The following is a 71,386-nucleotide window of genomic DNA, read 5'->3' as shown; positions in this document are numbered from 1 at the left end:
AAATAGGTGTAATAACATTCTACGGCAATTACGTGTTGTAGGAGTAATTACTTTACAAGTTGACATTAGACATCCTTCAAGGACTTTCGGGTTCTAATCAAACTTCTGGATCATCTTCTGAGCCTTCAAATGTGTTTTGATCTACCTCTAGACCATCCTCTGTTCAACATGAGATTTCTTCTAAACCGCAATTCAAAAAAATATTTACGAATCAATCTAGAAGTCTCTTGACCCAGAACTCGTGGACTACTTCTGAGCATTGCAACTGGATCGAACTTCTTAGTCGTAGCCCAGAATGTTGGCCCAGACGGATCAAACAATCGAATCAAACAAACTTATCAAACAAACGAACACACGATATTGAGGTGACAACCCTCGACTCTTTTCATATATCAAACGAACTTCACGAACTTATCAAACGTACATGGAGATGAGACTCCTTGACCCTCTCTTAACTCTCTCTCAACTCTCACATAAACAACTAATAATCTAAACCTTATTTATAGACTCACTTAACTTGCTCCCCAAGACATACCTTTCCTAAACCTACTACAATTCAATTAAGGAAATATAATATAATAAACCCTTAACTTTATTAATATTCAAGATTAATCCTTTATTCACCCCCTTAATCTTGAATTTGTACCACCAAGGTCTTGAATTCATAATAACGCTCTCATCTCTTCAATTTTAATCATTGATTCATCTTTACCCTTTCTTTTCAGTTGTTTGTAACAAACCTGTTTAACAAGTTCTTCACGCCCGTCGTTCAAACCATCCACATTAATCTCACATACAACTTCATTCTCCACATTCTTCTGTTTCACTTTTTTTTTATTCTTTGCTCATCAAAACTTGCAGATGAGCTATTCATTCCTTCTTTATCAGACCCTACTAGGCCTTCCATTCTGACAATTCTTCTCAACCTTTCATTCGGCTCTGACTTTTCATCAACAAATGCTCGATTGTTGACTTTCACACACAATTCTAAATCTGCACACTTGTTAGCTGCATCATTCCTTTCATTCAGTACAATATTCTTCCTCTCATCATCATCAGTAGCAGATTTCTTGCATCCTTTGTGCTTACTTATCTTATCAATTTTCTCATCTTCAAGGTTGTTTGAGTCAGAAAAACAAACCTTAAGATTCACTGTCTTCTTTTCTTCTTCTTCTGAAGAAATTCTTTCTTTTTCTTCATTCAACCTTTCTTTTCCTTCACTTCTCAAAACAGCTTGCAAAGCTTCTTCATTCTCTATAACTTTCTGAGCTTCATTATTACGTGATTGTTCTTCTTGAACAATAGCATCCAATCTTTCATTCTCAACGATCTCATCCAATCTTTCTTTCTCAGCGGCTTCTTGAGCTGCTTTTTCATCTTCCTCCTTTCGTACATAATCAAATACGAGACATCGAATCTTCAAAGCACGCCATACTTGCTCAGCATTCATAAGTATGCCAACTTGTACCAAGATGTCTTCCGGTAGGGTTTGACATATGAACCCCAACGCCGTGTACATCTTCCTTTCATCTACAGCTACACCAACTGTAGGTTCAATCACGTCCCAAAAACCATACACTTTCAAAAATACCTCCATCTTGGTCAACCATACTTCGTAGTTCGATTTCGTCAATACTGGAAGTCCTCCACTCAGCATCTTGTCTTTCCTATCTTTACTTTCTTTCTATTTTGCTTTTCAGTTGGAATTGATTCCCGAACCCAAAATCAATCTCCAATAAATATCCAAACACCACAAACTTTTCTTTTCTTATTACAAGTTGCCCCCTTGGTTCTTGTTAATCGAACTAAACTTGCTTGTTACGTGAAACTTTTTTCCTATGAAATCTAGGTGTTGGATTCCTTTTATTTTCTCTCCACTAAAAAACAAAATAAAATTAATAACCTTCTTGGTTTCTTGCTTGACTTTTGATGCACAACTCAATATCAAATTAATATCGGGCAGTATCTCATCTCGAACACACAACAAACAATTTATATATATATATACATTTACAACTAAAGTGTGCATCACTCATTTGTTCCTTATGTTGTGTTTTTTGTACCCTTTGTATCTTCATCTGCACTCTTTCTATCGTGCTCCTTTTGGTTATTCCACGGACACGTGTTCCCCTTGTAGTTCAACTTTGCTTTGAGGTTGTCATCATCTCTCTTCACTCTTCAATTTCTTTTGCCGACATTCGACCTCTTTGCTGTACACTGATTATCGCAGTCGTCATCTACTGTTACCGGGTTTCAGAACCCTAGGTGGCGGTGGTTGCGGTAATCTGTCACAACCATCACCCTGGGTGGCAGTGGTCTCATTTGTTTTCGGATCCTCTTTATCGTCTCCGTGGTGTGACGTAGACCTGTCCTTACCAGTCACGATTTTGCATGTTGTTGACTTAATAAGCCGCAACGTTGGCTGTAGTGATCATTGCATCTCGATTATTGGCCCAAATACTAATATTAGTGATTTTGCAACTGGCCGTCGTTGACAGAAGCAAAGGAAGGGAGGTGGGGTCTTAGTTGATTTCATCATTAAGGTAATCTACTGTTTTGTTATTTTGTTTCTGCTTATAAATATATAGATAATGCTTTACAAGTATTTGATTATTCAGATTCCAAAATGATAAGTAGATTCTGTTGTGTCGTAGATTATCAATTGATCTTTACTTCTCTATGTTAATTGGGTTAATTGGCTTCGAGGCTAATTTTCTTCTCTACTTACTCAAGATACAAATTGCTTTGGTGTTTTTTTTATTATACAAGAGGCTATGATGACTGAAGTAAATAGTTGGTTGGTGCAGCTATTGATATCTATTATACATATCTGAGCCAAAACGTTTTGTCTTTCTCAATGATCGTGTGAAGTGGTATGGGTTTATTTATGCTATTATTTTACGGTATGATGTTTTGTTATTAGAGATAAGGATGAGCTCGGGATGATACCAGTACCAATCCCCAAAATCCTAAATATTTGGTACCGGTACCGAAATGTTCGGTTTGGTACCGGTATTTCACGAATTTACCGTACCGGTACCGTGCCGATACCGATAACTAAAAACTTTGTACCGATTCGGTACCGGCATCGAAAATGCTCATCCCTAAATGGAGACATGTGGCGTGGGTTTAACCACTATGAGGTTACATCTATTGACGTTTTTAACAATACATTCAACGTTAACTTTTTGGTGGATGTAAAGAAGTATTACATTTTTAAAGTTGCATTTTGTAAATGGAATAATCTGGTTTTCGAGAAAAAAATCTTATCAATGATGAACCTGGCTCGGGGATATTTGGGTTATCACGTGAACAACTATTACCGAATACAGTTAAATCTATACATCTAAACGTTCATAAAACAGCTTGAATCAACGTAACAAACAATCAACACTGTATCCCTATTCCCCAGGAATGGATGATTACATAAACAAGTATTCCATTCCAATACTACTAACCAAACATTATTTTCCGATGAAAAAGTAGAAATAGAAATATTCAATCTAAGAGCACCAATGCTTTCTGACCTTCTGTTATTGGCAAACACAGGTTGAAGGATTTACCAGCAGCAACAACAACACAACAGACATAACTCCCAATTTCAATTTAAGAGCTGCTAAACAACATAACAAAGGAAAATATAGTAGTCATCCCCTTCGCCATTAACTACCAATCACTCCAGCAACAGCTGCAACCAACTTACCTCCACCAACACCCGACCCAAAAGCCAGAACATCAAAGAGGCCAAGCAAAACTTTCCAGGTGACCCATAATACAAAAATATAGTAAATGAAAATAAAATAACATATGATGAACTTTAACATTTGCAGAACCCGATGAAAATATGGTTTAAAGCAATTCAAGTTGTCTACGGGGGCATCCTTTTTGGTACAACATAATGAAGATAAAGTTCTATACACCAATACACCAACACTAACTTAACATATATTAAAGACATCTAATATATATTGTGATAAGAATGTGCAGCTTCACTAAATCATCAACTGGCAGCACCCTACAACAGGTTGCCTGTAAGTATGCATGATTCTTTTATCTATTTTGATGTACTTATTGTTTTAGTGTTTTTACTTTTGGTTTACTTTCACCTTAATTTTGAAACAAAAAAAAAGTTTATTTCACTTTTGTTATCATTTAGTTGTTTTAGTTCGGTTTTATTTTAGTTTAATAAATATGGTGAAAAACAGCTGATCTCTGTTCACTGTTGTCATCCAACAATTGCAGTTATGTAACAAATATCGTACACCATAAACAAAGGAAACTTTTACAAAGGCCTGAGGTGGTGTAGCAACAAAGACCAACATCAAAACAAGGCAGCTATATTTTCTACTTTGTAAAAAAAGACAAAAAAAACAAACAAACAAACAAACTTTTGTAAATTATAGGTATGTTATGATATATGATGTTTTTTCTTTGCATTCAAATTGAACCATTATTTACAGTTTCATCCACATTCGCCACCCCCGCAACGCGGGGGGTTTAAATACTAGTTACAAACAATTGTGGCGGTTATACTGCCTTCGCAAAAGACAAAAAAACTTGATTTTTTTTCCTTTGAATTCAAAGTAACCACCTCTAATTACTTCAAACAAATATTTCCGTCAACATCCGATCAACTTCACTTTCTCACTACGATCACACTCTTGTTATGATAGGCAGCTATCTTCGAACCTTTCAAATAGGAAACCTACGAACTTCTATGAGCAACGAGCCTAAGCTCTAATACCAATTGTTAGCCCAGACGGATCAAACAATCGAATCAAACAAACTTATCAAACAAACGAACACACGATATTGAGGTGACAACCCTCGACTCTTTTCATATATCAAACGAACTTTACTAACTTATCAAACGTATATGGAGATGAGACTCCTTGACCCTTTCTTAACTCTCTCTCAACTCTCACCTAAACAACTAATAATCTAAACCTTATTTATAGACTCACTTAACTTGCTCTCCAAGACATACTTTTCCTAAACCTACTACAATTCAATTAAGTAAATATAATATAATAAACCTTTAACTTTATTAATATTCAAGATTAATCCTTCATAGAAGTCTTTGATGTAACCACATTCATTTTAGAGGTCTATGAACATTGAATGTGCCTTCAAAAATATAAAGGCGGCGTGCAAGTGATGCGAGTGTACATCACATTATGTCCATACCATACGCATGTGCGAGCCAGGGTGCAACTTGGGGTCCATTTGTTCCCTTGTCTAAGAAACAATATCTTAGAAACGTACTACACTTCTACATATAAAGCACTGAACAATTTCACACTCCTATGTTGGTCAAATTTCTATCATTCCACTTATTACTCATTTACTTTTCATAACTATCATAGTTTCAAACACACAACTTTAAGCATCAATATCTCACCCGCCTTAGCTTTGTTTGGGGTGCAATTTAGTTCGTTACAATTCTCTAACATAGTAGAGCACAAATCCACTAGACAGCTATATTAATTGTAATTAAATATAACTATTTTTGTTTTAAGTTAGTAGAAAAACAATGTTTCACTTGGTGAAATAAATAATTTTTTCCCAACATTGGTGACTGCTAATAGGCTGATTTATTTCAAGCTTAAAGAAGAAACATTGACTGTAAAACATAGGATACAAGTAACAAGAGAACTTTCAATTACATTAAAACGCAACATACAAGTAACGGTTCTCCCTCCATTACTTCTTTGATGTTGGTGGCAACGATGGACTTTTCTCTTTCAAATGAGCAGAGGTGTCTGTTGGACACTTACAATGTTGTTCGGGCAGCTTATTCGGCGAATTTGAGTGTGCAAATTCCTATAAATATAAATAGTAATGGATTAATATTACAAAGGAAGATGCAAAATAAACTACTAGGAACAAAAAGTTTAATCAAGCGGATAGGTTTTTAACTATTTGTCTGATGAAACATTTATTTAAATATTTAATTAAAATGAATCTGTTAAACGGTTTAAAGGGGTCAAAAAAGTCATTTGAATTCAAATATAGAAAGGTACTAAAGGATAAAGTCCATTTATTTCAAACATATTTCAAATTGAGTTTGTATTTTAATAATATTTAGTAGATCCATTTTCTAGGGCCGGCTCAACTCAACCCATACCATTTTGATCTACACAAAAGATTTCTTAAAAAAAATTATTATCAAATTAACTATACACATTGTGTTTCTCGGGTTTGAATCTCTGGAGCGTCAAACAAAAACAAATAATAGACGGTTAAAATTCCGTTCAAAGGCTTGAACTCGGGTATTCATGGCTTACTGCGGAGTCAAAACGCCGTTAAATAAAACTATATACATTTTTACCTTCTAACATACAAACAATAAGATCCAACATCATTATAGCCAAAACCGTGAAATTAACACGTGATAAAATTGATCGGCACAATTTCGTAATTAATTGTCACAAACTCATGAAAATATTGTTGTATTAATGTTTGTTGATGGTTAAATCTAAAATAAAACAATATTGTTATAAGCATATATATAATATGCAACGAGATCTGAATGGATAAAACGAAGGAACCTTGTCGGAAACACCGTGATCCGCCGTGGGAGGTGGTTGCAGAACATCATCCGGGAAGTCAAAGACCGACTGGGATAACCTCCGTTGGTGGCGACCAGTTCCTCCGTGAGACATGTTTTTTATTTGTTTATTTATTTGATTTGATGAAAGAAAGGTACAGTGAAAGGGGTGTATTATATACACGGTTTGAGTAGTGGGGGAGTTAAAGTTCCACTAGTTAACTGCCAATATTGTCCCGCTTATAAAAACATTTTTTATCCAGTATCCACGAGCAAGATTTCTTGTACTGTGTTTATTGTTAGTACTAAAATAAAATGCTAAATACTACTACTACTAATAATAATAATAATAAAGTTAGGAATATCACCTAGTGGGTAGGTTTGGTGTTTCATGTGATCTTGCTTTAATTCTTTTCCCTATCATTTAGTTTTCGTGACACTAGGTGATGATGGTAGACCAAACGAGTAAGTGATGTTCACTAGTTGTATTCTTGAACTGAACGTGTATTATCTCATTGCATTGTTGTGCCTTCGGGCAAGTGTTCTCGGGCGTTGGCCTTAGGTGAGTGTTTTCTCTGGATCGGAAAGCAAGTGTATCCCGATGTGGTGAATTTAGTCAGTAGTTCATTTGGAGGATTCGTTGGTCGTTAAAAAAACAAAAACATTATAAAGATAGTCTTAACTTTTTCGAATAAACAAAATAGTTTTGACTTTCTGCTTTAGCGTCAATTCCTATACAACATGCGCTTTATTTCTTTCTCGTGTGTTGTATAGTACAACACATCACCTCCTACGCCAATGCTTCGTCTGTTGCACCAACCTTAAACTCATACACCATCCTTTCATTTGACATTCTTCATCCTTCTGTAGCAAAAATATTACTTGGTAATTAAACAAATCCAATGATTATTTTAATTTAAAAAATTAATCAAAATAACTATTTTGATGATTTTTCCAAAAAAGTTACCATTCGTTGTAAAAACAAAACAAAATAAAAAAAACTAAACTAAACTAAAAGTTCTTACATGATAAAAGAGACGTTAAAAAAGCAATTTAATATAGCGTTTCAAATTCGAATAATAAGTTATATGCTACATTTAACTATCATACATAGAACAGTTATATAACTTATTACATCATTTTTTTTCTTAAATTTCTATACATTTGAAAAAACACTATGCATAAATATTTTATATGGTTACACTTCTCATTTGATTTTGTTACTTAAAACTTGTTCTATGTTAAAGGTGAACTAGTTTAGGAATATTGATATCATATGTTTTTTCTCTTTACAAAGAGATTATGAAAACAAGGATAATGGATGGATACACATCTTGAAAATTTATTGAGAAAGTTCAGTTAAGTTGACTTTTGGAATTTAATAAAACATTGACCTTGAGATGGAGTTGGGTAGAGGTTATCTTCAATGCATTGGGATTCCTTTCAATTGTTTAAATAATGCTTATGTGATTCCTCCTAAAGTTACAATCATCAATCCAAAAGTACAGTATAATAATATAACTAATTGAAATTTAGGATCCTCATTAGTATCAAAAGAATTATATAAAATCAGTTACTAATACTTTATACTGATTTAGCATCAAATCTTGGACATCTAAAAGTAATACAGTTAAAAATGAAAAAAAAAATTATTTTTCTGGTTCTTGCATCTTACCTTTTTTTAGTGTTCAATGTATCTATTCACAAATAATTAAAAGAAAAATAATTTTCAACCCATGGTACTGTTTTTGTCTATGAGCTTAGACCGAATGAGAACAAAATGAAAAGGTGGGTGGGTCCGTGAATCAGTTATTAACTAAGGATTACGTGTTGGGTCGTGAAGACTCGTTGTGTGATGGCATATATCTTGTATGTTGATATTTCATCTTTGGTTGCTTAAATGTGGGTCTAACAACAATCTTTTGTCATTCCATGTTACAAGTTACATGTGTCATTATGTAGCTTGTGGTCTTTGATATTCCATCTTTTAGACCATGTGTGGTAAGGGATGGTGGGGTACCATCATCATGCCATGTCACATTTTAAAGCCTTAGATATTACTATACGTATGTTAACTGTGGGCATTAAAGATGAGTAGGTGTGAGAGATGGTGTCCATCTAAATCAACAAATCACACATTTTTTAACTTTTAACTTTTTTTTATTTAATTTAACTATAGTTAAAGCCACGGTACCAAAGCGAAAAGGCGGTTTAGTTAAAGACTAGTTGTCTATGTGGCAGTGACGTGACAACTAGGGGTGTTATTCAGGTTTTTACATTTGGGTTTCTTGGATCGGGTCCCTTGGGTTTGAGAAACTTATTTCTAGTACTCATGCTCAACCTAATCTCCCTTGGGTTCTTCAGGTTCGGGTTCTTCGAGTTTTTTGTGTACGGCTAATCAAGTTTCAAGTACTTTACCTAGAAAAATACAAAATATATATGTCATCTTCAAATTATAACTTACTTAAGCAGATAACAAATCACATAATCTAAAATGCACAATCCTTAAACAAGTGAAATTAAAAACTCCAATAATAAAAAATCGACCGACGGAATTGAATAAATAGCCATATGTCTTGAATGTTGAAATCATAGTAGAATATGTTATCGATGATACTGGAATCGGTGATATAACATAGAATTGAGCATGATATGAATAAGCGATATAATAGCATTTGTTAGGGTCAACTAGGTCAACCTAGTTATTCGGGTTTACCCAAAACCCATTAAAAGTTACTCAGTACTTTACTTGAATTAGATTGGTTTGTCGAATTAGAACGGTTCGGGTTTGTTATATTCGGGTTCAGGTTTCATGAGTATGGGTACTTTTGGTCCGGGTTAATAGTTATTTGTGTGTTGCGGATATAAATGACAATCCTAGTAACATACACCATATATTAAGAACCACTACACATAGTCTTAGCGTTATCATATACTTGACACGACTTTCAGTGTATCCGTTATCATTTGAGTTAGGCATAACATGTCATGTTTGCTATGTATATTAACCCAATATAATAGGAGGCTGAACTGATTTTTTTCTTTTTCTTTTTAGATCTGAGATTGCTCTTGCTTTCATATTTCATGCGCAACTATATAAAATTGTTTTTGTATGATGCATATGTTATAACCTCTTTCCTTATTAAGTGATTACCTTTCTCAACTCTTAAAAATTATTTTTCCCCACAACTATTTTTTTTTTTAATTTGGTTTACGGGCTTACTGAAGAATGTCATGACATAATCGTTATTAAAAAGAATGTGTCAGTCAGCCAAATATAAGCGTGGCATACAGTCAGGCCTACAAATTATTAGGGATGTCGAAGTGTAGCCAAAATCCGCGCACACGGTAAAGCATGAGTATATTATGAGACCTTCAACTTTTATGTGTGGCGCATCGTCAAGCCAATACATGATCCCAAGTGTAGTTTATACTAAGAAATCATTACATCAGTCTTCCCTTCAACTAATTTTTAGCGTAGCGAGTAGTTTCCATGACACTTGATCCCAAGTATTATTTATATCAAGCCTTAACATGTGAGTTTGACTTTCAAGCTTTGAGCATGTGAGTCCAACTTTTATCAGATATAATGTCATGCCAGGCTCATGCTTTTACAGACTTGCTAAATACACCATGTTGGATGTGTGGTCTACGGACTTTTGAGATTACCATGTCGGGCTCATAGTATGTGGACTTGCTAAAAATGTTATGTTAGGCCCCTGTTCTGCGAACTTACTAAAAACGTCATGCCAGACTCGTGGTTTGCAGACTTATTGAAAAATGCCATGTTGTACTCGTGGTTTGTGGACATACTGAAGATGTGTATGTTAGACTCATGGTTTGTGGACATACTGTAATGGTGAACCGGTAAGCGAAATATAATCATGGCATCTAGCCAGACCTGGAATGATTAGGAGCATCCGTCGTAGCCAGAGTCATATGTTACATTAAAATACGATTGTATTATTAGATGTCCAACCTTAATATTCGACGCCTAGTCCGGATGTCACTTGATCTTAAATGTAGTTTATATTAAGGCCTGAATTCTCCTTTATTAACTTTTAGCATGGATGTGTAGTCAAGAAGACACTTGATTCCAAGTATTATTTGTGTAAAGTCTTAAACATGTTAGCATGACTTTCAAAGAAAACATGTCGATAAGACCATGTATTGTGGTTCATTTGCTTATTTTCCATCATTTGTCACATTCGAGCCACTTCAGTGTCAACCCAGCTTGTCCTCCATCATTCAACCTCATGACCGAACCCATGTTATACATTATTCTCATCATTCTATTTGTTTATATTATTGAAATACAAAAAAGAAATGAAAAAATTGATTGGGCGAGTTTGTGAGTGATGGTGTCATAATATGAGAAAAATGGGAATGTTCAACGTGACAACCCTCATGCGCACCCGTCATGCTTTAGGGGAGGATGGGTGGCGCAGTGTTCCAAACCCATCATTCGTGATGGGGTGTCCACGTAGGACCGGTGTGCGAGGCAAACTGAACCACACCCAAACGTCTAGAATTATGCGTATAATTCCCTTTACTTTTTATATAATTTTATTAGACACAATTATTATACTGTAAATGTTCATAAGGAATATATAAAGATGTTTATTTTAAGGAGGGATGCACGTGATATGAAGTCCTATATTGATTTAAGGGGTGTTGTGTACATCTCCAAAATCATTATTGTGTATATCAATAATCAACTTCAACTCTATCATTTGATTTAAACTACAAGTCTACAACCCATTTCACTTGGCATGTTTGTAGACCAACTGGTAGTTCATTTAATAAAAAACATTTTGTATATCAGGTTGACAAGCCTGGATTATTAAATAGTTAATGAATGAACCATGTTTATATTGTACTCATTGTAAATAGGTTAACCCGTATGATACATATAACTTCCAATTTCAGATAAACTCATTTGACCCATACAACATTTTTATTGCAGCCCGTTTACAATACGTTAGAATCTATTTACAACCTCCCAACACATTGTCTTGTAAAGCGGTTAGATAAAAATGCTACGTGTTTTTAAAACGTATCAAATCAGGATTGATTATTGTCACTTGAATAAATACACGAGATATGTTAGGGAGGCTAGGGGCTATCAATATTAACCTGTCAAGTGTCGAATGTCCCTGCTTTTGCAGCCAATGTAGACAGAATAAGAGGGTTGACTTTCCGAACATCTGAATTTCCTATTTTACAAACCTATATCAAACATGTCAATTTCATATATTTTGACGTCTCAAATTATTATTGATAAAGTAGTTGAATTGAGTATAAAAAATGTCTCAAGCTATTTGTATTGTCTAGTTATGGTGAATTCAATCATTGTGCTTGTATATTTTGAACATTCGTTGAAATTCATCATATGAGACTAATAAGTTTTATTCTAGTTACGTTCAAAATGTTTCATATGGTTCGTTATTTGTATTGTACACAATCATGATTTAATATTTCTAATGAAACATTATATATTAAATTACGAGAACTTGAACAAATTTGTCCAATTCCAAGCTCAAACTATTGCCATTAAGATCAACCATGAATTAAAATTCAAAGTGTTCACGTTTCTCGACCTGCATAAAAACTTGTCATTGTTGACTCGTTACCCGAATCTTGGTTCAGTAAGTCTTCCATCCAGCTCCTACATTTCTCCCATCTTGTAAAGCCCAAATTTGTCAAAACAAAAAGCATTGTTTAACTTTTAGAAGATTAAAATGAAATGTGTTTTGTTTGACCTGCTAGGATTCACACTCGTCTGTGTGATAGACATCAAATAAAAGTCATAAGCATCAATGCACCAGATACAATAGGCACCCAAGGATCAGTCCACATACATGCAATTTAGTCACAATCATGTGTCAAAGCTATACATGAAAAAGGTCAAACCTTCTAAATCAATTTACTAAACAAATAGATTGTTGATAAAACGATGTATATTCACTCAAACTAACAACTGATTGTTATGACTCACACCAGATTAAGGTAGCGTTTGGTTTGGTATGAAGGAATAATAGGAGAATGCAATGAGTCATTGCGAGGGAATAAAAAAAATGGGTGTTTGGTCGGTCAATGGAATGAAATCACCATTACGCATGGAATCACATCCCCTAAAAACCTTTCATTCCCACCCCTTCTTTTGTTCGTCCATCACCTTACTCTTTCAACAACACAACCTAACAACCACCACCTAACCGCCACCGCCACCTCCTGACCACAACCGCCGCCACCACCGCCACCGCCACCACCACCTGACTACTGCCGCCACCACCTGATCGCCACTGACATCACCACCACTTGACCACCAACGCCGCTGCTACCGCACTTGCGCCGCATCCATCGTCACCACCACGACTATAATCGTCGCAACCACCTAACCGCCACCACCACTACTACAATCGTCACAGACACTTGATCAAAACCGCTACCACCGTCGCCACCATTATACCATTATCGTCGCTAGCGCCACCACCACCGTCGCAATTGCAAATTTGTTTTGGTATTTATTTTTTTATTTTGAGATAGAAGTATTTTTATTATTTCTATTCATTCGTAAATTTTTTTTTTCTTACCAAAAAAGGCAAGGTAGTAATTCATTCCATTCCATTCCATATTTTAACCAAACAAGACAAAGTAAACTCTTTTATTTCCCAGTTTGTAAATAAAAAATGACACTCGTCCATCTCGCCAGAACTGCTGTGTGGAATTTAGGTTTTGTTAGCAATCTGTCAATCGAGTGGCATTTGGGAGTTTTGATTTTGTTTGTTCATAAGAAACCCTAGGGGAATTGACCTTGATGATTTATTTCGATTTGAAGTTGCAGGTGGGTGAGGTGAGGGTTGGGAGGAAAAAGATGTAGATGAAATGAATTGGTTTGGGGTAAGTTTTTATTATTCTCTTTAATTTCATTTGTAGGTGTTGTTAATATTTATTTATTATAAAAAAACACTCTTTTGTGAAATAAAAAAGAAAACATAAAATACCGTTCTACCCCTCATTTATCCTTAAAAATAGATGAAGTTAACGATTTGGACGTAATTGGTATAAGTGAAAACTTCAATGATTCGGTTGCACAAAACAATCATTTTGGACTACAACCACATAATTGATCAAATCTCGAGAATGATTTTGACACTTTACTCTGTACTATAACACTCTAACATAAAGGTAAAGGTAACATCATGTTTGTCAAACATTCTAAAATATTTTCTTTTTTCTATCAATCAATCATATTCAGTGGAATCTAACCAATAGCAAATCTATAAGAGACCCTCAGCTCTAAAAAACATATGTACGAGGGAATATAAAAGGAAATCAAAGTTCATCAGTAAAATAATTAATAATTGCACATAGTAAAAATAATCATACTAGTACATAAAAATATATAATACATGAAAAGAAAATAACATAATGGTGTGTGACCAAAATAAGGTAAATAGAAGCCCTTAAAATATTCATTTCTCTTTAAAAATCCTTAACTTTAATTATATGTCTCCAAAAATTCTTATCATCAACCATGTCTTCGAAAAAGTTTAGGTGTAACAAATCATGCCTAATCATTTTATCTCAAGTCAAATTATCATATTGTTTGGATGTGCCCTGGCAAGAGATTGTCATTTATCATGATTATGTTTAACTATGAATTATAAAGAAAAAAAAGCCAATACCCTTACAATTATCTTATTTTGATTAACTTAAAAAGACAAACAATATGATCAAATACTATTTTTTTTTTTTTTTTTTTTTTTTTTGAACGGCAAATTTAGGATCACTCACGGACCACTGGAGTAGTGTTACCAGCAGAACCACGCGATCATATCCATCTCCACTAGGCAATAATGCCTAACCACCAATTCAGGAGGAAAGCCAACAAAAGTTGGGAAAACCCCCCTTATGGGATTCGAACCCAGGACCTTATGGTCCCTAAGCCTTATCCCACCACCAAGATGCCACTAGGCTACAAAGCCATGGACATGATCAAATACTATTAAGATCACAAATCAAATGAAGCATTTAGGCTCACATAATCCTTTTGGTTTATTTGGTGGCCAATTCCCGAGAAGCAATCAAATTCTTGGAGATCTCGTAAATTAATCTACTCTGAAAATCACCCATCGAGTAACCACCGGAAGCCTGAAGCCTTCTCGGAACTCTTTTGGAACCGAAAATGGTTTCGGTTCCGCCTGCTAGTCTAAGCATCGTATCGATGTAGGCGTTCTTCAGCTTCATCCAGAGCCCGAACACGGAAACTTTCTTCAATCGCAACCGTGGGATGGCTTTAATCTTCCAAACTCGACGGCTTCTACCTCCCAACGTTGCGGTCTTTGAAGTGCTTTTGCACCCGCCCAAGACCCGCTGATACCTCCTTCGCCTCCATGAACTGTTCAAGGTACCAAGGAAACCACTTGGGACTATTTCCATTTTCATGCAACTTTATTTATTGTATGATTGATTAGTTGTGATATATATTTTGAATATATAGAGACCAAGAGACTGAATATGTGTTTAATAATCGCAAGTTGATTATAAATTAATGTTTTATATTTAACTTATTACGTCTTTATTAACTCAAATATTCTTGCAGGTACTTAGTGGGTCCAAAAATTCACATGGGGTACTTCATTAATCATTAATTTATTCAACGAAATATTTGGCTGCAAAATGTTGATTTGATTCCAATATTTAATTTGGTTTCAACTTCTTAACAAATGAGCTTTAATCAAATCAAATCAAATCAAATCAAATAATATCATATCAGTATTCTTAACATGCAAGGTTTATTTTTATTTCGATGAATATTGAAGAAAAGTTTTGCTGAAGATTTTACAGATATATTTATGGGAAATTTCCTAAAGTAATCATCATATTTGACAATTTTTTTTTTCAAAAATAGTCTAGCTTTACAACAAAAAATCCTTACAATAACCATTTTCTTTCAGTCAAATCTGACGGAAGGTTAACACCGTCCGACGAAATTTTTGGACCTTTAAAATCCCACAACGTGTCAACTTATTAATGGATCCGATGAAATTTTAACAGATGGGTCGGTTTAATGAAGTTAAACGGGGAAGTTTCATAGAATAGTAACCAAGTTTTAAAAGTGTTCCAATTAGGTCATTCAACTTTAAAAAGTTTCCAATTAAGTCACTCGATTTTCATATTTTATTAAATTAAAGGTTTTAACATGTTTTTTTAACCTTTTTCTTTTTTGTTTCACACAGGAAATCTTTTTATCTTTTTCTTTAATGTTGACGTTGAGTAGGGCGTCCAAAATACCCGAACCCGATTAACCCGACCCGACCCGACCCGAACCCGAATAAGCTAATTAGGGTCGGGTTAAATATGGTCAAAAGTATTAATCAGGTTATTCGGGTCAACCCGAATAACCCGAATTGTTAATAGGGTCGGGTTTCGGGTTTATTTTTGGAAAATAATCGGGTTTCGGGTTAACCCGAATAACCCGATTAGTGATGAAACTTTGCTTCAAATACAATAATGAAAATGTAAAATAAGCACTAAAAAGTCAATACTGAAAGTTTTATAGAGAAGTTAATTATTCTTCTACTTGTTCATGAACCGTTAGACTAGAAGTTCTTTTAAAATAAACGAACGAACATGAACAACTGTTTCACTCGTTCATCTATTTCGTGAACACTCGTTTATGATCATTCATTTAAGTTTGTTTACGTTATTTCATGTTCGTTTATCTTTGTTTAATTGTGTTCATTTATGTTTGTGAACTGTTCGTTTAGATTTAAATGAACGATCATAAAAAAACACAAACATGCTCATTTTTTAACGAACGAACATGAACACAAATATTCGTTTGATTAAGTGTTCGTGATCGTATTCGTTTAAAGTTAAACGAACAACACGAGCATGCCTTTGATCGTGTATGTAACTATAAGATAATTACTTTGAAAATTTAGTGGAATGAGAAATTTTACAACCCACGAGTTACAAATATAAAAATCAACTTCAAATTATAAAGTAACATGGTCAACCCGATTAACCCGACTAACCCGACCCGACAAACCAGAATAACCCGAACCCGACTAACCCGAACCTTAATAGGGTCGGGTTTCGGGTTAGATATTTTTTAAGAAAAACCCGACTAACCCGACCCGATTAACTCGAAACTCGATCGGGTTGACCCAATTAACACCCCTAACGTTGAGTGTCAACGTGAATTTATTTTTTATTTTTGAATTTTAATATAATTAACGTTTTTTAAATTATCTAAATTTAACTACCTATATTGCAAATCCCGACCCCCATATCTTATCCTCCATTTCTTTCTTGGCGCACAAAAAAATCGGTGTGACTCTATTTGAAGATTTAGTGACCCGATTTGGGAAAAATATGCATGAGTGACTTAATTGAAACATTTTTAAAACTTAATTACTATTCTATGAGATATTCCCTTTTAAAAACCGCAAAATGCAGGTATGCTTTAGTTAAAGATAATTCCAAAACCACCATAACCGAACCGATCCATCTATTTAACCAACAATATGGTTGGGATTAAGTTCCCCCGTACATATTGTTGGATTATAATATTTTGATGCTTTGGTTCTATGTTTGTTATAAAATTAAGTTGAATTTCATTGTTGAATTATATAATATCATTCTTTTTTTGAATATTTAGTATTACTATTATGGATAATATACTTTGTTAGATGATGTCATGTCGCTTTTTTGTAATAATTGATACCAAACTTTTAGACCCAATTACATTGTTTTGATTATAGCTAATTGACTCATTATAACCTTCAAAACCGATTAACTAAAACTAACATATCGGGTAAGGTTATGTGCACACCCTAATTCTTTGTATAGTTATAACTAGACATTTACCCGGTGCGTTGCGCCGGGCAGGTCGGTAAAATCTGAGCGATGGTAAAACTCAAGTGTTGCCGGTTTCGAGCGTTGAGATGATAAGTTGCCGTGAATTCAGCCGGTTTTTTACGATACCAGAACTAAAACAAAAATGGCAGTTGGTCGGTTTTCGTTACGGTGGTACTGGAACTAAAACAAAAGACAGTGACTTTACGCGAATTTGGTCGGTTTCTTTCTCGTTCGTTACGGTACCGGAACTAAAACAAAAAATAAAATTGGCATCCGGTCGGTTTTCGTTACGTTCGTTATGGTACCGGAACTAAAACAAAAAAAAAACAAATGGCATCAAAACCCTAACATTGTAAGTCCCGGACGTTGTTGCAATGAGTTTACACAAAATTCAGTCTGTTACGTAAACAAAAATTGACGTTAGGTTGGTTCTCGTTACGTCTCTATGCCACCAATACTTAAAAGGAAAATCAAACTGGTATGGACAAGTTTGGTGCCACCACTTGATTAGCGGCACCAAACTTGTCTTTTATATATATATATATATATATATATATATAATGATGCATATGCCACCAATAAAACTTTCAGTTCATTTAGTTAAAGGAGTAAACATGAACACATATCTTGTTCCTTTATTTATGTTTGTGAATGTTCATTTGCCTTTGTTCATTTAAATTTACTTAAAGTATGTGTGTTTACATTTATTGGTTTATTTGTGCGTTAAGTCGTTAACGTTCGTTTATATACACATTGAAAAGGTAATGGTATAGGCCCATTAATATTCACTATAGTTTTAATTTGGTAGGTCATTGTTGTTTATATTTACTTTTAATTGTTTTAGCTCAGTTATGTCCGTTCATTTATTTCAGCCAAGTTTGTCCATTTATGTTTATAAATTGTTTGCTTATGCTATTAACGAACAAACATGAACGAAGAAATATCATTTGTTTAGCTGTTCTTGTCCGTTTGATTCGTTACATGCCTAGGTCAAATGCAAAATTGTTAACAAATGTTAACTCATATGCAAAGAAAACCAAAAAAAAAAAAGAAAAAAAAAGTTGAAGGTGCAAAATATTAGACACTGCATCATTCGATAATATATGTGATCTTCATCTATGCCAACGTTTGCATAAAAAATTGAAGCAAATTGAGCTCTCACTTGCAGAATATATAAATGAATAACCAAAATGATATTATAACCAACAAAAGTGTCAATCATTCATATTTTTTCTCCTTTCTTAGCTCCATAATCACACCCAACATGGTTACTAATACATATGATGGTTTGTTATTTATCAACAATACCTTAGCATCCATGATTAGATAATTTAGATTAAAGGGATGGCAATGGTAATTACCCTTTGGGTATCGGGTATACCCATTAGGTTTTTAAAAGTACCCAACGGTTATACTTGACCTGGGTATCTATCGGGCACTAATCAAATAATCAATAACCTTAAACATTAATGAACAACTTAAAATATCGAATATATAATTAACTTAAACATAATCGATAGGTTTTTGCTCACTGAATTCAATACACACTAAAATTAAGAGGAAAAAAGCAGCATGACACCACCAAATAACTACATTTGTTACATTTAAATTAGTTTAACAAACGCGATTCAACGAATGAAGATCAACATATTCAAAATGAGCGAACTTTCACGAACATTAACGAATGAATGAGCCATGTGTTTTTGTTCGTTCGTCAAACTAAATCAACTAAAATATGTGTTAATATTTGTTCACTTGTTAAATAAATGACATTTCACTGAACGTTCAATTCGTTTACAAGCATAATGATCATGCATGTCATAATCTTACAACAATATACTAGCGCTCCAAGTCCAACAGGTTACCATAATTCAAGTGGAAGTTAAATTACCAAACACCAAGGATTAGAGCGGCTTCTCGCCTTTTCATTAACCCGCCTTCATAGATACCGTGTGGTCGAGGTCTCGGGGGGTCTCCAAGCCTGAATTTCATGTTTACCAGCCATTGCTGCAGCTGCTATTGCAAGGCCATCAATAAATCACGTAGCCTGATACACACATCTGAAGCCCCTTAATTAGGTCTTTTTTTATCTAAATAAAAACTCTATTTATGATTTGTACATGATAATAAAATTCACATTAATTGAACAATCACATATATTGGATCGAACTGGATTAAATTGATTGATAAGGCAAATCGGAGGATCCCCAAGTTGTTGCAGCAACTTGAAACCATAAAAAGAGAATACGTAATTTTGTACCTCTGGTTATCTATCAACTATTATATCACATGCTCATTTGATAAAAAAAGTATATATGTACACTTTTTAGGTGATCTAAAAAATACGGATATGTAAAAATGCAAGATCAAAACAATTTAATTTTTTACATTAGCATCGTTGCTTGGCAGAAAACAAACTGATCATGAATAAACCAAAAACTTCCACCTACAACCCAAATATAAACCATCAAATCTTGCATCTTTCTAGCATCTATCAATACCATTTTAGAATCATCCGAAGCACTTTTAAGTGCATGACACTTGCTCCTCAACAGTTGGAGAGAGGAAACCACATAAATCCCAAACTTTTGCAAAAACATATGTTAATATTAATCTAAAATACATTCTTGATATCATAATGCCACACCCTGATTTAGGGTCTAGGCAAGTGACCAATAGTTGGTACATGTATTGTAAACATATCAGAGTTGCGGTTATTTATCGGAAGTCTTTCGTTTAAAATAAAGTATTAATATATTTTGAAATATTATTTTTTTAAACCTTTATATATGATAATAAAATATTTAATTTATTTGAAAAGCTTCTCGGATAGTAAATATCCGAGTGTTTAATTTATAAACCTTGTTTGATTTTACAAATCATGTTTATATACTGTTTACAATATTTTAATGATTAAAAACGAGTCATATCTACCTTGCGAGCATCTAACTCCATGAGTGGCTATAATTCCTTGCTACCTGTGCTAACTTTATTTCCTGAAATGTTTGGGGGGGGGGGGGATACGTCAGCGATATGCTGGTGAATCGTTGATTATAAAAACATTTAATAAATCTTCTTTGACTGACAGGCTAGTTTTCTTGAACAATCTCAGCAGAAACGTCTCTTAATTCTGGGATTGTACCACTTGCCATACACACACAATTTCGGTTCTCGGGAACTGACGCCCATTGGAGAACTTTTATTATGATCTATAGTTTGCAGCCACGTAGCCTTGATTGATAGACTAGACAAATTATGTTTGGATCTAGACACATGTGTACTTGGTCTGAGTTGTTTTTATTTTCTATCTTGTATTTTAACAGGTATCACGTAATCCCTTAGATTTTTATTTGACTGACTTTGTTAAGATAAATAACCTGTTTATCTTAATGAGTGTTTGTAAAAGGTTTAACATATTCACATGTGATTGTCTGTTCTGAATGATATGGTGATCTCGTTTGAAAACCTTTGTAAATAAATGATCTATAATAAAATAGGTTTATATAATTATCCTAATCCTCTCTTGATCCAGCTACAGACCTTTAGTCTGGTTTTGATAGCTTTAAACCTTAATTAATCATTTATTTGAATAAAATATTAAGACATGTAGTCTCTTTGTTTATTTACCAATCATGTGTTATGTTTCTTCTTTATGAAGAAGTGTCTATGATAGGCTTCTTCTTCAAGAAGAAACGTCAATTATCTATAATTTTTGTATATAATATCTTATATTTCTTAGTTTTGAAGAAACACTATTTTGTAGGTAAAAGCTTACCTTTCTTAATAATGAGGAAATAATATTTAACTATCATCATGTATATAAAACTCTACATTTCTTAATTTTAAAGAAACATTATTTTAACTTTACCTTTGTATTTATAAATCTTGATTAAGGTCTAGGCTATACCCCTGACTAGGGTCTAAGCCATGACAAAATAATAAAATAATAATACTTTACACGGATATTTGGAGTTTAAAGCTTAAGAATAAACAAGTAGCATTTCTACTATACGTAGACACGGGGTGTCGAGGGAACAGAACATCGAAATTTCGGAGTGGCCCCCGGGATGGCACAAATTTCAAGACTCGGGAGTGGTTGTCGGAATTAATGGTGACGCTCCATGGTCGCCCTTATGGTCCACATCATCAAACACGTGTTAAAACTTTGCCAGAGTTCGGATATGATCAATACTCTTTCTATACTACTAACCTCACAAAGCACTCATGTTTCTTGCTATTTAACAAGCTGATGAGATGCATGTATATATTTGTTGTGTGTATTTTGAATTTTAAATCGTGTGTGTGGGTGCAAGTATATAATTATATATACACATTAAGAATACAAGTGCAAGATGTTTGGAAGAAATTGAAAGTGGTGGCATTTCAATTATTTATACAATATGGCATTCAAGCACGTAGAGGCTAAGTATTACAAAACTCCCCACGTGCCATGCCATGTTAATGATCAAAATTTGTATGGGGTCTTTATTTTTAAAGAGTTTTGTATAATATCTTTATATTTTAATAAATTATTAGTTTTGATATACTTATACATAATATTAATACTAATATATATGTATGCTGTGTTTGTTACAATCGAGACCATATTACACATTTTAGTTAAGTAACATCTACATCTACATCTACATCTACATCTACATCTATATCTTTTAATAAAGTAAAATAAATGTGACATATGTCAGTTTGTAATTAATCATCATAATTTTTCTCCCTCCAAAACTAATATATGGCATAAATTAATAATTATTCACTTTCTTTTTACAATCCATTTTTATTATATTTAATTAAATTATTCACTTTTCTTTAAACTTTATTTATATTATATCTATACACTAGGGCTGTCACTTTTACCCGAAACCCGACCCGAGAAAACCCGAACACGAACCCGAACTAACATGACCCAAAATACCCGAACCCGAAAAAAGACTAACCCGAACCCAAATTTGGGTTGGTTCTTGGGTCAGAAATTTGTATTTCGGGTCAACCCGAAAAACCCGAATAAAATTTTAGTTTTAAAATTAAATATATTTTTAGGTATAGTAATAATATGAAGGTTGTCTGACTTTGTTATAAATATAATTTTGTATAATCTGCTTCTAGCTAATAACATAATATGGTTCATTACTTGTAAACTTTTAATAAAATTTATGGTTAATTATATATGGAGTATGGGCCTATTAATCAAATGCCTATTAGGCTATTATAAAATATGTAAATTGTTTCTTTTGCACAACAGCTATATAAACACACCCTAATTACTTTTACGACGCCTACAAAGGAGGGTTACATTCTGTATGTTTTACGGCATCTCTCACAAAAGCAATTTGTAATTCTTGGTGATTATCTATTCTACCTAACTTTTGTAATTCTTATGTCACTAATATATATTATATATTTTTATAATCTATCATGAATAAAAAAAAACTCTATGATGGTATGCTAATTATATTATGTTTAATCGATCAGTAGGTTTTTTATTATTGTTTAAATTGATTTTTTATTACGATTTTAAGTCATTAGGTTCAACTATGGTTTGACTATGATTCAATGTCATATTACAGTAAAAATGTCTGGGACTAACAATACGGTTGAAGAATCAAGGATTGACCTTGATGGTAATGATGATCAAATCCAGAAACAAATGAGCAAGTTAAGTCAAAGGAGCCTAAAGTTTACCAACCAAGATCTGAAGTTTGGCATGATTTTGAAAAGTTCAGAGACAATAAAGGTGTTCTAAGAGCAAGATGTAATCATTGTAACAATGTTTACAAGGGTGACTCATCTCAAGGTACGGGCAATTATAGAAAACATTTAAAAAAGTGTGCCCCATACTTGGTTAAAAATAATGACAGGCGAACTCAAATTGCATTCGGGGTTGAAAATAAAATCACCACGTGGAGATTTGATCAAAAAGCTACAAAGGATGCTCTAACCTATATGATTATAGTTGATGAATTGCCTTTTAGATTTGTGGAAGGGGCGGGTTTTAGGTATTTCATGAGCATATGTCAACCATTATTTAAAGTTCCATGTAGAACAACAATTACTAAAGATATATACCGTAGGTTTCTAGAAGAAAAAATAAAAGTTCGTGATTTGATTAAATCTAATGTTGGTAGAATTTGTTTGACAACCGACACATGGACTTCTAGTCAACAGTCCAGTTACATGTGTCTTACCGCCCACTTCATTGACAATGGGTGGAAATTGAGGAAAAAAGTCTTGAACTTTTGTCCTCAAGAAAATCATCGTGGTGTTGATATTGGGAAAGCAGTTGAAAAATGTTTACAAGAATGGGAAATTGAAAACATTTTTACAGTTTCAGTTGACAATGCCACTGCTAATGATGTTGCGATAGATTTCTTAAAAAGGGTATTCCAAAACTCTAGCAATTGTCTTTTAAACGGTAAGTGGATACACATTAGATGTGTTGCACATATTATAAACCTAGTGGTCCAAGATGGGATTAAAAAAGTTGATAAGGCCGTTGAAAAAATTAAGTGGGTGGTAAGGTGGATTAGGCAATCACCTTCAAGGATTGACAAATTCAATAAGTTTGCTAAGATTGCTAATGATGATACAACAAAACTCTTAATTTTAGATGTGCCAACTAGATGGAACTCCACTTACCTTATGTTACAAGTTGCACAAGCCTACGAGAAAACCTTTGAGAGGTATGATATTGAGGAGTGTGTTTTTAAATCCAGCCTAGAAAATGCATGTTTTTCAGAACTTACACCAAATGATTGGGAAAATGCTAGAGATTTATGCCATTTTTAAACCCCTTTTATGAAATTACTTTGAGGGTTTCAGGAACACATTATGTAACATCAAACTCATGCATAGAAGAGATATATTCCATTCGTGGCACATTAGATGAGGCTATTGGCAGTCCTAGTCTTTGTCAAATTGCAATGGCAATGAAGGCAAAGTTTGATAAGTATTTTGTGTGACATTCGTCAATTTCGAGTCTCGATTCGTATTCGTTTTGTAAACTTGATTGATGTAAACTGACCCGTTTGGTAAACCGAAGCTTATGATATAATAAAAATGATGGATTTTATGTTACAATATTGTTTTACACTTGTTGGGTCTTGAAAACATTCAATTCGTCTTTAAAACGCTTAAAAATCACTTAAAACGAACTTCGGGGGCCAAAACTGCCATTTTTGAAAGTATTGAAAAATCAGAAAATCCACCCCATCGCGTCGCACGATGGGGGACCCCTATTCTGGTCGCGGGGCGCGAAGGCAGACCTGCAGCAGCTCGTTTTTGCTTTGTTTTATGCATACATTTGACCAAAACCAACCCATTTTCATGCAAGACCCTTTATGCTTGACCATTTCAACTTACCCTATATATACACCATCATTTCCACCCATTAATTCCTGCTACAACTCCAAATTCTCTCTTAAATTCAAAGATCTTAAGGTTATCTTCATTGTGTTCTTGAAGGTTTGACTTCTAAAAGTCAAACTGAGTTATTTCTTTCTTTCTAATTAGCTTATGTAACCTTATTGTTTTGGACAAAAATCAGCTAAGGATCAAGTATCCAAATCTGTTATGTGAGGTAAGGTGCTAACTCGATAATGGCAAGTGTATAAGCGTAATATTGGTGAACACAAAGGTTTGATCACGAGGGAAAAAGCCCTTAACCAAGATAGTCTTACTTCGGTCAAAACTTATCAAGGTAATCTTTGGTAATATAACTTCGGTCAAGGATGAATAAGATAATCTTTGGTCGAATTACTTTAGTCAATGATCAACAAGGTAAGCTTTGGTCGATGAGTATGTGATTATCGTGGTCTCCGACACAAAAAACCCCCGGACGGTGAAAACTATCACCGTCGATTATATTGATAATAAAAGGTGGTTACAAATGTTGTGGAGTATATGATCGAGATTACAAAGTAAGCTAGTGTGTAGAGAGAATGCGTATTTCTGCTCTTAGTGTGTGTGATAGCACATGTGTTCTCTAACTGATCACAATCTCCATTATATATATAAGATAATAACTCAAGGGAGTTATGATTAATAAAGACTATTAACTAATAATCCCTAAAAATCCGCCATGTCTTCAATATAATCGTAACAGCAACTTTGACCACGTGCTCCATCACTCAGGCTGCGAAATAGGTGGCAGACCAGGTCTTCTAGCCGTTACACTTGATAAATATCAGCCTTCATATAAGAAACAACCGTTAATAGCACCAAATACCGAGGATCCATGATCCTGACATAGCTCTGGAACTCTTCAGAAGGATAATTGATCCAGACACGTCAATATCTTCTTGACTGCAAGTTAGTGGATAGACTGAGTCTTCTAACCGTTATACCGGCTAAATATAAGACTACACATGAGAACAACCGTTAGTAAATAATAAGTACCGTGGATCCTTGATCCTGACGGGATCTGGAACACACGCTAAGGATAACTGATCCAAAACATATGCCAGGATAACATATCCACAGTGTCAAATTTCTGTGCACTAACAATTGCCCCCAAAATGGTGGTTGTGATAAGACTGTCATTTTGCCTTTGAATTCAGACTTCCTGCAAAAACATATGAGATTTGACAAGCTGTATATAATTGTCATATATCAATCGAGTTTCCTTGGGAACTTCCCTTCCGGCTGTATATCCCTCTCCCTGGAAATCATGAGCAACTAGTAACACCTGTTTAACCCGGGTGGATGGTCCATTTTTTGAATGGTGAAATCCGGGTTAATATTTTTGGTAACTGCAAGTAAGTTTAATAAATATTATCTTTTAACTATTTGTTGATTGTCTTTTATTTTTGAAAGTTTGTCTGATATAGCTTTAGACTTGTTGAAAGTTTTGAAAACTAATTTCAAGTAAAAGATTTACAGGGTAAAAGATCCTTAAGAAAATAACTCAGGATAAGGTTTCCTTAAATAATAAATATTAGGAAAAAATATCTTTAATAGTTTGATAAATTTTATATAAGAGAATTCCCTTAAAGGGCAAATTTTTAGGATAAAGTATCCTTAAAATAGATAATAATTTTAGTAATCAAACAACTTTAAGAGAATAGCCTTTTAAACTGAAATATCCAAAATTATTGCAACAAATATCATAAATAAGTTAACTAACAGAGATCATAACAGAAGGTCTTAAATAGACCTAAGTTACCAAAAGTATTAAACTCTTAATGATCCTTAAAGAAATAGCTTTAGGATACGGGATCCTTAGTTCTTGATCTTCAGAAAGAACTTAGACAATCTGCTGCAAATAATTCGTAATATTAATTGGGATCAAACCCATTAAGCTGGGGACAAACCCAAATAATCTGGTGACAAGCCCGTGCAACTGGGGACAAACCCGTGTAATATGGGGACAAGCCCATGTAACTGAGGACAAGCCCAAAACTGGGGACAAGCCCAAATACGGATGTTAACTGGGGACTTGCCCAAACCGGGATTTAGCCCAAATGTGAGATATCATGAAAACGTTATAAACCGGTGGTATGGTACGTCTACCATAAATCGTAGGATCCTCCATATAGCCGGGAACAACGAAATTGTCAGCCACTAAGCGTGTACTGGTCCCACTGCCCCGGATTATACATCGGATAGCGTGCGCAACTGGCGATCGTGAGAAATGTGAAAACCTTTAAACCGTAGGGGATATGACCATCGGGGGTCATACCCAATCGTGGGCAAGGCCAAGGGAAATAGTATAGTACCTCAAATGTAAATGAGAGGTGGACAACCTTTTGAACATCAAATGAATCATTATAATCCTGCATGGTTATTCAGAACTTGGAAAAGATAAAGTGTTAAGAATATATTATCCTTAAATTAAAAGTAATAATTCAAAAAGAATAACTGATCAGAAAGATGTTACCGATTTAAGGATCCTAGATCCTTTTTTGGATAATATATCCTCTCTAGATAGTGGATCCTGATCAGAAAAAATATTTCTTGAGGTGGATGGCATTCCATGCTCTTGGTAACCTGTTGCCTTCCATTGTGGGCAAATGATATGCCCCATTTCCTGCTTCCGACTCAATCTGATAAGGTCCTTCCCATTTGGGCGCTAGCTTCCCATCAGCCGGATTTGTTGTGTTTTAGAAGGCTTTCCTCAAGACTAAATCTCCTTCTTGAAATCTTTTGATTCTGATATTTTTGTTGTATGCCCCATCTACCCTCTGTTGATAGGCTGCCATCCTGATCTTCGCTAGGTCTTTGAGTTCTTCTATAGTATCTAAGTCTTCAAGAAGGATTTCTTCATTGACTTCAGGATCACGGATGCTCGTTCTGGTAGTAGGAACCACCATTTCTGTAGGGATCACAGCTTCTGATCCAAACACCAAAGAGAAGGGTGTCTGGCCTGTTGCATTTTTAGGCGTAGTTCTGTCTGCCCAAAGAACATAAGGAAGTTCTTCAGCCCATTTTCCTTTGTTGCTAGACTCTGCTTGACCATTGGCTTGAGGATGAACCGGAGTGGAAGTAATCATTTTGATGCCCCAACTGTCACAAACGTTAGTGGTTCTATTCCCGATAAACTGGGAACCATTGTCACAAACAATTTCAGCAGGAATACCAAATCTAGTTATAATATTTCATTTAATAAAAGATATTACTTCCCTTTCTCGGACTTGTACGAATGCTTCTGCCTCAATCCATTTAGAGAAGTAGTCGGTCATAGCAAGCATAAAAACCTTTCCACCGGGTGCTTTTGGTAGCTTTCCCACAATATCCATACCCCATTTCATGAAAGTCCATGAAGAGGATATAGGATACAGAGGCTCCGCCGGCTGATGAAGGATGTTCGCGTGTCTTTGGCAAGCATCACATTTCCTCGAATACTCCACTGCATCCTTCTTCATTGTTGGCCAGAAGTATCCAGTTCTAAGTATTCTGGAAAATAATGCTCTTCCACCTGCGTGATTCCCGCAATCTCCTTCATGAAAATCCTTGAGTACTTCTTGGATCTCAGGATCCTCAATGCATCTCAAGTATGGACCTGCAAGAGAATTTCTATATACCATATCATTTAGCAAAATATATTGGGATACCTTGAGTTTGAAGGACTTGGGATTTTCTGTCGCTGGAATTTCTCCAGTCTGAATATAGTTCTTGATAGGATGGATCCATGATCCTTTGTTATTTGAGGATAAAGGATCCCAGAGCACGATTTATTTATCATTCGTTATCTCTCCAACTTCCTGTTCTCCTATTGTTGGCGAGAGAATGTGGATTATTGGGATTTTCAAATCCTCAGGAATATTCAGAGATGAGGCTAAGTTTGCCAAGGCGTCTGCCCCAGCGTTTTCTACCCTCGGTACCTGTGTAATACTAAATATTTCGAAGGATTTCGATAACTCCTTCCCAACATCTAAATATTTCATTAGTTTCTCACCTTTAACAGCATACGAGCCGTTAAAGTGGTTAGTTATCAATAAAGGATCTACATAAACTTGAAGATACCTGATCCTCATGCTTTTGGCTAATTGCAAACCTGCGATTAGAGCCTCGTACTCTGCTTTATTGTTTGTTGCTTGGAATTCACAAGCTATGGACTGGGGTAATATGTCCCCCTGTGACGATTTCAGTAGGATCCCCAATCCTATACCTCTTACATTGGAAGCACCATCGGTGAATAGTATCCAAGGATCCTTGGTCTTTTCCAGTTGTTGGACCTCCAAGTCAGCTTCTTTTTGTAGATCACTAGTGAAATCAACCACAAAGTCCGCTAGTTCTTGGGACTTGATTACTGTTCTCGGCTCATATTGGATATCATATGCACTTAATTTTACAGCCCACTTGGCCATTCTACCTGACAACTCTGGTTTTCTAAGAACATTCTTTACAGGATAGTTAGTTCTTAAAATAATAGGATGAGTTTCAAAATAATGTCTTAGTTTAGTAAAGGCCATAATAAGTGCAAGAATCAGTTTTCTAAATGAGAATACCCGGACTCTGCATCTAGAAGACTTTTACTTACATAGTACACAGGATGTCGTTCACCTTCATGATCCTTTTACCAAGACGGCACTCACTGCATTTCCCGAGACATCAAGATATAGATACAAGGATTCTCCATCCACGGGCTTCATCAGAGCCGGAGCTGAGGATAAGTAATCCTTCAAGGCTGTAAGCGCAGCTTCATGCTTCTCCGTCCACTCAAACTTCTCATTCTTCCTAAGGATGTCATAGAAGTCCTTGCACTTCTCGGAGGATCTCGAGATGAACCTATTGAGTGCAGCTATCCTTCCTGTGAGCCTCTGGACATCTTTGGCATTTGTTGGAGATTTCAAATTGATAACGGCTTCGATCTGTTCCGGGCTTGCTTCAATTCCTCTCTTTATGACCATATATCCCAGAAACTTTCCAGCCTTAACACCGAAGTGGCATTTGGATGGATTCGGTTTCATGTTATATTGATCAAGGATATTGAATGCTTCCTCGAGATCTTTGAGGTGATCCTCAGCTTTCTTCGACTTCACCACCATATCATCTATGTATACCTCCATTGTCTTGCCCAATTGTTCTTTGAACATCGTGTTGACTAGTCTTTGGTATGTTGCCCCTGCATTTCTTAGTCCAAAAGGCATAGCAACATAACAATATATGCCGGTAGGTGTCATGAATGTTGTATCCTCTTGGTCGGATGGTTCCGTCTGAATTTGTTGAAATCCAGAAGAAGCATTCATAAAGGTAAACATTTCATGTCTGTTAGGCCACGATTTTTATACTGAGGATCCTTTATCCTTAACTGTCTTATGGATAGTTTATCCTTGAAATATATGTCAGGATATAAAGGATCGACGATCCTCGGTATTGTTTGTTTACTAATGATTGCATTTAGTATAGTGATGTGTTAGACAGGTTTATCAACTTGGAGACGCGTTTGCATCAATTATCCACATGGAACACCCTATAGCTGGAACATGGATACAGGATCCTAATTCAACACAGCTGGTTATGGACGAACTCTCTAGAAGACGAAGTTTAAATATCACCAACGGCTGTGTGACTCGTTCTTCCGCTTATCTCGCTACTGAACGACTATACGCACGTGGTCAAAGTCATGGAGCGGCTAGTGGTGGACTTTCGTGTAATTAGGAGATATTGATATTATTGTTATATTATTTAAACGGGTAATGATCGAATAGGAAGGACACTTGTATTCTCACACACACTAGAGCAGATTCAATAATTCTCTCTATACACTAGCTTACATTGTAATTTCGATCATATGCTCCACAAACATTTGTAACCACTTTTCGTTGATTAATAAACTTGACGGTGATAGTTTTCACCGTCCGGGGGTTTTTTGTGCCGGAGACCGAGATAACCATATACTCGTAGACCAAAGGTTATCTTGTTGATTATTGACTAAGATACTTCGACCAAAGATTATCCTATTAATCCTTGACCAGAGCTATTTTACCAACGATTACCTCAATAAGTTTTGACCAAAGTAAGACTATCTTGGTTAAGGGATTTTTCCCTCGTGATCAAATCATCGTGTTCATAAATATCACGCTCATACATTAGTAATTATTGTGTTAGCACCTTACCTCACATTTACAAATTTGGATACTTGGTCCTTAGTAGATTTTTGTCCAAAATAATGTCCTGCCTTTGCATCCACCATGGAGTCTATATGGGGTAATGGGAAAGGATCCTTGGGGCATGCCTTATTTAAATCCGTAAAGTCGACACACACCCTCCACTTTCCATTCTTTTTTGAAACAGCAACCACATTAGCCAACCATCGAGGATATTTAACCTCTTGATCATACCGGCTTTAAGAAGTTTTTCAAATTCTTCTTGTATGATCGCGTTCCTCTCAGGAGCGAATTTTCTTCGCTTCTGATGGACGAGTTTAATTGACAAGTCAAGACCTAATTTATGAGTGATTACCTCCTTTGAAATACCTGTCATATTCGAGTGCTTGAAGGCAAAGGTAGATTTTCTCCGTTGTAAGAAGGATATTAGATCCTCCTCGATCTTGCTATGGATATTGGATCCTAAGAACACCTTTATCTCTGGATCCTCGGGGTCCAATGATACTTCTTTGAGGTCTTTCTCCCGAGCTTCCAGCACGTCCCTAGGATGTTGCTGTAGTTGCTATGCTATAGTTTGCTTGGCTGTTGGCTTCATTGATGAAGAATAATAATTCTTGGCCTCCGCTTGATCACCAACTATCTTTACAACTTCCCAAGGAATAGGTAGCTTGATGCATTGGTGATAAGTTGAAGCTACTGCCTTCATCCCATGGAGCCAGGGCCTACCTAAAATAACATTGCAACAAGAAAGGTTATCTATAACACAAAATTTTTGGTATGAGTTTAACCCTTCGATGTAAATTGGGAGGTTGATGTCCCCCAATGTATTCTTGGTTTCACCACTGAAACCGACTAGCACCGATGTTCTAGGAATGATTTCTAAATCCGGGATGTTCATCTTCTTGAGTACATCATGTTGGATAATGTTGACTGAGATGCCACCGTCTACTAGGATCCTACGTACATAATGGTTAGAGATAAATAAAGTAATAATCAACTGTCATGATGAGGATCCTGAATGTTCAGCTTGTCTTCCTCATCGAAGAAGATTCTCTTGTCTGTTGTTAATGTGGTTGACATTATTGGATGATCCCCGTTATCCATCTTGATCTCTTTGGCGAGTCTTTTTGCTGCGGAGAAAGAAGTTTCACATATGTCTGAACCTCCAGAGATGAAATTGACCGCTTGCACATTCAGCTTGTCCTGATGAGGATCTTGGATCCTTGAATTGAAAAAGATTCTCTGATCAGTCACTCGAGTAGTGGGGATGAGTGGTCTTCTCTCATTATCCAACTCGAATTCTTCCACGGGACTTTCTTCTAATGCACAAGAATCTTTAAACAATTTGTAGTCTCTGGAGACAAAGTTGATCACATGAGCATTCGGCGGTGGTGGTGTCGCTTTCTGTGGAAGATCTTCAAGATCCTAGATCTTGGATTTCTTCCTTCCCAAGAGTTCTTTAAAGTAACCCTTGCTCAGGAGGTATCCAATTTCCTTCCTTAAGCCGATGCACTCGTCTGTCGCGTGGCCAAAATCTTCGTGAAAGGCACACCACTTAGACTTGTCCTTGAAGCCGACAACCTTCTCATTCTTTCGGGGCCACCCTGCTTTTTCTCCCAGATCCTTCATGGCACAGATCAAGCCATGAGTATCCACTGAGAAACAATAGTCGGAGATGCAAGGATAGTCTTCATCGTCATCTCCTTCTTCAACTGCCCGTACGTTCTGATTGTTGAACTTGGCGTACGGCTTCGAATTGTTGTTCCTATTCCAGGATCCTTTATTCTTTTCGGGAGTTTCTTGTTTCGTTTGTCCCCCGAGATGATCCTGGATCTTTTTATCTTCTTCTAATCGGATGTATCTTAATGCCCTGTTTCTGACTTCATCTAATGTCCTGCACGGAGTCATCACTAAATCATCATAAAAAGGGGAGCTCTTTTGAATTCCCATCTTGAATGCTTCAACAGTAGTAGTCATATCAAGGTTTGGGATTTCTAGAGCTTTCTTTCCGAACCTGGTAACGAAATCCCTAAGGGATTCATCACTAGGCTGGATAACACGATATAAATCACTGGTTAACCTCTCAAATTTCCGACTACAGGAAAATTGAGTGTTAAACAAATTAACTAAATGAGAGAAAGATGTAACCGAGAAAGGAGTGGAGACTTAGCAGCCATTTCAGTGCAGCTCCCGTTAGTGTGGCTCCAAATCCTTTGCAAAGGCAAGCCTCCTTGAGTCTTTCAGGAACAGGATTAATTTCCATCCTTTCCCTATATTGGGCAACGTGTTCCTCAGGATCAGTGCTCCTGTCATAAGTCTTCATGTTGGGAGTTTGGAACTGCTTCGGGATTTATGCATCACAGATTGGTGGAGTGAATCCGGATAACTTGTGACTCCCCTCCGGTATCTCAGGAATTGGACGTATCACTCCCGGGACACTGGAATAGCTTCTGTAACTCCTTGGCAATGGCCTGGTTGATACCTGAATCCTGCATGGGAACATGGTTAGTATCTAAAGATATAGGATCGTACCAGTTACCTCTCTGCTGGGTGGAGTTTGGTATTCCAGATGAGTATATGGGATAAGAGGAGTCAGCAATCGGAGTGGGTCCTCCAGAAGCTATCGTCTGCATGGGGATTATGTCCCCATCATGGACTTCGGAAGACCATTGATGATGGGATCCAAAGGATCCTTGATCCTGAAAGAAGGATCCTTGATAAGGAATCCCGGAGGATCCTGGCGGAAGCATCCCTGATCCCCTTTGGAACATCGAGGAACTCTGCATTAGTTGACCCAGCGACACATGGTTGAAGCTAGATGGTCCTCGCTGGAAATCCGAGTATCCTTTGATCTGATGACCCATGGATCCTTGTTGAAGGATGGATGATCCTTGCTGAAAGGCTGAGGATCCTTGAGTCTGAGGACCCATGGATCCTGGTTGAAGGATGGATGATCCTTGCTGAAAGGCTGAGGATCCTTGAGTTGAGGACCCATGGATCCTTGTTGAAGGATGGATGATCCTTGCTGAAAGGCTAAGGATCCTTGAGTCTGTTGACCCATGGATCCTTGTTGAATGATGGATGATCCTTGCTGAAGCTGAGCTAGGGATCCTGGACTGGTGAAATCTAGCATCCTAGGCATCAGGGGGGTGAGATCCTCTGCTGGCCTCTTGGACTTTTGATGTCTTTGATCTCACGCAGGATCCTTTGGTTGGTCTTGTTCTGTTTTTCCATATATGCTTTCACCTGCAAAAACATAGAGGAAACATCATTGTTAGAGTTTACCGTTGAAGCAGCAGCGGTTGTTCTCGAGCTCTAGAAGACTGGTATTTATGTCTTGCTCCCAGAAGTAGCAGCCTTTGGTGCTCCCGTGATTGGTGGAGACATCGGCGGCAAGGTCCTTGACGAGAGAGAAACCGAAGACGGCATAGTTGACGATGCAGAGGTGGATTGAAAGGCCATTGCAAGTGTATAGGGTATGAAAAAATGAAAATTGATGAGAATAATACGGATTATAGCACCAATTGCCCCACGATGGGCACCAAATTGTTTTGGACAAAAATCAGCTAAGGATCAAGTATCCAAATCTGTTATGTGAGGTAAGGTGCTAACTCGATAATGGCAAGTGTATAAGCGTAATATTGGTGAACACAAAGGTTTGATCACGAGGGAAAAAGCCCTTAACCAAGATAGTCTTACTTCGGTCAAAACTTATCAAGGTAATCTTTGGTAATATAACTTCGGTCAAGGATGAATAAGATAATCTTTGGTCGAATTACTTTAGTCAATGATCAACAAGGTAAGCTTTGGTCGATGAGTATGTGATTATCGTGGTCTCCGACACAAAAAACCCCCGGACGGTGAAAACTATCACCGTCGATTATATTGATAATAAAAGGTGGTTACAAATGTTGTGGAGTATATGATCGAGATTACAAAGTAAGCTAGTGTGTAGAGAGAATGCGTATTTCTGCTCTTAGTGTGTGTGATAGTACATGTGTTCTCTAACTGATCACAATCTCCATTATATATATAAGATAATAACTCAAGGGAGTTATGATTAATAAAGACTATTAACTAATAATCCCTAAAAATCCGCCATGTCTTCAATATAATCGTAACAACAACTTTGACCACGTGCTCCATCACTCAGGCTGCGAAATAGGTGGCAGACCAGGTCTTTTAGCCGTTACACTTGATAAATATCAGCCTTCATATAAGAAACAACCGTTAATAGCACCAAATACCGAGGATCCATGATCCTGACATAGCTCTGGAACTCTTCAGAAGGATAATTGATCCAGACACGTCAATATCTTCTTGACTGCAAGTTAGTGGATAGACTGAGTCTTCTAACCGTTATACCGGCTAAATATAAGACTAAACATGAGAACAACCGTTAGTAAATAATAAGTACCGTGGATCCTTGATCCTGACGGGATCTGGAACACACGCTAAGGATAACTGATCCAAAACATATGCCAGGATAACATATCCACAGTGTCAACTTTCTGTGCACTAACACTTATTAATACTTGTTTATGGTGGTACAACGTATATATAATATCACGCCCCTTGTTCCCTTTGGTGGTTACTTCTCCGGTTCCGGCCGGTGAGGTTTCGGGCCTTGTAAGGCAAGGCTTCATGGAGGACTTCATGTTCTTGATATATGAAAGCTTATATAACTTGTTTATACATATTATTTATGCTTAACTTCTGCTCATTTTAGTTTGTTAGTCACATTTATAAGTCTTGGGTATGTGGAGACCATCTATGAACTCATTTGTGAGATGGAAACCGAACTTTTGTTAAAAAGACTTGTTGTTGACCTTTTTAGTTGTAGAACTTAAATATTTCCATTTGTAAATTTTTATACAAAATCTATGATGTATATGTATGTAGAATCCATCTATGAACTTGTTGTGAGATGGAAACCGAACCGATCTGATTTTACTCGCTTAAGAAACACAAGTGTGTTTTTAACTATCAAGACTTGTATATTTCTTAAAAATAGTTTACAAACTTATTTTAATTATTTCCTTAAGTACTTGGAAATGTTGGATCCAACTTGGTCTCATAACATAGTTGGCCCGACAAAACCGAACACTCGCTTAACGTACGTTGTTAGTGTAACATCAAGTAAATTTCGGGTTAAAAATGTAAATTTCCAAAGTCAAGGGACCAATTCTGCCAATTTCCAAACTCCAGGGACTAAAATGTAAATTCTGATTTTCCTGACTTATCGCGATACGCGAAAGGTTCAGAGGAGACACCCATCCGTACCGCGATGGGTTATTTGACACACTGTGACACGTGTGCCACGTGGCACACGGTGGCAACGGTTGCCGCCACGTGGCGCGGTGCCTGCCACGTGGCAGGTCTACGCAGTGACTCAGCTAACCTATATCGCGATACGCGATAGGTTAGCCAAGGAGCCCATCGCGTAGCGCGATGGGGTTCGATTTCAGCCCTATAAATAGCAAGTTCGGGCATTCACTTTTCACACACAAAATTTCACATACTACTCTCTCACTAATCTCTCTCTAAACCTCGAAACACGTGTCAACGATCTCTCTCGAAATCCGTGCCCCGTTATCTCGTTTTCCGTGTCATCATCTTGATATACATACTACTTTCCGACGACGTTCCAAGTAAAGAGGAGGTGCTACTCCGATGTCCCGACGTTTACCTCGAAGTACGTGCTAAAAAGAGTTGGTGTTCGATAAGCGTGTTGAAGCGAAAGTGTTGATTAAAGTCAGCGTTGAAAAGCAAGCGGCGTTGAAGTGCTGCCCAAGTGTCTAGGGTATTTCTAAGCCAAGCAAGATAGGCATAATGCCCGACCAAAATAATAAAAAAAATATTATAAAGGCTTAATACCCCAAGTCGATATTATTCTCGATAAACAAAGAAAGATATAACAAAGAAAATAAAGAAAAGAAAGATAATATATATATGAATATATATATATATATAAGTATATAAGATTATTCTTGGTTATGAAATATATTATTTAAGTGTAATGAGTATACTTAAATAATAAAGAAAGAAAATACGTTTCTTAATGAAGAAGAAACGTCGGGTTTTATAAATAAACTAAAGGTTTATTAATATTATTTTTCAACTAAAGGTTTTAAAGTAAAAAGAGATTACGAACTAAAGGTTCATCGAGATAAATAAGACTAAAGGTCTTAAGCCGGATCGTGTATCCGACTAAAAAAAGTTATACTCGTACTATAGGTGCGAGATAGCAAGAGAAAGACTCACGGACGGTGTTGGAGCCGATCCCATTGAAAAGGTGAATACGCCCCACTTTTACAAACTTGTTTTCAAACAAACAAACGTGTTATGTGTAAAACTTTACATGAGGCTACGTGTCTCTAAAAACATTGTAAATAAGAGTATAAACCTAGCCCTCAGGCTATGGTATACGTTTGTCTGGATCCTTACATATGTGGTATGCGGTGGGCACATCGCACCACGCCTGGTCACGACCTCCAGCCACGATGGGCCGAACCAAAGTATGTTCGAGTGAGAATGACCTTGTGTATATTTATGGTACCTAAGTACGTCGAAACGCTGCAGTGTTTTGCTGAGGTGACCTAGTGTAGAGACTCGAGTTTATGATGATTGTATAACTTGATTATTCCTAAGCCAAGATGGGCGGAGACTTACGTGGTCTCGAGGGGTAACTAAGTAAAGAAAATATTTTTAGCTTCATCATATTTACCAACATTTGTTGCTGACATATTTTTATAACATTTTGCAGGTAATCAAGATTAGAGCTTGTAAAGACGAAGAAGCTCAAGAATTCGATGACTCGGATAATTTTGTTTAAATATTAAAATATAATCTTTTTGTAAAACATATAAACAAGTAAATACTAAACGAGACTTTCGTCTAGTTCTTTTGTAATATAAATATTTATAAGAAAGATCCTTATGTTTATTAAGTCTTCCGCATTAAACCGCTACTCTGATTTATTTACAAATATGGTACCAACTATTGATCATACTCCTAGGCCTATAATGGGGTGTGACAGTTAGTTCTAATACAATAGATCTACATACTTGGTTAAGTGTTATTAATATTTTGAAAAGTTGACTTTGGGTTTGACCATTTGTCAAGACCCGAACCGGCAACCCGAACACTCGTTAAAAACCATTTTAGTATCTTTGTCCCAATGGAACTTGCATTTTAGCATTTTTCCCACCTTATTACTTAACGTTGGTTAAGTAAATATTAAGGTTAGATACTTTAACCCGGTTTAAAGCAAACTCACATTTTAAAGGGATTATTATTATAAATTCTTAAATGGTTACATTTTAAACCTCGAACTTTAAATTGTTTACTTTTTGCAACAATTATTTTATTTAAAGATCTTCAAGGCAACTCTTCTAAATCCAAGACTTCTTTTATTTTAGGCTTCATACGTTAACTCGTCGTTTCGGCAAATCTCCAAATAATCAAACTTTCAAGTTTATTAATTGAACGTGAGTAACTTCATACCCCGTTTTCTATCTTCTGTTTTGGGATGACATTTCATACTTATTCAAATCAAATGCTTTATACTTGAGTCTTAAACCACAAACGTTATTGTATACTTTACTTAAATAAATGCTCGATTTGGTGTTCTATGCTTACATGATTATATGCTTATGTGTTTAACGCTTTTGGAAGGTTGATTCATAAATCCGTGAACTATCTGGTATTCTCTTATAGCACGGTGCCGTTAATGTATTCTTATTAACGACTTTATGAAATCCGAATCTATTTGGTATTCTCTTATAGACGGTGCCGCTAATGTATTCTTATTAGCGACCTCATATTATCCAAATTATTGTTATTTATTTGTGGTTTCGTATACAAGATTGTGGCGTTTCTTACTATATACATATTGTTCAAACTTATGAATTGCTCATCAACCTTTGTGTTGACAAACTTTATTTTATGAAATGTTACAGGTTTGCATCTAGGTTGATTATGGAGTTCGGTAAAGAAAATGTCACAAATACCGTTAGGATATTAGCAAAAATGAACAATATTTGATTTGCTATATTTTGTTATATTTGACTTATGAATATTTGGTTATGTGGCATTTTCGATGTTTTGAAATGAAATGGGTTTGTTAAATATTGTCGCATTAAATAGCGTCATGCGCTTATGAGCAATCGTTGCATCCCGGCATGTTCCGCCGCCTTTGATCGGGGTGTGATATTTTGGTAGCATGAGTAGAATGAACTTATTGTTCTACTTTGCTTTTGTTCTAGACTCAAGGAACAAAAAAACCTACTTGGACATACTTTTTGTTGATCGTTATGGAAAAGATGTGGGGGAGGAGAACTTGAAGTTTATTATAGAATCAATGTATGAATTATATAATGAGCATGTTAGAATTCATTCCCAGCATTCTACTACTACCACCGAGTCTTCAAGTTCATCGGTATTAGGTAAGCAAAAACATACAAAAGATATGACACCTAAACCACAACTTAGAAACAAATTAAGAGAGTCTTCTCTTTGATATCTCTAGTTTGTTTGCATTTTCTTTTAATCTGCAGGGAGTCTCCAAATAAACACAGACAGGGCTAAGATAGACGACATCCATCCATCATATGAAGCTTATGAATTTGTATCATTCAACAACAAGGTGCAGACCATCCCTCTAATATCTTTTATCCTTTTGTATTTTCTTATTTTTTGGGTTGAGGGGATCAGGCAATCACATGTTGATTTATCCTTTCTTTATATCTCTTTGTTTTATAAAATTGATAATATTAGGCATTTAGTCATGCTTCTAGGCTAAAGGGATTTCGAGAATCTAATTCTTTGTATATCTTTTAATGTGCGCACCTTAAAGATTATAGTCAATATACGACTTTAAAATCATCTATGGAAAAAGCTTTTTGTGATACATCTTATATTGGTTTGTTTTCTGATGCAAATTGGAGAGAACGAATAGAGGTTATGCCGTTCATGCACCATGACAAAATTAAAATCATTTGACCCTAAATATTCAAGGTTTGCATGACTCGTCATCATTTCTTAGCATTTGTGTTTATCTACCTCTTTACACACCCACACCCAACATGTTTATTTACATGGTTTCTGACAATGCCCACTAATGATCAAACTGAAAGTTGGGAACATGGGTGTCTATATACATTTACTTTTCTGACTACTTTTTGGATACTGGGTTCCTCTATTTGCTCTTCATAATTTAGCAACTTCTTACTGGACGACATTTGCAATTTTGTGGCTTTTGATCTTGATTATTGGTGGACTATGGCAAATGCTATTAGATGGGAATGACAGTTTTAAAGATTATAAACTTGATAAGTTTTGATTATTTTTCTTTTAGCTGCACTAGCCACATACGAGAAGATGGTTTTAGTTCATACTATCCTTATCGTAAGAGCTTCGCTTTGGAGCCTCCGACATATGTTAGTGAGGCCATGAAAGAGCAGAAAGGCATGTTTAAAAGGTATGTTCTTTCTGTATTCTTCTCTCTCTCTCTGTCTCTCTCTCTTTTTCTCACACACACACACACACATGCAAATTGCACCACTTTTAGATGTGTGTGAGAGTATGCATCAATGCTAATACATATATGTTGGAGGTGAGGGATATCCCTATAAAAACAGAGGGGAGAGATTGACACTGAGAAGTATGCAATTTGTATGGTATTATGAAACATATTGTTGAATGAAGCTCTGTATGATATCCGTGTCAATCTTCTTTCTCATACAGCCATACTTACTACTTACTAGGTCCCCCTTTCAACCTTTTGCCCATATGTATGAATGTTCACCTGCATACATTAATCTGTGTACACTGTACACTGTGTTCATAAAAATAGTTAGAATTTCAAACTTGCGTAGGTATCAAGAGAGGGTCCATGCCATGCGGTTAGCATGTTATACTCATTTTTCGTGCATGCTTTTCGCAGTTGGCTTAATAGTATCAGAGTTAAAACAATATCATTTTTTATATCACTTGTGTAATTGCATGCATATATCTCTTCAATGATTTTACATTTCTTTTGCAGGCCAAGGCCATACACATCTAACTCTGCTGTTGAAACTAAACGAAGTGCTGAAGGTGGCCAAAAGAAAAGGTAGCTTGATTTTTTCTATACCTTAATTTGGTTAGTTTCATTCGGACAGAAATGTGGAAATGACTACTGGTTTTTTCATCAGCTATATTTTAAAAAAAAATATGTTACCTGGTGAAAAAACTTGAACTATCTATCATACACTTAACCCTTAGAGCTCTAAATTAAAATTACAAGTTTCATATTGTGAGGCAGCTGTAGTTTGTTTCTTGTTGCTATTTCTATCTTGCTCTCGCCTCAACATATACACTCAGAAATCTCTTCTCTATGGTTACAGGGATAATGATTTACACCGTTTACTTTTTATGCCAAACGGACTTCCAGACGGGACTGAATTGGCTTATTATGCCAGAGGGAAGGTGAATCCTGTTTAAATCAAATATTGGATATTCTATTTATATTGTGCATGTTTCATTTGTTATACAAGACTTTTACTATTTTACAGAAAGTACTTGATGGTTACAAGCAAGGGAATGGTATCTTTTGCAGCCATTGTGATACTGAGGTAAAGTTATTTTTTTTTCTTATTCCATAATCTGGTTAAACAGAGTTTCTTTTAATTACTCTGATATTAATTTATTTCTTTCGCACAGATCAGTCCTTCACAGTTCGAAACTCATGCTGGATGGGCTGCCAAACGTCAACCGTGAGTGGTCTTCTGGAAATTAATTCTAATATGATTGTTTTGTGCACCATGTAATCTAATATGCCCATTTATGTGCAGCTATCGCCATATATATATTCCTAACGGGCTGACACTTCATGATATAGCTCTGTTACTTGCAAGTGGCCAAAGTATTACCAGCAAGAGTGATGATATGTGTGCAGTATGTGGAGATGGAGGAGAGGATGGAGGAGAGCTGGTCTTTTGTGATGGATGTCCCCGTGCTTTCCATGTAGGTGGAGCTTTATCGGCTCATTGCAACAATTTTACATTCTTATTTAGCTCATTTATTTTCATATGTATATTTTTCATGTTAACGAGATGCCATATTGGTATCTTTATGTTTTATTTTTATTAAACATATGATTCATACTCAATTAATAATAATGTTGGAATAATATGTATAGCCTCTGCCTTGCAGGTTGTTTGGGACTGGAGGGTGTTTTTTCTGAAAATTGGCATTGTCCGTATTGTAGAGACAATGTTGGTTCTGGTAGAAAAGCTGCTGCAGAGTCTAGACCAATTGTCATCCGACTGACTCGGGTTGTTAAAGCCAGAGAGTACGAAGCTGGTGGCTGTGTTATATGCAGGTTTGTGGATGCCAGCTGGAATCTATCTTTTTTCATCTGGGCATAATCTTGTCCATCTTAATCTGTTAGTATGATGTTGATCTCTCTTATCTAGCAGTGTTGGTAACATGGTATATGTACTTTATTTTGTTATCCGTGTGAAGATTGATGTTGCTCCAATAGGATTTTAAACACAGAATGCATTTATATTGCCATGTAATTAACGCTAGACTGCTAGAGAGGCTTAGGTGTTCTGGTTTGTTACTGCCACAGCCTTTGTAGAATCTTTGATGCTTATAACCACTTAATAGTGATGCATAACATGATTAATTTAGTTAGATATCATGAATAAATTTCTCTTGACCAAAAAGGTGCTTGCAGAATTTTGTAGTATAAATATCCACAATGGTAAATTTTACTATTGGATATAGCGATGCAATGGAGTCTAGCATTATTGGTCATCTTAATACTTCTACAGTTGTAATTATCAATTATTGCAACAATTCAAATTGGGACTTGATGAGTTATGAAGTAAATGATTAATTGTGTTGTCAAGGGTGAACACAATGAATATACTTCTAGTACTAAGCCAAAACAGTCCTGCTGTTATCTTAGAATATTCAACTAACCAAGTTGGGAGGCAGTATACATCTTTACTTTATTTTACATATAATATCTGGATAGTCATTTTTGTTGAATAGTTTCTAATCTAGTTTCAGTAACCTTTTTATTTCTTTTATAGAGGTGTCATAATTATTTTATAGCTATTGGGGTCTCTAGCCAATTAGTTTTGAATGTTCACACTTTTATAAATTGGGGTTAAGCTTTTTGTGTTTCTCTACCAGGGCTCATGATTTTAGTGTTGCTAAATTTGACGATCGGACAGTGATGTTATGTGATCAAATATGCATGATCCTTTTTTTATACCATTTTTTTTGTGTTTTGTTCATTTAATGCAACATTTGTGTTTCGTATTGCCTAGTGTGAGAAGGAGTACCATGTTGGTTGTTTAAGAGATAGTGGGAGATGTGATTTAAAGGTAAGCCACAAAATCATCACTGTCATTGAACACTTGATGTATTTTTGTTCTTTAGGCAGCTAAAGATTCAGCATAATTTATTAAACTGTAACCAGGCACTTCCACCAGACAAATGGTTTTGTTCTGATCACTGTGATTTGATCCATGGTACTATTCAAGATGTGGTTGTCAATGGAGCAGCTGTAATTTCAGGTTCAATAATGAGTACAATTAACAAGAAACACATTGAGAAAGGTGTTGTTAGTGGAGCTCCAGATGAAATTAAGTGGTGGATGTTAAGCGGAAAAAGCCGCTATCCTGAACATTTGCCACTGCTGTCAAGGGCTGCTGCCATTTTCCGGGTATGTGTTTCTTTTATATTTACAATCTTGTAAGGTGGTTTGTTTCTTACCATTGGGCTGAAGACCAGTTGGGCACTTATCTCTTAATAGTTACTGACATACATATAAATATCACTTAAGATTTATGAACGCAATTCGAATGTTCTTAGTTCATTACATAGACAAGATAAGACGATGCAAGCACACACAACTATATTTGCAGTAAAAATTTTTAAATAGTGCATTTCTTCACTGGTTAAGCCCTCTGTTTTTATACAACTTTGCTATATAACTTATGTGTCATTCAGTAGCTATCTTGGTTTTCCAAGTGGTGGTGATAGTTTACGTTCTGTTTTTCAGAATTTTTAATGAAAATGTTGCAGTTTTAAAGTTGATGTTGCTCAAATATGTTTTAATGTTTTTTAACACCATGCTTTTGTTAAATACTAAGTTTTATTGTTGTTTTATTTTACTTTTTAAAATTTGGTTTGCTAAAGCTATATGGTATTCATTTACAGGAGTGTTTTGATCCCATAGTTGCAAAATCTGGGCGTGATCTCATACCTGTAATGGTATATGGGTAAGCTGTCTTTTGTTGTGCTTTTGTTTTTTTAATATTTTATTCAAAGGCCATGGTTAGCATATTAGTCACATTTAACCATATAATATAGTTTGCATATCTATGTAACTGATAAGTAAAACTCAAAATGTTGCAAATTATTTTTTTTTCACCAAGGGTGGTGACCCAACCTTTTCATAAAATCTACACGATTTCGGGTTCCCATTGTACAAATTTCCTGCCCTCATTTTCGTATACTATTACTAGGTGATATAAGATGATGACAGTAAGATAGCATTAGGATCTTGTATTGAACCATGTTTTAGTTTCAGTGCCGTTTACCCATTCTCTTTTAATAGGCAACTATGTGTATAAAGCACAAAGGTATATAAGTATAAAGGCTTCATGAACCATTAGTTGAAACTAGTTAGTGCAAAAAGTTCAGATCTTACAAATAAATACTTAATACCCAAATAGGCTTATAAAATAGATCGTGATCCGACCATTTTCTTTTTGGGTCATCTCATTACATCATGGCTTTTCAATATTCAGGAGAAATATATCCGGGCAAGAGTTTGGAGGAATTTACTGTGTTGTTCTGATGGTGGGGTATGTTTATTAAACCACAACTTTTATTTGTTATCATCCGATGCTTCCATTTTGCGTCAAATTATGTCTCCACTTCATGTTATTCTTAATTGTCATTTTGACATAAATGTGCAGGTCAGTAGTTGTATCTGCAGGCCTCTTGAGAGTATTTGGGCGGGAGGTTACTGAGCTTCCGCTTGTGGCTACCGCTAGACAACACCAAGGGAAGGTGATTGCACTGTTGACTAGATTGTTTCTCATTTTTTATGCTGTATTTCTGTTTGTTAAAATTTGGTCTGTTAGAATTTAACGATTCCTAATTTGTATTTGTAATCTTTATTTGGTTGCAGGGATATTTCCAAGCTCTCTCCTTTTGTATAGAGGAGTTACTGTTGTCATTGGGTGTTGAACTCCTTGTGCTTCCTGCTGCTGAAGAAGCCGAGTCCATATGGACCAAGAAGCTGGGTTTTAGAAAGATGAGTGATGAACGGGTAAGTACCAAAGATAAATTATATGTAATTATGTATCATATATTACCAAAGTTCTCAAATCTAGAGCAAACGACATGAAATAGAAATGAAATTTACACTTTTTACTTGACTTCAGCAACCAACTTCATATTTGGTCCAAAATACATTATTTATTAAGTTCATGTAAATGTGTTTATATATATATATATATATAGGTATTGGATCATTTCAGAAGTTTTTTTACAACGAGAAGTGCGAGAAGTGAAGGTGTCCATTAATCCCTAATTTCACTCCCTTTCTTATGTGTAGGTGCTTAGTGTATTGGTGTAGGTACGTATGTTTGTATATGTGTATGTATGTTTGTATGTGTGTAGGTACATAGGTTTGAATGTGGCTCGTACATTTATATGTTTGTAGGTAGGTTTGAATGTGTAATTAAGACATAAATACAACCAACCTACATATATGTATGTAACATCATATGAAAGGGAGTGAAATTAGGGATTAATGGAGTTATGCATTCACTTCTCGCTGTAATATCACTTCTCGCAAGATCCATCCCCTATATATATATATATTATGTATGTGGCGTATGCCACCTCAACAATTTACGTGTACAATCAATTTAAAAGAAGCCACCGGCTGAAATTGGTGACATATTTTTAGTTAGTTTCTATGCATCTGATTTAAAGTTGGTTGCTAAACGTGGGAAAAAGGTGTGAAACTCGTTTCTTTTCTATGCAGTCTCGGTTAGTTTCGATGTTAAATAATTATCATTCTATGTGATCTTTTAACACCTAAAAGAATTGAGGCCCTTCTCAAATTCACAATTGGTTTGTATGTTGACAAATGACTTGATGTTTATGCATTCAGTATACAGAGTTTGCAAGGGATATCCAGCTGACCATATTTAAGGAAACATCAATGCTAGAGAAGGAATTGCATCGCGCTACATTATAATCTCTTTGTTTTTTCTTCTGCCATGACTGCTGATCAAAAGTTATTAACCAGTCAATATGACGATATCGACGCATAAAGCAGAAATTTTATAAAGTTCCTATTTAGTTTTATAGCAGTATAGTTTTTATAAATTGAGCTTTTTCCTTTTTTTATCCGAGGGAAATGGGTATTTAAACCTTTGCTTTTGTTTAGGCATGCTTGCTTGTATATGGATGTGATAGCGGTGCTTAATGCGAGTATGCGACTGTTTAAATGGGAAAAATTCTTTAGTTTCTGACATTTCGAAATGTGCTTCATTTCTAATGTGTATCACAGAAGTAAATTTGACTCGCTTTACTTGTACAAGTACTAGTTTGGTCTAGTTCTAGTCTTACTTGAAACATGTGAATAAAATAAAATAAACAAAAGGGATAAAATGTGGAAAGAAATTAGAGTGCTCAAACTACTTATACATCATATTGAGCAAAATCGGTACCGATACAGACACTAAAATTGGTACCGACTTGGTACCGTCAGTACCAAAGTTCTAAGTTTCGGGATCGGTACGGTACCGGCATTTCCCGATTTTTTACCCTCGGTACCGAACCAAATATTTCGGTACTGGTACCAAGAATTTCTGTTTTTTGGGATCGGTATTTTCGGTACCGGTATGGTACCGTGTTCATCTCTATAGTATATGCTTTAATGACACCATCTTTATTCTTAAATTTTAATTTCATAATGGCGTAAAATAATAACCATTTTAATACAATAATTTGGTCAATGTTATCGGGTCGGAATCAAGTGTATTACAAATCTGAAACTCATCTCAAACTCGCGAAAACAAAATACAAAACTAATTCCAAACTCGTCCCAAAGTCTAATGGGTAGGGTATTACCCGTCCCAGTTATGTTGGATTTTGGGTTTCACTGTCGTCTCTATTATTTAACATGTTCTGGTTTTTCACTGGAGACGGAGAATCATGTGGTTATTTCGTTTTGTTGGTTAAATCAGTTGGGTGGTAGGCATATGTGATTAAAATAACAATTTTATCTTCATTCAGTTTGATTAAGGATATGCTTGAATTGTTGATGTGCGACGGGAATTAAGGATGTTAGAAAATATGAAGAAAGTTGTTATTTTTATGATTGTGTATATGCAGAAACAATAAGGAGTTTAATAGCAAAGGAGCATTGAGTTTGAGGGTAATAGAATATATAAAGGACAACTCATTTCTATGGGTGAAGAATAGATCAAAGTTTTACAATGTAAACTGGAGTATATGGTGTATGTTCAACATGACAGAAGATCCTATATAATCTATTTAGTGTTCATGTTTTGATTTTTTTAAGTATATGGTTGTTCAAAAAAAAAAAGAGAAGAGAAATATAATATTTATAATCTTCTCCTTAAAAAAGGTTTATATATATACTTTTGGTAGTTAATTATCATACACAAAGGGTTATATAAAATATTCATAAAAATCTAGTATTTCATAAATTTATCATAAAAAATAGTTATAAACTTATAATTTAATCTTTATAGCGTTTTAACTTTACGTAAAAAACTGTTTTATTCAAGTTGTACTTGTATATACACAAACAAAGGAAAAAGGTGCGAGGAAGAGTTATCATTTTAATAATAAAGTATGACTTTAAGAGTATCCAAGCCCGACTCATTGTCATTCATATTAAATAAGGATCAAATTTGATAATTTGGTATAGTTGAAGGCGGTTTAAATAAAGCCTTTAAATAAACGACTCAACAAAATTTTTATTCATTCAAAAACCCCCAAATCCGAAACCCTAATTTTCATAATCATCTTCAAACCAGCAACCTCTCATGGCGACAATCAATCTACGTAAGGGCAACACACGTCTTCCACCGGAAGTAAACCGAGTCCTCTACGTACGCAACTTACCATTCAACATCACATCGGAAGAGATGTACGACATATTCGGCAAATACGGTGCGATTCGGCAGATACGTATCGGAACGAATAAGGATACACGCGGTACGGCGTTCGTGGTGTACGAAGACATATACGATGCGAAGACGGCAGTGGATCATCTGTCTGGTTTTAATGTGGCGAATCGGTACTTGATTGTGTTGTATTATCAGCACGCGAAGATGAGTAAGAAGTTTGACCAGAAGAAGAAGGAAGAGGAGCTTACGAAGCTGCAGGAGAAGTATGGAGTTACCGCGAAGGATCTCAAGTGAATTTGTATGTTTTCGTTGTTTGATTGGTTTTTAGGGTTTCTATTGTGATATTGTTGATGTATAATTCTGAATTGGGTGAATTATAATACCGTTCTGTACGTCGGTTTGTGCTCGATAATGCTTGTTTGTTAAATGTTTTGAATACTTTTTAATGACCTTTCTAATCATGTTATATAGATTTAAGCAAAATTATTAACCGTAAAATAAGAATATATATGTATGAGTATTGTATGGATATACCGACACAAACTTAGCAGCCGGACTGAACTGTTGAATTTGACCTTTTTGGTAATCCAGGTCAAACAAAACATTGTTTGTGTTTCTGTCGTGAACCTTTCACAAACAAATTCATTTTCTTAACGAACGAATGCGGACAAGGATTATGTTCGGCTGAATGTTTGTGAACCGTTCACCTGTCTGATAAAAGCTTAACGGGCGAAAATGACCAAGACCTTGTTCTGTTTGGTTTGGTTTACTGTTTTAAGTGTGTGGAGGATGGCTTTTTAGTTTGAAAGTGATTTTGTAATTGCAATATATGGTTTAATCGCAGTTGATGATGCAGTGTATGTTATCTTGTAATTAACTAATTATACAGTTGCTTTAGATCAGATAAAGTTTTTGTTTTGATTGGTTAGAGAACAGTAAGATCAGTTATTAGACTTGAATTAATCAAAATGCATAGTCATACAATGTTTTCCTGTGACTTTTATTCATGGAAGTAGGTTATCAATCACCAAACCAAACAAATTGCAGACATTTTGATGTTTCCCCCAATGGACTCAGATAAGTTTCGGCTCACATTCATGATTCATATATATTCCATGACCTAGGCGAACACCTAGTTGCGTATTCATTTGACTTGCAAGTATAAGGCAAATTAATTCCCAACTCTATTACCTCCGCGTAAAGTAGTGGTTAAGGCATATATATATACGTCTAAACGTGCTACAAATAGACTACCATTTAAGTATATGTAGCAACAAACTTTGCGTAACCTATATACTTGTAAATGGTATTCGAATGGTCCGTGATTGTTGAAAAGAAACCCCTCTATTTTTGATTGGTTATCAAGAAAGTTTGCTATTTTTAAATGACATGAACAATGTTGCTCTGATCAATCAGAAATAGTTATTTATATTGGGATATTAAATATCTTCAATGTGTTTGAATGACACCATTCATACTGATTTGTCTATCCATATATGTTTAGAAGAGTTTGTTTTAAAACGGACGAGCACGTCCTTAGCATCATAAAACCAATCAAATGCGGTTTTTATAAATATAAGTACCTCATTTTACAATACAGGCTGCAATTTGGTTGATTCTAGTCAAGTCTTTTATGTAAAGGTGTATTGTGTCACTAACGGATTAAACGGAAAAAAGTAGCTATAAAGGAAGTGGTCCAACCGGGTTGGAGTTGCTCAAAGTGTATTACAATTTATAAATTGCAAAAAACCATTTTAAGTATTATATTTAAATATCTGTTTGTTACTGTTTGATATAGTTTTTAATCACAGTTAACACCATTTGTTGTTTATTAAAAGAATGGATAAAAATTTGTCTGCGTGTCAAATAGACCTGACCCAACAGAGTTCCATCCTCAATAAAAATGACCGAATCCACCTTTCCCCCCACACATTGATTCCTACCAAACACGGGTCTCAAAACAACAAATTGTTTCACACTTGGATATACACAAGTTACAATATGAACATGCTCAAAAAACATTGTATGATACCAAGCTATCGATTTTGTCTCACAGTTAGTGAAAACAAATACCACAACAGATAAACTACAATTTGTATGATTCAAGAGTTCTTCAAACTCGATAAAGCATCCTTTGTGGCAGCAGATATAACAGCATCCGAAGCATTAGGCAGATAATAGTATTTCCCTGGTAAATTAACAACACAAATATCAGTTGTCAACCAAATTACACAACAGTTTGGTATCACAAAGTCATACCTTGAGCCACTCGCGCAATCTCTTTGGCAAAACCAGTCGAAACAAACTTATTTTCTGTATCAATTACGAGCAGCGACATTCCTGCTTTGTAAATTTTACCAGCCACTTCAAGTATCTCATCCTTCAAATGTCACACAACAGAATCAGTCAATATCAATTATCAAATATGTTGTTCTTTTGTGCATCTTTTACTTAATATAAATGTAATAACCTTCAGTTCTTGAGAAGAAGGCTTCGGTGCATCTGAAGCCATTTCAGGATCATTGGACCTTTGGAGTGAAATATTTGCTCTACCGTCCGTTATTGCTACAATCATTATACGCCCTACATCTCCACTTTTCTCTGCATTCATCCCAACCCGAACCGCCTTACCACATTCCAAATAACCATAACAAATGAATATATAAATAAATAAGTAATTTCTGTTTGAAAATAGGACCAAAATCTTAAAAATTTACCGTGGTGAGACCATGAGCAAGTGGAGATCCTCCACCACACGGAAGTCTCTCAAGTCGTTTTCGAGCCATAGAGATGGATCTAGAAGGTGGCAAAAGAACTTCTGCAGCGTCTCCACGAAATGGAATTATTGAAACCTATAAGGTTTTCAACAATTTTGAAATACGAGAAAGAAATTCAGATTATTGTAACACATAAAATGAAGGGTTGCAAAGAACAATATTATTACCTGATCTCTGCTTGTATAGCTCTCTGCTAATAGTTTAAGTGCCGCGCCTTTTGCATTCTGCATTCGGTTTAATGCCATGCTTCCACTAGCATCAACTACAAATATAACCTGTGTCACGTGTAAAAAGAAACTTACATAAAAAAACACATTTACATAATACTTTCATTTGTTTGTAACCCTATGAACATCAAGAGGTAGTTAACTTACCAAAGCTCCTGCTTTACGGGCCATTCTTTTAGCTCTCATATCTGTTTTCTCTACAAAAACTTTTCTAATCTTTTGCGAGTCTTTTTCCCTGCGCAATTTTTGATACGGTGCAGCTGCTCTTAATGTTGCATCAACAGCTAAACGTTTGACCGGGCCCTGTTTAAAGTCAACATATAAGGTTTACTAAAAAAACTCAAATGATTATGAGAATCTGTGAAATCTGTTACCTTTGGAAGCATTGGTTTAATATATCGACCTCTGTCCTCTGAGAAAATTACATTCTTAGCCCTGCCGGCTTTCCCCTTTTTCCTTTGTGCTTGTTGGGCAAAGAAAAGAAGCTTATCATCCACGAGACCCCCTTCTGCATCAAAGATAAATTCTTCAGGTATCTCTGGCTGCTGATCATTCTCCTCATCGTTTTCATCATCTTCATTATCTTCTTCCTGTTACTCCCATTATCAGCATACACCCAAAAGTGGCAACAGTTTAATAAGAACAATAATTTGATCATTTTAGGTTTATTTGAAGTTGAGACCTCTTCCTCTTCTTCTTGGCCCTCAGAATCCTGATTTTGTGGCGGGGGTGGAGGGGGTGGCGGTTGCTGTTGTTGCTGGTCTGGTGGTGTCTCGGTTAATATTGAACGAGGAAGAATTACAAGTTCTACCTGCCATTACATAGCCAGAAAGTGAAATGATGAAATTTAACAGACATCCTTTTATGGTACTAATGAAATGCCTGCTGAATAAAATGGGCTATGCTATTTCTTTTTCGCTTAAATTATGTCCAGTTGTTTAGATGATTAACCATGTGGTATTGCATCCCATTAGGTTAAAAACACAACACTCTATTTTTATAATGAAAAAACTTGCTGATAGTTTCTATATTATAAACTTGTATCTTACAATATACAAAGATAATATCTCAATCCAGTGCCCTTATAATATATCGTGCAGTGATTCTTTTTCCTTAATATGCAAAAAGCATAAAAAAGTAGAGCGACAGTTCCAAAAAACAATTCACTGGAAAACATAAGTCAAGAATAAGATCCTTACAGCTTTCTTCAGGTCGTCCACATTGACTTTTTCACGACCTTCAAAAGCAGCCAAACATTTAGCAACACGTGCAGCATATAGTTCAGCCCTGTGTCCCTGTACAGCCCTCAAAAGTTTGTTACCATTATTTCTGTTCAATCATCTCTGTTTTTCCTATCTTAACTTGTTTTGCTTTATGTATGTTTTGAGTGATTGTGTTTCAGATATCTTTTAGCCTTTGAGAGATGTCTAATACTAAGAGTAACACAAGGCTAACCTGGCAACCACCACGAAGAGCTTCCATCACAAGGTACTTCAGTTGCTCTCTACTAACCGTTACATCCTTCAAATATTCCCTTGCCAAAATAATCTGTAAAATAACAGCAACCAGAATGTTTTGTAACATATTTAACCATCAGTTAACACTCCATTTAGCCACAAATACTTTTATTACAGTTATGTATGCCGACTACTTCACTTTGATAAGTTATAAGTAAATCGTATTGTGTATATTCAAGTTAACATGAAATTAATATGATTTAACTTGAATAGATTGAAGAGTCAGTTGCATGAGTACCTGAGTCTTTGCAGAGTCAGTTTCTTCCTCCATCATTTTAAAAACCTCATTACTTTGTTCTTGAAACTGTGTTGCAATCCCTACAGCAGCAACACGATCCTCAAAACTCATTGGAAGATCTGCACTGCAGAATCAAGATTTCATTGATAGAAACTTATAAAGGCCAACATAATCTACCTTAGATCATATATAAATTACGTGAAACTAAGAAGTCTACCTTAAATTGATTGCGATACGGTCCAGTAGATGTTCACGTACAGCACCCTCTTCTGGATTATAAGTAGCAATTAACAACGGCTTGCACGGGTGGCGAAAGCTGATTCCTTCTCTTTCAACAATATTAACACCATCAGTCAATACATTAAGAAGCAAATTACTTATACCCTCATCCAGTAAGTTGATTTCATCAACATAAAGAACTCCTCTATGTGCTTCAGCCAAAAGCCCAGGCTGGAATACAGTGGTTCCAGTTCTCACAGACTCTTCAACATCAACAGATCCAATTAATCGATCTTCCGTTACACCAAGTGGAATCTGCATAAAAAAGTAACATATAAAGAAGATGATGGTAGTAATTAGTAAAGTATCAAAAAGTTTTCCAACTGACACTACCTGCACGAACGGTGATCTGACTACTTGAGTCTTGATGTTACCAGAAGAGTCATATTCCACTTTATCAGCAAGCCCATCTTCCCACCTAATAAAAGAACATACAGTTGGTTACTGGTTTCAGTGGTTTGTAACATAAAGATTGCTAAATGAGATTATGTAAAGGGATATTTTCTAAAAATATGCATGAAAAATTTACTTCTCAGAACCAGTCAATCAAGAAAATAGACCAATCAAAATAAAAACATAAGGCTCCATTGGGCCGGCACTGAAACAATGGAAAGCTAACGTGTTTGAACCCTTTTTTGACATGTGTCCCAAACCGGCCACATAGGAGCCTAGAAGGAAATGATTGGGCTAGGTTGGAGCCAACCCTGTTTAGGATAGCATTGAGCCGGGACATTGATACTTAGACCCATCGCTGTGGGCGACTTGGGGGTGTGGCTTGGGCGGCAAACACCACCGAGGGGCGGGGGCATTACAAAAAAAATATTAAAAAATTAATTAATTAAATAATTAATCTATATAACCCAACCCAATTCTTCTTCAACACACACTCTCTTATACTCATCCAATCAAACACTCTTTTCCCCTTCAACCAAAAAAAATATAATTCTTCCACAAACCATGAACCCAAGCTCAAACCCGAATACGAACCCATGGGATCTGGTGCAATTGTGTGGAGTAGTATGCTTGCAAATAACGACGACCCTACTAACCCTTTCTTTACCAACCAACAAGGTCTTTATCGACCCGTAATGCCACCCCCTCAAACGTCGCAAACGTTCTTCGATATGTTATATCAATCGGTAATGTTAATTTAAGTATTGTTATATTATTATTTATATTTTATTTCATTGTGTTGGTTAATTAAAAAGGAGATTTGGTAAACTCCCTCGGGGCTTCGAACCATAGAGGGGCAACATGCATAGGGGCGTTAAAGCCCTCCGGTGCCCACGTGGCAGTGTGGAGGGGCTTTAAAGCCCCATCTACAGTTAATGGTCTTAGGCACTTCTAGAGGCTAAGCACACTGCCCTATTGAACCTTAAAAGACGTTCCTAGGCATCTCTGGAGGTTGAGCACTCTATCCTATGGCTTTTAATTGTTTTCAATGCAGGCTACGGCTTATGTGCCTGTCTTAATGTGATTGACCTATTATCTTTGTTGATCCCTTATGTAAATGTATAATACTGTGTAGGATGATCAAGTGATTATAAAGTGAAATATACAAACATTAACAAGATTTGGTAAGCTTACTTACTCTTCAGGACAAGCTGGATCAGCATTTGAAAAGGAGCCAACAACAGCCTCAATAGGAGGCAGAATGGCGTGAAGTCCACGCGCCATAACAGTCTTGGCGGTACCTCGTTTGCCAGAGATAGCAATGCCTCCGATCTCACGGTCAATAGCCCCAAGCAAAAGAGCAGTTTTAATAGCATCCTGTTAGACATTATATAAACTTAATTAATTAAAAAAACCTAACGTAACTGATGGACATAATATAATAAATAATGAGAGATGAAATGAGGTAGGTAGTGAGTAGTGAGTACCTGTCCAACAACTGCAGCGAGTGGGAAGTACTGTCTGCCGTAAGAAGTGGATACGGTGACTGCGCCATTGGTGGATTCTAGTGTAGTTGAAGCTCGATGATGTTTGATTTTGAATTTAAGTGCAGAGGATGAACGTAGATTGAAATTGAAGGATGTGATGGGGAATATGAATGGACTGTGGTTCGTTAATGAAGTGGAAGCTGGAGATGATTGCAGTAGCGCCATGTAATGAAGAAAGAATAAGAGTGAAGAAAGAAAAGAAAGCTGGTTCTGGTTCTGGTTCTGGTTCTTATCTGCTGGTGGGATTACCGTTATCCATAACAGATCTCCTTGTATCTTATTATTACTACATTCAATACAATAACTTATAATTGAATATCCATGGCATTACATGTCTCAAATGTTTTGGGTTATCTTAGTGTAATGACGTAGGGATGTTTATCTACTACATAGAGGTGATGCTTTGACATATAAACAAATATTAAAAGTATAATATGAAGATGTAAAGAAAAACATCACCTTATGTAATATACTAATATGCATTACTCTTGTTTCGTAACTTGTTATATGATCAAGACACAAATATGCTTTTGGGTGAAGATTTCTACTCCTGATCAATGCACTTAAGTTTTGGAATTACCAGAGTATCAAAAGAAGAAGCTGCATGCCTGCATTTGACTAAAAGCAATTAAGTTACTATCCAGTCCATCTTTGACATTACTTTATGGGTAACTTGACTTTCAAAAAACGCGTTAATTTTCAACAATATTCATCCATTTATGAGCAAGACCATTGACAATATAAACGTCTCGTTCTTTCTTTGGATCAAGAACCGGGCCAAATTGAAAACTCTCGACTGGGAGGAATGGAGCGGATTTAATTATTCATTCAAATTTCCCTTGTAATTTTTTGTTTTGGTAAAAAATAGTTTAACTTTCAAGGTAAAAGTAGATATATTTAGGGTAAAAAGTTGGTGGTTAAAACTTAAAAGTTAAAACCATCGCCACCAGCAGAGCAACCCCACTTTGAACACTTTCCTGTTGGTGCTGTTACATCATTTAAACAGTAGAACCCTAATAATAAGTCTCTGTCCTGTCCTGTCCTGTCCTGTCCTGTCCGCCGACTACAAGAAAAAGAAAGAAGCTATGTCATTGTGTGTTCCCCTCCAATTCGTTACCATTAAACCTTCACAGTTCAATTCTCCAAAGGTCAGTCACTCTTCATTCAAAACAATTATGTATTTTTGTTGGATTGATCAAATCACCATCAAAATGGAGAAAATTAAAAGCTTGTTGAAGCAACAGTAGCTTATAAAATCGATTATCCTTCCTACCCGAACAAGTTAGCACCGGCAATGCTTGCACATAAAATGAATTTAAACCGGACCAAGCCTCCATGTCAGATGCGAGTGATAGCCTGCAGGTTTGGACAATGTTGCAACAGTTGAATAATCCTCTTACCTAATGACTATTCACTACAGGTTTGAATAAAGAGACCGCGGTGGTCTCCTGTCCAGCCAATTGTCTTTGCCAAAATAACACACGTACCCGCTGTTGCTTTAAAATAGCTTTGAAAGACTATGTTCAACTTGATTAAATCTCCATCAACCTTTGCAATTCTTTTCTAAGGCCATGAATTTGTTAGTTTTAAGTGGGATGCAAGCACCTGATCGGTTGCATCCGTGGATAGATTTGAGTGTCTCCATCCATAGGCATGACGGGTCGGCTTTGAACCACTTCATAAGCAATGGCCAGTTCGTGGTTTTTAGACTCCCGATACCGAGCCCTCCCTTGCTTTTTTGGTGCTAGCATTCTGCCCCATGCTATCTAATAGATCTTCTTTAATTGATCATAGCCACCCCATATCGGAAAGCTGCCAAAAACACCCCTTTCGTTTGTAATAGTGTTATTATTATTAATAATGAGAAACATGGTGAAAAGTCTATTGTATAAACTATAAACCAGGTAAATAAGTAATTTCAGCGTCATTTTTATTATATATATTTTTTTCTGTCTTAACCATAATCTGAATTACTTGATCCAAAATACTGTAATCTGAATATCATATTCACTATTTAGGAATGTTGAACAAGCTACTCTGAAACAGAACTGAGATTAAGTCTAATATCATTCAGGAAAGGAAAGCACACTGTCTATAGAATGAGGAGTAATCTTATTATTCAGTTTTGTAGTTTGGTCAAAGATAGATTAAAGTAAGCTGATTATACTTAGAAGTTTGATGTTTGGATAGCTTTAGGTGTAACAAAAAAACGTGTAATGGTTATGATACCGTGACATAATATTAAGTTTTTCTGCTCCTCGTTTTATTTGAGAATTAAGAAACCAAAAGTTTTTACATGAACATATTTCTGTGCTTTTCTGCAGCTATTAGGTTCGTTCACTTCTCCAAAAAGAGATTTTAGGGTACTTGCCATGTCATCTGTTGTAAAAGAGGCATCAAAGTTTATCCCAGCAGCTCCAATATTTTTGCCTGAAGGACCATGGAAGCAGGTAATGGATTTCACTACTTTGACACGCCCCAAAAAAACCATTTAAGTTTTTGATATGCTTTTACCATGATGATCCTTTAACTAGTTTTTCTATATCTTTTGTTTATAAATTATTTCAGCCTATTGTGTTTTTTGATATGCTTTTGTTTATAAATTATACATATATTTTGAGAAAAACTTAAATTAAGCGGCTTGGCTCAAGCTCGTGCAGTATCTTAATGAGTCAAAATTGGTCTTGAGCTCGGCCGTGTAGTGTGAAATTAATATAAACAATCATAAAGTAGTTCAGGCATCATGTGTGAACCCTCGGGTGGGCAAAAGTGAAATTGCACTAATTTTGACGTTATTTTACTAATCTCGTGAAAATAACGTTAAAAGTGACGGACGGTTAATCAGGCATCATGTAGTGGCGTTGATAGCTGAAAGATAAGGGTACATGCACCGATCAGCCGGTGTCCCGATGATTGAGTGCTATGTGCCTTATGTCCAAGGCTTGATGCAAAACTACTATCGAGCCGGGGGTCTCACCGGAAGCAGCCTCTCTATCCCTATGGGGTAGAGGTAAGGCTGCCTACATCTTACCCTCCTCAGACCCTACCATAGCTTTGCTATTGGTGGGATATACTGAGTACGATGATGATGATGATGAATCATAAAGTAGTTCAAACTTAAACATACCAAGGCTCGACGAGCCTAAATTATCTTCCCATACAAGGCACAAGCTCGGGCTTAATAACTAAACAAGCTTTATTTGAGGCTGGGGCTCGGCTCGATTCAAGTCTTTTATCGATCCGATCTCGAGTAGCTAGCGAGCGGCTCAGCTCGTTTGCACCCCTATTTACAGTTCATACAAACACAACTGAAACAGACTTTTTGTGCAATGCTTTTATTAACATAATGTCCCTACCATGCTTTTAGTATATGAGTTCATTTATTAACATGATGTTGACCTTTTGTTTTCTTAATTTGATGTGATATTGAATAAACGATTTTAATTCTAAAGATTGATGGTGGAGTTACTGCTGCTGAGGGATTCAAAGCTGCAGGAATGTATGGTGGATTGAGAGCTTTAGGAGAGAAGCCTGATCTTGCACTCGTCACTTGTGATGTAGATGCTGTAGCTGCAGGTTTGTACTAACCTTTTATTTGCTTATGCAGACCTGTAAATGACATCTGACATGCCATTGTTTGACTTTCTTCAGGGACATTTACTAAAAATGTGGTTGCAGCTGCACCTGTTCTTTACTGCAAAAAAGTTTTAGAAAAATCTAAAACAGTGAGTTTCCAGCTCTCTATAACTATGCTTTTGAGTACCAAAACTCTTTGAACATATTATACTAATATTGATGATGCAACGTTTTAGGCTCGTGCAGTGTTGATAAATGCTGGTCAAGCAAACGCAGCAACGGTAACTTTTACTTGAAATATTCTATTTAAATTCATGATTTATGAAACTTGTATGATGATTCTAGATTTGATAAATAATATAACAACTTACAGGGGGATGCAGGTTACCAAGATGTAATAGATTGTTCAAATGCTCTTTCTAAGGTATGTGAAATCCTGAAATTTGGTAGTTTTTTTTTTATGTTTTCTAATTACATGATACAAACGAAGCTGATTTTTGACAATTCTACAGTTACTTCAAGTGAGTCCAGATGAAATTTTGATAGAATCAACTGGTGTGATCGGGCAACGAATAAAGAAGGTATATAATAATAATAATCATTATAATAATTTAATGTTAACTTTTTTAAGCACGTGATTAATTTATCATGTTATGTGCAGGAGCCTCTTCTCAATTCACTTCCTAAATTAATTAGTTTGCTTTCATCAAGCGTTGAAGCGTAATGTTCTAATTCATAACTCATGCAGTCAGATTATGTTTTTGTTTTATCCTTTATTGAATATTATTATTATTTTCTTTCAAAATTTAAATTGATAATTTTAATTAATAAAATTTTAATGATGCGTTTGCAGAGCAGATTCTGCTTCTGTGGCAATAACAACAACCGATCTTGTGAGCAAGAGTGTGGCAGTAGAGTTTGAGGTATGCATAGATGCGTTTTTTACCATTTAAGATTCACTTTTAGATCGTGTTTACTTATTTGCATCTGTTTTAATGATATTTTGCAGGTTGGTGGCACTCGCATAAGAATAGGGGGAATGGCAAAAGGTTCTGGAATGATCCACCCAAATATGGGAACACTTCTTGGTGTATGTAGCATGTTGTAAATAGTTTATTAAAATAAAAAAAAACTAATAGTCTGAAATGCTCTTTACTCATTTCTGCTTGTTAATGTTCAGGTTATAACAACTGATGCTCTTGTAGATTTTGATGTCTGGAGAAAGATGGTACAGATTGCTGTAAACCGAAGTTTTAACCAGATTACTGTGAGTGTTACCATTGTAAAGTAGATTTAGTTCTGTTTTATGAGTTTAGAGGGATGTTTTAGACATTTATCAACCTTGTAGGTAGATGGAGATACAAGCACCAATGATACCATCATTGCGTTGGCTAGTGGTCTATCTGGATCAAACAAGATATCTGCACTGCACAGTCCCGAGGCAACACAATTACAAACATGTCTTGATGCAGTATGTAAAAATGTCAACTTTTATCTGAAAGTTTATGTATTTTGCACATAATATTCTCAATTTACATCTATGTTTGTTGCTTGATCTTCAGGTAATGCAAGGACTTGCTAAATCAATAGCCTGGGATGGAGAAGGCGCAACATGCCTTGTAGAGGTCTGCATAACTTGATCATAATTTGTTTGGAAACCGTATAATAAAAGTTTGACAGTTATGCACTAAAAATATTGTGCAAACAGTTACTGTTGTATACTGTGTGTGTTTATAGAAGCCAATTGTGCAGGTTTCGGTTACTGGCGCAGGCAGTGAAGCTGAAGCAGCAAAGATTGCACGTTCTGTGGCGTCTTCTTCACTTACCAAGGCATGATAGTTTATACATCTGTTAAAATTTACGACTTATAGTTAATGATGCGTTCGTTTCACTATAGGCTGCAATCTATGGTCGGGATCCAAATTGGGGACGGATTGCTTGTGCTGCAGGGTATGCAGGAATTCCATTCGACTCAAATGCACTCAGAATAGCACTTGGGGATATCTTACTTATGGAGGGAGGTCAACCACTTTCATTTGACAGGTAATACACTCACATCCATACATATACAGTTATACACAAACGGATATATGTTAATTGTTAAATGCTACAAAACCTGGGCTTTTTTCAGGTCGGCAGCTAGTAATTACCTCAAGGAGGCTGGTGATGCTCATGGCACTGTTAAAATACAAATTTCCATAGGTATGTTTCTTGGTTGAGCACTTCAACAGATTCACAACAATCTTTTATTTTTTATTTTTAAATTATGACTTCTATAGGGGATGGACCGGGAACTGGAGTAGCTTGGGGATGTGATTTAAGTTATGACTATGTGAAGATTAACGCGGAGTATACCACCTAGGGACTCCACTTCTTTGTTAAGTACTAAGATCGGAAGGTCTATTTATACTTGGTGTTTTAATCAAGACTTTTAAAATTTTTATCTTTTAGGATAGCTTCATCCTTGATCTTCCAAGGTTGATCTTTAAATATTTTCTTTACTGTAGAGTTTATCTTGAACATGAATCACCAGCTTGAAATTATAATAAAAATCTTCATATGCTGCATCTTTTACTCTTGTCACCGTGATAAGCTTTACCAAGAACCCTAACAATATTGACATGTTAACTGAAGAACAACGACTGAATTACCTTATACTGTTCTGGTTTGCATTGTGGCCAATGATCATCCATAAGGATATTCCCCAAAGGAAAAGCAAATGACATGTTGCTAATAATTAAGTAGCCATAGAAGCATGTATATATGTAATGAGAGGCTCAATCTTGCTTTTAAACATCTGTAAGAAAAATTCGTATATGTAAATTAAGAATAATGAAATTATCTGTGACAAAATACAGTTTTGGAGTCGGGGGTCTCACTAGAAGCAACTTCTCTATCCTCTGAGTTAGAGGTATATTTTGCCTAAATTTCACCCTCCTGGGACCCTACTAATAGCTTTGTTTGGGATACGTATGGTTATTGAAAGTATTCATGAGGTTGTCAAAAAACATGTAAACATATAAAATATGTAATACTTGAAACATTTATATCCATATTTACATTCATGTGTACCACTTCTATAGTTTTCTCTCTATGTATATCTACTTTGTCTATATTTATATCTATACTTCTATGTTGTATCATAAAACACGTACATGTATATAAATTGTAATACTCAAAAACTTTTATATCTATATCTATACTTCTATGTTGTATCATAAAACACGTACATGTATATAAGTTGTAATGCTCAAAAACTTATATATCTATATCTACACTTCTAAACTATATAATTAATAGTGATATCTCAGGTCACGTGTCGTCTTCATATCTCTTCTCACCATCCCCCCCCCCCCCCCCCCACACATATCTATGTTATTAAATACACCTCCCTAGTAATGAATGTATTCTCGAAACTAAATTATATATTAACTTTTACACGTTTTTGAATTTATGTTTAAAATAGTTAGTAAATGCATAAATTTTTTCCAAGTGTAGGTAAAGATTTAAGAATACACTTGTTCTAAATCTAAGCTTGTACCTACTACCTAGCCTATAGTGGATGACATACCCAACCCTAGAGATGTGGGCAAACTGGGTTTTTCCAGAAATCAGGTACAAACCAATTCCAGGTATGGTTAGGATTGGTTTTGCTGGCTTTTGTCGGGTTTTGGTCGGGGCGAGTCTGGGTTGTGACCCATTAGAGGTGGAACTGGTGGGTTTGGGTACGGTTTCCATAGAAATTGAAACTTGGTTGTACATGCGAGTTAGGATACACCCGGGTCAGGTCCAAAACTGGGTATGGAATATTTGGGTATGACCGAATATTAGAAAATTGGGTATTGGCCATACCCGGTTCGGGTTCAGGTCCGGGTATGGCATGAACCGGGTATTTGAACACCCAATTTTCAGTTCCATGTATTGAAATAACTCTATTTTCGGGGTTTGTTCGGGTATAGATTGGGTTTTTTATGAGCTGCACTTTCTTGGGGTATTTTTCAGGTATTTATCGGCTAATTTCTAGCAGATCAGGTATTTTAAAAACCCGGTTTCGAGTATGAAACCGGTTCTTGTTTTCGGGTTTTTATCGTGTATAAATCGGGTCCTGTTCAGGATAAGAGTTTTGGTAGTTATCTTATAAGCCCATAGATTTGTCAAGAGGCCCAGCCCAAATCCATTGTCGGAACTCGGAAGGAAGCTCAGCTCAGCTCAGGCGTTGACTAAGGCGTCTGGTATACGTTTATCCATTCATTGAGCTTATCTATATTATTCACTGCACCAAATAATCAGAAGGTAACCCTTGTTTCTAGCCATGTTCTTCGATCCCAATCGTCCACTCTCCACCCTCAAATTAATCTAATCTAATCATCATCTCCACCAATCAATTCAGCTTCCAATTTCCTCAGATCTAATCGAATTGGCGTGTTTTTAGGGTTTGGTGTTAATCAATTTCTTTGGTTTGTTTTGAAAATTAGGGGTTGAATAGCATCGAACAATGCCTTTGGTGCTTTCACTCGATGATTGTTTTATTCCTTTATTGAATACCAGTCGCCAGCGTTTTAAACCTCGTCTTGAAAAAGGTGATCGTCGTGGTAATCTTATTATTATTATTATTAGTAGTAGTTAACAATCGTTCGTTTTATTAGTCCTATTTTGTTATCCGGTATTATTATTATATCTGTCGACTTCTTTCCTTTCGTCATCACCGCCTCAGTTAGCTTATATCAGATCTCAATCGATAATCAAACACCGCCTCAAAAGATTGTTTCGATTCATTTACTGCAGATCTCACCTTCTTATTAATAAAGGTACCATCTTTTTTACTTACTAATCTGAGCTTGTATATGTATGCTATTGTATATGAATTAATTAAGAGGATCTTGATAGCTATATTGGGTGCCTTTTGCGAAACCGCATATTCTGCTTTTGATTGTAATTAGATGTTTGTTTGCAAAACAAAACTTGTATTACATGCTTTGATGCCCATGATGTCAATTGTTTTTTGGTAACCAAGATAAACGGTTAGGGACGTAAGTTCTACGGGATTAGGTAATTGATGAATTTACGTAGGCAGGTATAGGCAATTGGCTCTCATTAGGTTATGGCTTACGCAAGTTCAATAGTAATAAAAAACGGTAATGGACTAATGACGGGTGCACGCGAACGTATGTAATCGTCATCATCAGTCCGGTGTCTAGTTTTTGCAACGTTTGTTATGTTTTTGTTATCGTGTAGCTTTATGGTTCAGTTTTGGAAAAAAAATTTAAATGTTGACGGCAAAGGCGCGAAGCAATCTTTTAACTCGCTATTCATGGAGTATACCGTATTACCGTTATAATTTGAGATAAATATGGATAGCACAAAATATGGTTTTTGTACTTCCGTACATCATCAGTGATTTTATTGCTCAAGTTCTGGTGTCTATTGTTTATCGTCATGACCACCGACACAATCAGTCCGGTGTCTAGTTTTTTCAACACTAGTTTCCTTTTGTTATTGTGTAATTAATTGGTTCAGTTTTGGGAAAAAATGGTAAAATGCTGGCGGAATGGCGGCAAGGCAATCTTTTAACTCGCTATTAATGGAATATACCGTTATAATTTGAGATAAGATATGGATAGCACAAAATATGGTTTTTGTACGTCCGTACATTATCAGTGATTTTATTGCTCAAGCTCTGGTGTCTATTGTTTGCATACGTGAACTTCAGAAATAAGCTAAAAATTGGACCATGCAGCCCTGCAGTCACGTCTCTAGTTTTTGCAGGGTTTTTTTTTTGGTTATTGTGTAATTATAGTGCTCGGTTTTGAATAAAAAATGTTAAAATGTTGGGCGAAGCAATCTTTTAACTCACTATTCATAGAATGTGATGTATTAAATAGGAATAAGATAGGAATAGCACGAAATATTGTTAAAATATACTTTCATACTTTCCTACATCTTCATTGATTATACTGCTGAAGTTTTAGTGTCTGTTGTGTTTTACGTGAACTTCGGACTACGTTAAAATTATGACCATGCAACTAAAGTTCTGATCTGTGCTCTCATATAGTAGTGTGGTTTTAACAAATTTGAACTGTCAATATTTTTAATTGCCTAAAATACGCTTTTTCTGTTTTTACTGCCTGCTCACTGATATGGTTACATATATTTAAATGGGCAATTCCAAATAAAGGGGAATAAAAGCATTATGTATACCTTGGCAACCAACCATGCTTTAGAACAGCTAATGTTGAAGGGGTTATAAGTTTACATATGTCAATACTTATATTGAAATGGAAACTTATTAAGAACCTAAAGTATGGAAAATCTTTGCACAGAACTTATGAACACATGTCACGTAGTTAGTATCTTTTTACATATTTTCCATGTTGTAAATAGCTTTTAGAGAAATCATGTTTCACTAAGTTGACAGTTTGTTCCTTTTTGGATATAGGTTTCTTGCAACATTCTGGTCTATAGAGCGTTCAAACTATTTGTCAACCCAATTTCCGCTCTTGTTTGATACCAATGGACATCTACTCTCGCAGTGGGTTTGCAGCTACTGATAACATAAACGATCATCATGGGTTGTGTAAGAACACAATCAAATCCACTCATGGAGTCCTAAACCCTCTTTCTGTGGATGAACTCAGTGGTGATGTCACCAAGTTTCTTAACATTCAAGATACCACAGAAGAGGATTCAAGTTCATCACCACCACCCCTTAAGAAATGTGAGTTTCAGAAAAAGGACTTAATACCAACTCAATATCCTAAAACGTGCCTTAGTCAGCATGCATCGGCCTCATGTAAAACTGTATCTCATCAAGATGCCATAATAAGCGAGTTATCAACACATAGTGACAACATCAAATCTAATGATCCATCTGGCTTCAGTTCCATATCTATGCCTGTAAGTTTTTCCTTTTTACTAATTTGTTGGATTAGTTCCATATCTATGCCTTCTATTGAAAAGAGTAGTTTTTTATTGTAATATCGTATATTAACACGCATATGTATATTTCTTGCAGGCTCGTTTGAAGCCTGTGTCTGCAATGAAGGGCAGCCGTGAGAAACGTGGAGCAGCTCCACCAGTGAAGTTAACAGTAAAGTGGGCCCCAGACGTTTACGATCCGATTCCTACTTCAGTATCACATGTTGTAACCAACAACAGGTCTTCGTCAAAGCACAGCAGGAAGAGTTCAAAGAACAAGCAAAAGCATGCAAGCAAATCATCGCGTGGAAGCAAAAGTAAAGACAAAAAGCAAGTTAGAAAACGTGGTGGACACTCTTCTTCGTCGGGTATGAGTTACAAGTTTGAACATGAAGAAGAGTTTGTTGATTATCATGGAAACGAGCAGCAGCCAGGTGGCATTGATTTTCGTGTTGGGAATTCGGAACAATTGTGTGGAAGTAGCTTTATGAAGAGGTATGGAACGAGCTTACATTTATCGTCAGTTGCTGAAGCCACCTAGCTTCTTGGGATGAGAAAACCGGTTTGTGTTACTTGTTTGTAAATAAATAATAAGATTGCAGTTTTGTTGGTTAGTGTCAAAACTTGGAAAACGATGGATACTTTAATTTCTGTAGATATTGTGTTTTGTATTGCTTCTGTATCGGTCAGGTGTTTGAAGCTCGGTTACATTGCATTAGCATAACATATAAGATATAACTATAAAAAAAATTATTATAGAATCAAAATCATTTCGACGAAGATGGAAACCATACATAGTTTAAACGACTTTAAACATGATTTTATATGCTTTTGATTATAATGGTGTCTAAGCTAAGATACCAATTTGTGTTTTTTGTTAGATGAGTTTGTATTCTGTTTTAGAGTTATCTTTTTTTGGTTATAATAGATTGAGAGTTATTTAATCTAAATTTATCGTTTATGTTTTGGTGAGCTATATCAATTCGTTCTTGAGAGAATAAAGTACATATATTTAGTGCTAAATTGAAATGGCGACCGCTTACGACGTGAGTGACCACACGTAACAAAAGGCAAATGACCAAATGCCATGTTTACCCCAATCTAGATGGCCAAAATGTGCCACTCATATCGAAATTATATATATATACTAATTGTAAACTTGCAATCACCTCACAAACAACTACTGTTGATACTTTTAATATATTTTTTATTAAAGAGAGAGAGAAAGGAAGCCTAGATATACTAAGAGCATCTCCAATGCTGCATATATGTTTTTGTTTCAAACCGTCAACTCAGCATGCCACATCATATTTTAAACCAACCTACAAAAATCTTTATTTCTACTCCAATGGTTATTACTGGTTTGTGTTTCAAACTGCCACCTCATCACCTACTTTTCCCTCCATAGTGAATTATTTCATCTTCAAAAACCGGTTTGTGTTTTTAATACATTTCAATTCTTGCACCCATCTCCAATGGTATAATGCACTTGTGTTAAATTTCAAAACACCTTCACATGGGTTTCAAAACACCCCATTGGAGATGCCCTTAGAAGCTGGGATCACAACATACTACCATCATTGGTGCTACACTACTTTATGAGATAACATCTTACGTCGTGATCATACTAAGATATACAACAACAATCATATCCAGTAAAATCTCATCCACGATAAAGCTATTGGTAGGGTCTAGGTATGATGAAATGTAAACAAACCATACCTCGATTCCCAAGAGATAGAGAGATTGATTTCAGTGAGACTCGGTTTCAAATACCATGTGCGTACCAAGCATAATACCAATAAACATAGTGCTGGTGTTAGTTTCTAAACCGTCATAAAATACACCCAAAGTTATAGAACAACGAACGGACACAATGATAGACGATATTTACAAGTCTGCCTAAGATGTATGTATACGCCTCTAAAGGTATTGGAACGGTAAAATACTTGGGTAACAACTTTAGAAAAGAGAAAATTCCCAAAATGTCTCACTTTTAAAGAGATATTATAAATATGTCATTCCAAAATTCAAATTCCCTCTTTGTCCATTTATTAACTCGACTTCGGCTTTACGTTAGGAAATCGAGTCGATATGTTTCTTAACTCGCCGCCTCCCCTCCATATTAGCTCATAGCCCGTCGTCTCCCCCCCATGTTAGCTCAAAACTTATCGCCTCCGGTCCATGTTAGCTCAAAACTCATCGCATCCACCCTCTGTTAGCTAAAAAATTAAATCTAATATATCATGTTATTTAAAAAATATATCTAAGAAAGGTATACATAAAATAATTTGATGGTATGCATGACTTTTCTAAATCATATTTTATCCAAAATTCAATATAGAATAACTTAAAAACCAATAAAATTTAAAATATTCAAATATTTTTTTATTAAGTTTTGAATCCATGTTTTTAGTATAGATAAGTTAGATTTTTTTAGCTAACATAGGGTGAAGACAACGAGTTTTGAGCTAACATTAAGCAGAGGCGATGAGTTTTAAGCCACATGGTGGGAAGACGACGGGTTATGAGCTAATATGGAGGGAAGGCAGCGAGTTAAGAAACATATCGTCTCGTTTCCCTAACATAAAGCCGAATACAAATTAATAAAAGTATAAAGAAGGAATTTGATTTTTGGAGAAATATATTTAGAATCTCTCTTAAAATGAGACATTTTGGGAATTTTTTCAATAGAAAACATAACTCGAATTTTTGATATCTTTGTAAATAAGTATTAAAACTTTTTTCAAACTTTGCAAGTTATCAAGCGACAGTAGTCCACGTGGCAAGATCCTAACGGGTGCACGGTTCGTAAATCAACGACCGAGGTAAAAACTAAAACCATTGAATAAATACACTTAACAAATAAATAAAATAAAATAAAATAAATCCCATTTGAACGCCGGAGCAGTGCTGACGTTGTCCATCATCTCATCTTCGTCTCGCACATAATAATAATAATATTGTATGTTAGATCTCATTCCTTCCGATCTGATCAATACACACACATAATCTCTGAATCTATACGTTTTTCTCATTCTTTTTATCTCTATTTGATTTTGTATCATCAGATTCAGAAGAAGAAGATCATCAGACGAAGTTGACGATTATCTAGGGTTTTGCTGGATCTGATTGTTTGTTTTTTAATGGCGGCTCCACCAGCTAGAGCTAGAGCGGATTACGATTACCTCATCAAGCTTCTCTTGATTGGCGATAGCGGTATGCATTCTTTCATTTTTTATTTACTTTTTTTTTTTTAACTTTTTAGGGTTTGAATCTGGATGTGAATATATTGGATTTATGATTTGTTTGTGCGTTTGATGGTTTGATCGATTGCCGATTTGTTGAATTTTATTTCAATGGAAAATGCACATTTTTATTTATTATTATTTTTTGTATTTAGGGTTATGATTTTATTACAGTTGACTAGAATAATGTTAAAATTTAGGGCTTTTGTTATGATGGTCATTTATGCATTTTTGAACCAAATCATAAGATTAGTTACATTTAGAGAGGTCTATGACAGCTTAGATCTCGACTCGTGTTCGTGGATTCCACGTTACGTTTCGTTAGCCAACATTTTATGTGGACAATTAATTAGTTATTACAAATTCATGGTCTTATAAAACATATAGCCTTTATGGGGATCAGTGCAATATGTTAGACTGATAGGTACATATAAATTTTATTAGAAAGACTTTGTGAGAATATAGTCTACACATGGAGTAAACTTGATTGTATTATCATGATTTTTTAAAGGTTCATCTGGTTGTTTAAGTATTATCATGTTTTTTTTTCTAAAATGCATTTTGAACATGAGCACGTTCTGTTAAAGGTTGTTTAGTTGGAAAGTCGATTTTTCTTCATATTTGTTCTGTAAGTTTTAAAGATATTTCACATAAGTTTGTTATTCGTGTTTTAACTTATGTGTATGCTTTCAGTTGGTTGTATAGGTTAGTCTAAATCTTGTAGGCTCACACTATAATCTATACCGTTGCAACTGTTTGTATATGTAACATGCACTCTCAGTTTCAGTAGTTAGAACTTAGAACCTTTTACTTTCAACTCCAAACTCTATGTTGCTGCTTTTAGTTTTTTAGCTCAAGTTAGTTTTATTATAAAACTTTTCTGTGTAGATTACTAGATAAAGTTATCAGCTGATTCGGGTCAGTCTTATGACATTTCTTTAATTGAATGCTGCAGGTGTTGGTAAGAGTTGTCTCCTTCTGCGATTCTCAGATGGCTCCTTCACCACTAGTTTCATCACAACCATTGGGTTCGTATATTAAATTTCTTATTTCATCTGAGTGTTATGCTGGCGTACTTGTAACCGATATTTTTTTTGGTTCTATAGTATTGATTTTAAGATAAGGACTATTGAGCTTGATGGAAAACGAATCAAATTGCAAATCTGGGACACTGCTGGTCAGGAACGATTCAGGACAATCACAACCGGTAAATCTATAGCAAAAAATCTTTGACTTCCCTGATTAATGGCTTTATATATATTTTAGTGAGTTGAACCATAAAACATGTGTACTTTATAAGATACTTGTGGGATGTGGTTTTTTTGCAAATAAATTCAACTACACTAGCGATTTCATAGTTTAAAAGATTTATATGTTTTTTTTCATATATATTTTTTTTAACATGGTGTGTATTTAACTAATTTGGTATTTTGCAGCATATTACCGTGGAGCCATGGGTATTCTGCTGGTCTATGATGTAACTGATGAATCATCATTTAACAGTAATATCTTATACTTTTTTTATACAAATTTAATTTATTAGCTGCACTTAGTAATTTTTAGACACAGTTACGTCAGTTAGTCCCTGACGTTTCTTTCAAGTAACAAGATTGAGTATTAAGGTTTAAAAGTCACATGTATGGGTACTAAGGTTTTACTTTTGTAACAATGTTAGGTACTAACTTTAACTTCCGTTAAACGGTAACAGATATGATAGGCAGGCGCAAAAAAGCTGAAGGCATTATTATTGTATAGAGTTTTTTTTTTGTACCACCAATGAAATTAACCTACCAAAACATATATAATTCAGTATAACTTTATGGATGAACTAACATCGTTTTGGTAGTCTAATTTCGTTCATGATACAAAAACTCATTTTTTATTTTGAATTAATGCCCTCAATTTTTTTTTGCACATGTCTACCATTTTTGTTAACATCTAATGGAAGTTAAAGTTAATATCTAACATTGTTACAAAAGTGGGACATAATTAGCCATGCATGTGACTTTTAAACGTTATTACCCAATCCTGTTACTTTCTGTTGTATCGTCACTGCTGTATATATTTTCTGTTCTCTGACACAACTCTCATTTCTAAGAAATATATACATTTTTTTTTCATATTCAGACATCAAGAACTGGATCCGTAACATAGAACAACATGCATCTGATAATGTGAACAAGATACTGGTCGGGAACAAGGCCGACATGGACGAAAGCAAAAGGGTCATTTTTTTTTATCCCTGATTTAAATAAACTATTAAATTATGCATATATACATATACATTTACGTCATTTTCCACACTGAGTGAAAGCGGTAATGTAGGCTGTTCCCACTGCTAAGGGTCAGGCATTAGCTGACGAGTATGGCATCAAGTTCTTTGAGACTGTAAGTAAATATGTACTTAACTAATTATAAATTATGGTTACTCTTTATACATATTATATGTGATTTTGGTATTTATATTATGACGTTTAAACAGAGTGCGAAAACGAACTT

At 35.5% G+C, this 71,386-nt stretch overlaps 7 protein-coding genes and 1 long non-coding RNA gene across 9 annotated transcripts in view; 5 read left to right on the top strand and 3 right to left on the bottom strand.

Moving 5' to 3' along the window:
- Positions 1-5,575: 5,575 nt before the first annotated feature.
- On the bottom strand, positions 5,576-6,798 carry LOC143543881 (uncharacterized). The gene is made up of 2 exons (XR_013137162.1): positions 6,552-6,798; positions 5,576-5,823 (listed from the first exon to the last, which is right to left on the bottom strand). It is a non-coding gene; the product is annotated as an uncharacterized LOC143543881 (long non-coding RNA).
- Positions 6,799-14,611: 7,813 nt separating this feature from the next.
- LOC143543916 (uncharacterized) lies at positions 14,612-14,995 on the bottom strand. Its single transcript, XM_077036133.1, has one exon. The coding sequence runs from the start codon at positions 14,993-14,995 to the stop codon at positions 14,612-14,614; it is 384 nt and encodes a 127-aa protein (XP_076892248.1).
- A 24,510-nt stretch (positions 14,996-39,505) lies between these two features.
- LOC143543899 (increased DNA methylation 1-like) lies at positions 39,506-46,466 on the top strand. 2 transcript variants are annotated; one of them, XM_077036118.1, is made up of 16 exons: positions 39,506-39,631; positions 40,343-40,465; positions 41,030-41,098; positions 41,373-41,454; positions 41,541-41,600; positions 41,689-41,741; positions 41,820-41,995; positions 42,181-42,349; positions 43,174-43,231; positions 43,311-43,367; positions 43,463-43,708; positions 44,206-44,267; positions 44,799-44,855; positions 44,970-45,063; positions 45,185-45,325; positions 46,178-46,465. In XM_077036118.1, exons 1-16 carry the CDS (start codon positions 39,597-39,599, stop codon positions 46,262-46,264), a joined length of 1,569 nt encoding a protein of 522 aa, XP_076892233.1. In that variant the 5' UTR covers positions 39,506-39,596; the 3' UTR covers positions 46,265-46,465. The 2 variants fall into 2 exon arrangements, with proteins under 2 accessions (XP_076892233.1, XP_076892232.1); XM_077036117.1 differs by lacking the exon at positions 39,506-39,631 and having other exon boundaries at positions 39,667-40,465; positions 46,178-46,466.
- A 1,608-nt stretch (positions 46,467-48,074) lies between these two features.
- Positions 48,075-48,586, top strand: LOC143543880 (splicing factor 3B subunit 6-like protein). Its single transcript, XM_077036100.1, has one exon. It carries the CDS (start codon positions 48,087-48,089, stop codon positions 48,462-48,464), a length of 378 nt encoding a protein of 125 aa, XP_076892215.1. The 5' UTR covers positions 48,075-48,086; the 3' UTR covers positions 48,465-48,586.
- Positions 48,587-50,125: 1,539 nt separating this feature from the next.
- Positions 50,126-55,134, bottom strand: LOC143543898 (magnesium-chelatase subunit ChlD, chloroplastic). Its single transcript, XM_077036116.1, has 15 exons — positions 55,089-55,134; positions 54,800-54,978; positions 53,542-53,626; positions 53,147-53,463; positions 52,930-53,053; positions 52,630-52,722; positions 52,374-52,469; positions 51,857-51,985; positions 51,549-51,764; positions 51,322-51,477; positions 51,115-51,222; positions 50,888-51,022; positions 50,641-50,796; positions 50,430-50,550; positions 50,126-50,358 (listed from the first exon to the last, which is right to left on the bottom strand). Exons 2-15 carry the CDS (start codon positions 54,883-54,885, stop codon positions 50,273-50,275), a joined length of 1,908 nt encoding a protein of 635 aa, XP_076892231.1. The 5' UTR covers positions 54,886-54,978; positions 55,089-55,134; the 3' UTR covers positions 50,126-50,272.
- Positions 55,135-56,206: 1,072 nt separating this feature from the next.
- Positions 56,207-61,302, top strand: LOC143543879 (arginine biosynthesis bifunctional protein ArgJ, chloroplastic-like). Its single transcript, XM_077036099.1, has 17 exons — positions 56,207-56,296; positions 57,473-57,598; positions 58,601-58,724; positions 58,800-58,873; positions 58,961-59,005; positions 59,098-59,148; positions 59,237-59,305; positions 59,386-59,444; positions 59,578-59,647; positions 59,734-59,814; positions 59,905-59,991; positions 60,073-60,195; positions 60,287-60,349; positions 60,477-60,554; positions 60,622-60,767; positions 60,856-60,926; positions 61,004-61,302. The coding sequence occupies exons 1-17, from the start codon at positions 56,234-56,236 to the stop codon at positions 61,084-61,086; spliced, it is 1,413 nt and encodes a 470-aa protein (XP_076892214.1). The 5' UTR covers positions 56,207-56,233; the 3' UTR covers positions 61,087-61,302.
- Positions 61,303-63,012: 1,710 nt separating this feature from the next.
- Positions 63,013-66,357, top strand: LOC143543896 (uncharacterized). Its single transcript, XM_077036115.1, has 4 exons — positions 63,013-63,304; positions 63,453-63,532; positions 65,161-65,618; positions 65,737-66,357. Exons 3-4 carry the CDS (start codon positions 65,235-65,237, stop codon positions 66,178-66,180), a joined length of 828 nt encoding a protein of 275 aa, XP_076892230.1. The 5' UTR covers positions 63,013-63,304; positions 63,453-63,532; positions 65,161-65,234; the 3' UTR covers positions 66,181-66,357.
- A 2,270-nt stretch (positions 66,358-68,627) lies between these two features.
- The window catches only part of LOC143543878 (ras-related protein RABE1c-like), a 3,251-nt gene continuing 492 nt past the window's right edge, over positions 68,628-71,386 (top strand). Inside the window, exons 1-7 of the mRNA XM_077036098.1 lie at positions 68,628-68,858; positions 69,843-69,915; positions 69,994-70,094; positions 70,324-70,389; positions 71,015-71,112; positions 71,213-71,275; positions 71,370-71,386. The exon at positions 71,370-71,386 is cut by the window's right edge and continues 76 nt beyond it. Coding sequence (XP_076892213.1) covers positions 68,786-68,858; positions 69,843-69,915; positions 69,994-70,094; positions 70,324-70,389; positions 71,015-71,112; positions 71,213-71,275; positions 71,370-71,386 — 491 coding nt within the window. The 5' untranslated portion in view covers positions 68,628-68,785. The remainder of the gene's footprint in view (positions 68,859-69,842; positions 69,916-69,993; positions 70,095-70,323; positions 70,390-71,014; positions 71,113-71,212; positions 71,276-71,369) is intronic.

This window comes from Bidens hawaiensis, unplaced genomic scaffold, assembly GCF_021521415.1.
Source record: "Bidens hawaiensis isolate Kalapana, Puna unplaced genomic scaffold, B.hawaiensis_p1.1 tig00013347_1, whole genome shotgun sequence".
Classification (NCBI taxonomy): domain Eukaryota; kingdom Viridiplantae; phylum Streptophyta; class Magnoliopsida; order Asterales; family Asteraceae; genus Bidens; species Bidens hawaiensis.
This window is presented reverse-complemented; position numbering and strand designations above follow the sequence as displayed.

Excerpts from the sequence above, each read along its gene's own strand:
- LOC143543916 (XM_077036133.1), bottom strand. The coding sequence starts at position 14,995 with ATGGAAATAGTCCCAAGTGGTTTCCTTGGTACCTTGAACAGTTCATGG.
- LOC143543899 (XM_077036117.1), top strand. The coding sequence starts at position 40,284 with ATGGGAATGACAGTTTTAAAGATTATAAACTTGATAAGTTTTGATTAT. Across the intron at positions 45,064-45,184 it reads CTAGACAACACCAAGGGAAG|GGATATTTCCAAGCTCTCTC; the intron begins GTGATTGCACTG and ends ATTTGGTTGCAG. Across the intron at positions 45,326-46,177 it reads GAAAGATGAGTGATGAACGG|TATACAGAGTTTGCAAGGGA; the intron begins GTAAGTACCAAA and ends TTATGCATTCAG.
- LOC143543880 (XM_077036100.1), top strand. The coding sequence starts at position 48,087 with ATGGCGACAATCAATCTACGTAAGGGCAACACACGTCTTCCACCGGAA.
- LOC143543898 (XM_077036116.1), bottom strand. The coding sequence starts at position 54,885 with ATGGCGCGTGGACTTCACGCCATTCTGCCTCCTATTGAGGCTGTTGTT. Across the intron at positions 53,627-54,799 it reads GATCCAGCTTGTCCTGAAGA|GTGGGAAGATGGGCTTGCTG; the intron begins GTAAGTAAGCTT and ends TTCTTTTATTAG. Across the intron at positions 51,223-51,321 it reads CCCGTAAAGCAGGAGCTTTG|GTTATATTTGTAGTTGATGC; the intron begins GTAAGTTAACTA and ends CACGTGACACAG.
- LOC143543879 (XM_077036099.1), top strand. The coding sequence starts at position 56,234 with ATGTCATTGTGTGTTCCCCTCCAATTCGTTACCATTAAACCTTCACAG. Across the intron at positions 58,874-58,960 it reads TTTTAGAAAAATCTAAAACA|GCTCGTGCAGTGTTGATAAA; the intron begins GTGAGTTTCCAG and ends GCAACGTTTTAG. Across the intron at positions 59,992-60,072 it reads GAAGTTTTAACCAGATTACT|GTAGATGGAGATACAAGCAC; the intron begins GTGAGTGTTACC and ends TCAACCTTGTAG.
- LOC143543896 (XM_077036115.1), top strand. The coding sequence starts at position 65,235 with ATGGACATCTACTCTCGCAGTGGGTTTGCAGCTACTGATAACATAAAC. Across the intron at positions 65,619-65,736 it reads TCAGTTCCATATCTATGCCT|GCTCGTTTGAAGCCTGTGTC; the intron begins GTAAGTTTTTCC and ends TATTTCTTGCAG.